Raw genomic sequence first — 72089 nt, 5'->3', positions numbered from 1 at the left:
TTGACTGGACATTCTGGTTTTTTTGTTTCATTTTGTTGTTAAACCTGGCTACACTTGACGGGAGACACTTGATACTGTGTGAGATTGTGATGTGTCCCCAGATAATTCCTCTTCCTGCCACATATTCAGGATAAAGTAGTGGTCCTGGGAAAAGCCCTATTGTCCTCTCAGGAGAAATCTGGGAGGACATGATGGAGAAGGCTAGATCTCCAATGCAGCCTTATTTGCAGTTCTCAAAAAAACAAGGCTTCCTTGCACAAAATGCTACTTCATCCAACCTATTGATTGCTATGATTCTTTTTCATTTCTTTGCATATACCATTTACCTGTCTTAGATTTCCAGAAACACTCACTTCTGCTTATTTTAATTCTACCTTTCTTTCAAGGCCACACTTGCCTATTTGCTTCTGTGGTATAATAAACACATAATTATCATTTAAGTCAAAGAACTTTTTTTTTTAACTTATTTATTTATTTACTTATGGCTGTGTTGGGTCTTTGTTGCCGTGTGTAGGCTTTCTCTAGTTGTGGCGAATGGGGCTACTCTTCGTTGTGGTGTACAGGCTTTTCATTGTGGTGGCTTCTCTTGTTGCGGAGCACAGACTCTGGGTGCATGGGCTTCAGTAGTTGTGGCACACGGGCTCAGTAGTTGTAGCTCGTGAGCTCTAGAGTTCAGGCTCAGTCGTTGTGGTGCATGGGCTTAGTTGCACCGTGTGGGCTTAGTTGCACCACGGCATGTGAGATCTTCCCAGACCGGGGCTCGAACCCGTGTCCCCTGTATTGGCAGGCAGATTCTTAACCACTGAGCCACCAGGGAAGTCCTTAAGTCAAAGAACTTTTGAGAGGAAAAGTGGGTCATATTAATTATTACACCAGGCATATAGGCATAAATTAGAATTCTTCCATTCAAATCAGGGCATGTGGTCACTCTATCTTATGGACACTTCCCCGACCTCTTCCTTGCCTGGCTCTCTCACTCTGCCATTATTTGGAGCAAGCATTTGGTATACATTTCCATATATTCCTGATTATCTTTTTTTTTATGTGAATATTGTCTCACTTCCCATTTCAAAATAGAGCAAAAAATTTGAAATCAGAGACTATCTTATATTCTTTGTAACTAAACCTTTCCCAGAGAACCTCATACAAAGGAGACATACAATGGATATTTGTTGACTAAAATATTTTTTAAACCCCAAACCTAACTGATGTATTGTAGTAGGTATAACAAACTTCATTGTAACACAGCTATGACTGTATGGTGGGTTTGATCACGTTACATAATTTGCTATGGTAAAAATTTGATATATGTGGTTATATGCTGTGACATTTAGAGACCCAATTTTTATTGTCAGCTTTTTAATGTATCACATAATGCAGTAAAACAGTTTTTATTATTTCCTCTTTTTTTCCCATTTAAGCATGTGTAGGGCTGCAATTATGACACATGAGGTTTATGTCATACATACCATTAGTAAGCAGTAACTTGAAGCTTAGAGTTGATAACTTATAGTGTAGATTCTATTCTAAGGAAAGATTAACTTAAATTATCCTCTTTTTATAAGTTATTTTGACTTTTAAATGCTAAGATTGTCTGAATTTGTGCCTTTTGGGATTTGTGTATCTGTGTGTATTTGTATATTTCTATTATTTCAGTAATAAATTTGAGAAAATGAATATAAAAGGCTGATGAGAAATTTGGAATGTCCTTCTTGTATAGTTAGTATAATTGCCATGAACTTGGCCAGGTGGCTAAATGATATTTCAGGCAAAGAAGTAATAGCAAAGCTTTTTACACAGTAATTTCCTGGGTAAGTTTCAACAAAATGAAAACTCATCAGAAGCCCTGCTGGGATTCTATCAGCAAGCATTTATTTGTAGTTGCATGTACACCTGCTTACATAGTAATAACACAGTAGTGAGTTAAGTCACTATGTCAGCGCAATTTAGCTTTATTTTGAATCTAACACTGGAATCTAACAGATATGCTAACCAAACAAATGAATCGCCACTAGATGGTTAGGAAAAATATTCTATAGCATTTGCCTGTTTCTCTTATTTCTTTTGATTGCAGATAACATTTTATGAAAAACCTTTCCTTCCCTCGCTCCTACCATTTAGATGAAGAATTTGCAGCATATGCCTTGCTCCATTGGTGCAGCAATATTGAGCAATACAAGCATGCCATCTGCAATGTGATTTTTCAACCCAAGAGATCCTGTACTGCTTATTTCAAACTTAAAAATCAGTTCAGCAAACATTTATAGAGGACCAACTCACCATAAGGCATTATGCTAGGTGCTAGAGGTAGGGGCAGAACCTAAAAGATGAGCAGAAATACCTCCTGATCCGAGAGATTTCTTAAACAGTAGTGGATATAAGATAAATACTCATAATAATACATGACAAAGCACAAAACTGGAAAAGCCACAAGAGAGCCACAAATTGCTAGAGAAGAATAACGAACCCAAAGTCACTGTAATCAGTAAAGGATTGACACAGGAGATGTCTTGTCAGATAGTTTTAATGTCTAGTAGGATTTAAGTATGTTGAGGTTAGTGAAGAGGGAAGAAAGTCAGTTCTTTAATACAATGGCCCCTGCATGAGTAAAGGAAAGATACTGGATAAGAGGAAGGCATGTCTGGGTAAACAGCCAGGAGCTCCATTTAGCTGGAGTGTTTTGGGGCAGCTCCACAAGATAAGTATAGAAAAGAAGGCGAATCATATGTCTAATTATTAGACATCTTTTAAGAGTTTATGCCATGCAGGGCATTGCTAGGTTGAGAAGTTAGGAATTCATTCTACAGTTAACAGGGTCTCCCTTATTGAGATTTTTTTTTCAGTAAGGGAGTTATGTGGTCAGAATCTTTAGACTATAACTCAAAATAAAACTTTGTAAGGGACCCTTTCTAGCCCAGATACACATCTTTTCCTGCTGGAAATACTCTAGCTGTGTTTACCTAAAGAAACATAAAAGAGATTTATGCCAGCATCCTCCAAATTTGCTTACTATACAAAATTAACCTACTCACTGTTATTTTTTCTCTCTTCTTTTGGGTGATATATTAGTTTCCTAGGGCTGCCATAACAAAGTACTACAAACTAGGTGGCTTAAAACAATAGAAATTTATTATCTCACAGTATGGAGCCTGGAAGTCCAAAATCAACGAGTTGGCAGGGTTGGTTTCTCCTGAGAGAGAATCTGTTCCATCCCTCTTCTAGCTTCTGGTGAGGGCCAGCAATCCTTGCTATTCCTTGGCTTGTACATGCATCGCTCCAGTCTCTGCCTCCATCTTCACATGGCATCCTCCCCAGATCTCTATGTCTGTGTCCAAATTTTCCTTTTCTTATAAGGACATCAATTATATTGGATTAAGACCCATTCCAATGACATTATCCTAACTTGATTAAACCTGCAAAGGCCCTATTTTCAAATAAGGTCACACTCACATGTATCAAGGGCTAGTACTTCAGAATATCTTTTTGGGGGAGACACAACTCAACCTATAACAGGTAGTTAGGCTTTAAAGATATATATATATATATATATATATATATATATATATATATGTATATACCAAAGAATTAATATTCTTATACATAAGCCTCAGTTTCTTTTATACAATAGATATAATAATACGGCCCTAATATGATTTCTGTCAAGGTGAAATTTAATATCATGAGAAAGAACCTAGCATGGGGTAGGCTTAGCTATGTGGTTGGTGCTTGTATTAGTACACTTAATTCAGGTACCTATTCTCAGAAGTAGCTTCAGAAAAAGCCTTTCATTGTGTTCTACACAACTATCTGATTCTAAGTACCACACCTCAACAGTTTAAAACTAAGCTATAAGCACCCTGGACACGGCCAAAAGAAGTACATGATTCAGAAAGGATATTAAGTTGTCCTAGCACTTTCTTTAACCTTGGAGTATTCCACTAGAAAACAAATATATAGAACACCTGCAAAGTTAGTGTCCAGCAATTCTGCTTTCCTACTCTATAATAGTCCTAACTATATTTATACCACAAGACAGATTTAGATTTTGGCTAAATGCTGAATTAGATAAATCTGGTAACTTACAGCTTTCTTCTATTTTTTTCTCTCTCACTAGTGGACAGCTGGGTTTTAATGCTCTGGATAATTACCTGTACTTTCCACTTTTCTTTGCCCTTTGGCACCAGCACATACAAAGTTAAATTTAATGCAAGGACATCATCTGGCAGATTTCTCTAATCTCAAAAAGGTAAATTCCCAAACCTCACTTGAAGTATTTCTATTTTAGCCTGAATTGTCAAGATAATTGCCTCCTCATGTCTCCACTTAATTTGGTTTGTGCAGATACAATCACTTGAACAAATACCTGTTAGTGGAAAGCCTTCTTTGCTGTCAGTGAGTTGGACATCCATAAGGAATGGTGTATGGGAATGCTGGAATTTATAATCCTTTTCACTCTGCCATTAATTAAAAGTGCCCCAGAGACAGATTGGGAGTGACCCAGGGTGAAGGGGCTGGAGGTTAAGCCTTTTAGCTTTGAGCCTCCAGTTTGAATCTGATCTAAGCTAGTAATAAGCAAGAGCTACTGCTATTTGATATGAGTTTGGCGACCCATGTGAAATGAATTAGTAATCTAAGGCTCGTTCTGGTGGACAGGTGTCCTCACACAGTTGGAGCTGATAGCCTCTGCAGAAGAACCCAACAACCTAAAAAAATGGAAATAAAATGGCTTCACAAATGCTCTCTTACCTTGCTAGGATCACTGTTCAGTAACATGGACAAGTATGAACCCTTAGAATTCCATATGGCCAGCTTGTAAAAGACTATGGGAATAAAAGAGATCTGGGCTTAATAAGACCCAGACAGTAGGTCAAATGAGAATCAGATGGTGGGTCTAAGAGAAATTTAATATCCCTGGCTTCTCATTGTTTTTTTTTCCCCTTTCTGTTTGGTTGTCATGGGAGCCTGTGTTTGTGGAAGAAACATTGACTGTATTTGCCCAGGGCAGATGTGTATACCCTCTGGCCTTCAAATTCGGCTTTAGCAGAAGCGCAGAAGGATGCATGGCTAGATAGAAAGAAAGGGAGTTTTACTGATAACTCTGGTAGGCAAAATAAAACATTTCGAGCATTAAAATTTTTTTTTAAGACATCCTGTGACTAATTGAAATAGAGCAAAATTTTATTGCTAAACTGAGGAAGGCTATTCAGAACTAGGTTTACTGTAATTTTGTTGTTATGAATAATTTGAATCCAGTAGTACTTTCACTCACTTTTTAAATGATGTGTATTAAGGAAATTCTGTTTGTTTTTTTAATAACCAGAATGGGGAAGCCCTGGGGAATTAAATGGAGAAAAGAAACATCCAACCTCCATTGTACTTAAATTTATTTTTTTGTGAAAATATGAATCATAATATTAACTATAGCTTGCTGTTTTTAGTAAGCTTCAATAGGCAAAAGTTACTATTTCTTTCTAAATCAGGTTTCTGATGTTACTTGGATGTGTGTGAGCAGGTGTCTGTGTGTGTGTGTGTGTGTGTGTGTGTGAGAAGTACCAGCTTTACTGCATATACCCTAATGCTGAAGAAATCTTGGCGTTCTCCTCATCATTTTTTTATCTTATAGATTCTTCAAAGCTAAATTCATCAGCTTGTGGTGAATAACACCAGGAATGTCATGTCTGGCTAAGACCTAATCACCACAAATATTTGAAGAACTTCTGAGTCTGTTTTCTTGATTAACTTTTTTTTTTTTCATAAATGTATTTATTTATTTTTGGCTACATTGGGTCTTCGTTGCTGCTCATGGGCTTTTCTCTAGTTGCGGCGAGCGGGGGCTACTCTTTGTTGCGGTGCGTGGGCATCTCATTGCGGTGGTTTCTCTTGTTGCAGAGCATGGGCTCTAGGCACGTGAGCTTCAGTAGTTGTGTCTCGTGGGCTCTAGAGAGCCGGCTCAGTAGTTGTGGCACAGGGGCTTAGTTGCTCCACAGCATGTGGGATCACATGATAAATGTTTTCATGCAAAAAGTTAATGCTTGATTATGGATTAAATATAAAAGTTGAACCATAGTAAATTGTCTATATTTGTTTGTTTTTAACACAGAACAGTAGTTTCAAATGGTTCAGACTTAGGATTCCTTAGTTTGCAATTAACAACAAAACTCCAATGCTTTCTCATGATAGTATTAGGGGATTGGAGTCACAGCAGTCAATGACAATGATATTTTCGGGGATGGAAACCTTTTACTGCAATCTTCAAAATCCCATCATGTGAGTTATTATGCACACAAGTGGCATCTATTTTTGTTTCCTAGGAATGACATAAGTGTGGTACCAAAACTTTAGAAAATGATCACAATATGCAGTTATTTATTGGTTCACTTGGGAGTTTGAAATTCTTAACATGAACTAGTACTTGCTATGGTGTTATTTCCGTACCATTTTAATAAAATGTTAGTTTTAAAATTAGCAACTATTTGTCATAAAATTACTATTCATTAATTCTCTCATTAAACTGCCAATTCCTTTAGTGTGTGGATCTTGACAAAATTCCCCGTGTCACTAGCCTTACAATCCTAGGGAGCCATCAAGGAGCTATTGAGATTTTGAAGCCATTTCCAGATAATCAGATAAACCAGGTGTGGTATTATCCCTTTTGAAAGTGAACAAATTCTGGCTTAGAGGCTCTATGTAGTTGCCCAGGGACCCAGCCAATCGCCAGAACTGGGTTTTAAACTAATTCAGTTGGACTTAATACACCTCTTTTAACACAGAGGAAACTTTCTTTTGATGCCATTGCATCACGTTTTCTGCTTTAAGTGTACTTTATTTAAACCAGCATAACTAAGACATCACTGAAAATCACAATACTACTTCTATTTACAATGTATTTTGAGACTGAAGTAGGGAAATGCATTTTCCAAATGATTAAGTTATTCAGAAATAATTTTTGCTTCAATCCTTATGATCAGAAATGTTTCTGAAATTTATTTGCTTGTTTCCCAGCTTAAAATTTTAGAATTAATTATTAAGTACATGCATTCAGGAAATATTTACTGAGCATCTACTATGCATCAAGTACTTCACAACAGGGATGATCAATACTACTTGTAATATGATGTGTTTATATGAAGTGTGGGAGGTGAGAATGCAATGGTATATTGATTATAATTAATCTTTATTTTGGTCTGAACATCTTGTATATCTCAAGTTTATTATCATAGGGATCAGTTTTCATTATATTAAAGATAACATGTATACAGTGTGGGAATATGAGCTGAACCGCACAATTCTTGGGCATGGCCAGTATGTAGCATTTGGGGCTACTTCTATTTATTTATTTAAAATGATTTGATTTTTCCTTCAAAATTCCACTACTGCCCACCCCCCCAAAAAAAGGTCTTAAGCAATCCAAGTCCTTAAATGTATAAATATTTATAAATCACCAACTATGTATCAAATATGGTACTGGTCCCTGGGTGGCTAGAAAGGAGGTATGGAGATTAACATACAACAACACACAAATAAATAAATCAGTATCAAGTGTGAAGAGTCATCAAGGAAAAAAAAAGATTTGATGATAGAGTTAATGACAATGTGACAACAACTAGTAAAAGTTGAGTGGTCTAAATTAATGAGGAGCTAACATTTAATCTAAGACCTGAAGAGAGAAAAGAGAATCAACTGTTCAAAGAATTGGTGAAGAAATTCCAGGCAGAAGGAATGGCTTGTGCTGAAATTCTGAGGTAGAGCAGAGCACAGCACGATGCAGGAATAAAAAGAATGTCACTTGAGCTGGAGCAGAATTCAGGAGAATAAGAAAGGGATTCAATAGAGTGACTGACCTGAAGCAGAAATGAACAGGTACATTCATTCCAGTTATGTAAGATTTTACTGTATTTTTGCAACTAGATGCAGGGAGAAGTGTTTCACTGAAGCTTGAGAAGAATGCCCTGGAGCCTGTAATTCCCATTTGTCACTATAAAAGGGGCACCGCAAACTAGCTCACTTCTGCCTGTATTTTTTTTTAAGGCAAAAAATTGAATTCCTTATGGCTCTACAAGCAAATATATCTGTTTCTAAACTTCTGTTATGAAAATACAACATAAGAGAGCTGATATAGTATTGTTACATCACCTATAGCAGTATTTCGTACGAAACAAATTGCAAGAATAAACTCTATTTTATCCACCCATTAATACAAATCACTTTCATTAAATCCTTAGTTTTAGCCAAAGAAGTAGATTAGCATAAGTCCCTTTGGACTAGCTGTTAATGCCGTTCCATGGACCATTTAAAAGGAGTTTTAAATTTAATCTCTTCAGTGCTCCCTGAACACACCTTTGAAAAAAATAATTATTTTCTGGCCTCATGGACACATACTACTTTTAGGTCAATAAAATTACTTTTTCTAGGCTTTACTTATTGGGAAAAATATATGTTGGCATACACTGTATTGCCATTTTAGCGATGCAGATACTTAAGTGTTATATTTTGCAATGGATTTCCAAAAGTACAATCTCCAAGGACCTTTATTTGTAACTGCGTTTTCAATTGCCAGTTAGATAAAGATTATGTCACGTAAATCCACAGAAATGTGCTCACGGCTACACTGCTATCCCCTTGTAAATATGGTATTCAAGGGGATTTTGTAAGCTTAATTCAGTTTTCGATTGTAGTTGGCCTATTTCAAAGTTATGATTTGACTGTGATAAACACTAATATCTATATTATAATGAATATATTTCAATGTTATTTTCCAATATATAAAATATTTGTAATAATTTTTTACCTAAGAAGTACGGGTGAAAATACAAAATGAAGATAAAATTACAATGAAATATGAAATAAAACTTTCAATAGTAAATCAAGCAAAGTCTTTTGAGAAACATAAGTTTTAGGTTTCTCTTTGTAAAGCATATAATTTGAAGATTAGACATAATATAATTCACTATGCCTTTAGTTTCCTGTTTGTAATAACGTTAAGGTCTGAGGCATCTATTTAATTATTTAACAAACAACTTTCGAGCATATAATACACGTCAAAGTGTAATCTAGAGAATAGAGAAAAGAAAAAGATTAATATGAGGTAACCCCTGCCCTCACAGAGTTGACATTAAAAACAAATAAATTTAAGAAAATGTTATAGGTTTTATGATGGGAGTACAGTCATGGCACAATGGAGTCACAAGCTGTAGTGTTAAAAATGAAAGAAAAAGAAAAACAACTTCTTGTATTTATTTCTGACTATTAAAGACCTTAGATAATTATTTCACACTGACATTTAAAACTTTCATGTTGACAATACAAAGAAAAGATCTCCCAACACCAATCTGATTATATAGTGTGTAACTAGTCTTCCAAATATTTTGTTGTTCATTAAAGCGAAGAGTAGCCAGTTTCCAGGAATACAGATAAAATTTTAATAAAATATGTGTATGTACGTGTGTGAGACTTAATTTAAAGATCTAGGTTAAAATTATAGCCTTAACACTTACCAGGCTGTGAAATTAAGTAAAACACTCAAACTGTCTGAAATACAATTTTCTGATTGATAAATATAAGTATTATGTTCCTACCTACTGGTCAGTGTCATCATCAGAAGTGAGATATGTGTGAAATGCACATGGAATATTATATGAAGTATAGGTAAGTCTATTTGAGCATCTTTTCCCATTGCAGTATAGTGTGTAATATAAGTCTGGACCTTCTTCCTGCTAATTATGTAATGTTCATCTTTGTATTCTTCACACCTAGAAGAGCACCTGGTGTCTGATAGATAAATAAAAAATACTTGATGAAAAAAATTTGTCTACTGGTTACTGTTTCTATATAAGCTTGCATTTAAAAGTAAAAATTTCACAATGTATCTGAATATTTAGTCTTTATCTGAATCTTTAGAGAAAGCTTGATATTTGAAAATATTTGTATTTTTAGTGGTAATATTTAATCCATATATATAGATCTCCCAGTGTAGTCTAAATATTCAATTAATTTTAACCAACATTAAGGCTTTGCTTTTTATATTTGAATTCTTAAAGTTAGAATACAACATTCCATGGCACCAGTGTATGTCAACCAAGCAGAGGAATTCAATTTTAGTCCTGGTAACATTTATATTCTTCTAGAGGTTAGTCTAAACAAATAGACACACATACACCCACTTCATAAGTGTACTCATATTCTGCATGTTATTTTAAATTTTGATATTTTTACTAAACAGAAAATAGTAAACAACATTCTATACCAACAGTTACAATGATCATTTATAAAAGCTGTATAGGATTCCACTTTGTAGGCATATCATAATAACAGACAATTTTGCTTCTTGTGAGTCATAATTTAAAATAATATTGCATTGTCTGCCTTTCATTAAATTATTCCTACTAGTAAACAAATATGTCCTAATGTGTCCTATATTTAAAAAAGAAATCTCTCTTTACCATACATCTTCCTGAATCTGATTTATGTTTCTCATTATAATTCAATATCTCCATAAACTTGTCTACATAAATGTTCTTAAAACATTTTTAAAACTAATTTTGAAAAACTAAGTATCCCCTGTATGTTTCAATTGACTTCCTTTTTTTCAACGTTAAGTATAAATACTTGCAAAAAATATAATATTTTCATATGGGTAGTTTAAATCACCAATAATTAGATAAATCAACATCATGTGCCTCCTGACGTGATGCCCTGAGGACACATCATTTCTGTTGTATTCTGGCCCAAAATGCATAACATGAATTTAATCACAAATAAATACCATAGAAACCCAAATTGAGAGACACTTTACAAAATCATCATCCATTGCTCATCAACCATCTCAAGATTATGAAAGACAAAGAAAGACTGAGGAACTCTCTGAAATTAAAGGTGATTAGGGAAAACAATATCTGAATGCAGTGTGTGATCAAGAATTGGATCCTGGACCAGAAAAAGGACATGAGTCAGATAGCTGGAGCTACTTGAAGATCTGTTAATTAACATTGAATCAATGTTAATTTCTTAGTTTTTACTATAATTATTTGTGGTTATGTATGAGGTTGACATTTGAGGAAGCTGAAAGAAAGATATAGAGGATTTATATTTACTATTTTTAATGTTCTTGTAATGTTTAAACTTATTTCAAATTAAAAAGTTAAAAAATTTAAATTCTGAATTATTTTCATTTCAATTGGCATTTGTATATAATTGACTAAAAAACTGTAAATATGTTAGTAATTTTGATAAATATATACTAATTTTTTTTGTTTGTTTTTTAAAAAGGTATTTTATTGAAGTATAGTTGATTTACAATATTGTGTTAGTTTCTGGTGTACAGCAAAGTGATTCAGTTATAAATATATATAATAGTTTGCATTTGCTAATCCCAAACTCCCAATCCATCCCTCCCCAACCCTCCATCCCCCTTGGCAACCACAAGTATGTTCACTATATCTGTGAGTCTATTTCTGTTTCGTAGAGAAGTTCATTCGTGTCATATTTTAGATTCCACTTAAAAGTGATACCATATGGTAATTGTCTCTCCCTTTCTGACTTACTTCACTTGGTATGATAATCTCTAGGTCCCTTCATGTTGCTGTAAATGGCATTATTTCATTCTTTTTTAAGGCTGAGTAGTATCCCATTGTATATATATATACACCACATCTTTTTTTTCCATTCATCTGTTGATGGATATTTAGGTTGCTTCCATGTCTTGGCTATTGTAAATAGTGCTACAGTGAACATAGGGGTGCATGTATCTTTTTGAATTAAGTTTTATCCAGATAAATCCCCAGGAGTGGGATTGCTGGATCATAGGGCAATTCTATTTTTAGTTTTTTGAGGAACCTCCATACTATTTTCCATAGTTATTAAACAATTTTACATTTCACCAACAGTGTACAAGGATTTCAATTTCTCCACATCCTCATCAATATTTATTATCTTTTTTTTCTTTTGATAATAGTCATTTTACCAGGTGTGAGGTAATAAAAGTATTGTGATTTGGATTTGAATTTCTCTGAAGATCAGTGATGTTGAGCACTTGCAGGGGCAGAAAATTTTTTCCTTCTTTCCTTCTAGGTTCTTTGGTTGGTCTAATAATTAAATTGACATAAGACAGATTTACAGGAGAAAAACACATATAAGTTCATATGTACAGGAGACTCAAAGATATGAGACTCAAGGGCAAGTTGGGCAATTGAGGCTTGTAGGCCATCCTAAGCTAAGGAAGGGGATAGGGACCCGGGGCTTCAAAGAAGAGGAGTGCAATTCACAGGATGATAAGAAGAACAGATGTTTGTAATTAGAAGTTTGCCTTGCATTCAGGCAGGTCTTTCATTTAAAAAGTTATCTCTGGTGGGAGTTATTTTTCTGGTACAGATCCGCTATCTAAATTCTTTTAGGTAGGTAAGGGAGAGGTAAAATGTTTTCTCAGTTTGCTGGGTCTTGATTGCATTCAGCTTAAAATAATCTACATGTCAAAGCAGTGTATTTGGGAATGGCATATTCTGCTCCCCTTCAGCATCTGTTAATATACCTGTTTCCATGTGTATGTCTTCTTTGGAGAAATGTCTATTCAAGACCTTTGCCTGTTTTGTAATGAGGTTATATTTACTTAATTTAAAAAAAATTTTTGCTATTGAGTTGTATGAGTTCTTTATGTATTTTGAACATTAATCCCTTTGTGGTTTGCAAATATTTTCTCACAGTCCATAGTTGACTTTTCATTCTGTTGATTTTTAACCTTTGCTGTGCAGAAGCTTGATATAGTTTGATATAGTCCCACCTGGCTACTTTTGCTTTTGTTTCCTCTGCTTTTAGTGTCATATCCAAGAAATCATTGTCAAAGCCAATGTCAGGAAGATTTTTTTCTCGTTTTCTTCTAAGAGTTTTACAGTTTCAGATCTTGCATTTCAGTCTTGAATCCATTTTGAGTTGATCTTCCTGTATGGTGTAAGATAAGGGTCCAATTCATTCATTCTTTTACATGTAAATATCAAGTTTTCCAAACACCATTTACTGCAGAGACTAACCTTTCCCCACTGTGTATTCCTAGGACACTTATCTGATATTCAGTTGACTATATATGTATATATATATATATATATATATATATATATATATATATGTTTTATTTCTGAGCACTCTATTCTTTTCTGACTTTATGTCAGTACCATACTAAAGCAAAGATTTTTTTTAAAAAAACAGCTTCAGCCTGTCATGTTACAGACCTACAATTATAGTGCAATACATTGAATTAATTTTTTTACTTAGTATAAATGCTGCATAATTCTATTAAACAGAAGTCATTTCCTATAGGGAAAAAAAAAGAAAAAACAATTTACAGCAAGGTAATTTAAAATGTGGACACTGTTTAAAAGTGCAAAGCACAAAAAATATGTTTTCCTTTCTTTGACAAAAAATTTTACCACTGAGTGTACTAAGATTTGATTAAATAAAACTATGCAGTAAGAATAAAATAAACTGGACCTCACATCAAATTATTAGTAAGTAGAAAATTCCCATCAGATCTTAAACAAAAAGTGTCCAGCAGTAGCATAATCAATCATGGATATGCTAGTTAGGGAATCCAAAGGAAAAAACAACAGTAAATTTAAAAAGAAGGAAAGAAAGAAGAAAAGAAAAAGGAAAGGAAGAAAGAAAGAGAGAGAGAGAAAGAAAGAAAAAGAAAGAAAGAAAGGAAGGAACGTCCTACTGGGTTGAGTGATATGAGTGAAACTGAATTATGAACCATTTACACAATTCTTGATTTCATCATGCCAGTTTTGGATTTTTGCACTCTCTTTTGTGGTTGCAAATGTCATTTTCTTTTTGTTAGTACAACCCAAATCAACTTTGCCCACCCCTGTGAAAACCACAGTGAGACTCTATTCAGATGACTTATTTTCTTAGACCAGAAAAGAACTTCCACTTTAATCCCGCTGGCTCACTGGCTCCCAAAGCATTCTGCACCCCCAGAATGGTGTCCTTGATAAATAGCTCTGTGGGATGAGTGTTCCCACTTCATCTCTCTTTCTTTTCCAAATTTTTCAGTAATTTTCTAAAACAAGTTTGATTCTTTTCTTTGATCAAAAGATCACTAGTTACACATGATCTTGGCTACTTGCCTTTTCCATGTTTGTAATTCTATCCAGACATAATGGGCCTAGAATAGAGAATCATGCCTGTATTGCTAGCAGCTTCTGTGAATACTAATGTTTTCATAACTGCTCAACATTTATGGTTTCATATAAATTTTAGGATTATTTAAACAAAGATTTTTTGGCTGTATCTCTCAGTAAGACAGAAGGATTTTTTTCAATTAGTTTGGGTGTTTATCAATGCATATTACTTAACTCTAGAATGAGGTTCAGAATCAATTTTACTCTCTTTCTGTTTTTTTATTTTGTTGCTATCTAAGATACAAGCACTGAAATATCTTGTTTAAATAAACAAAAGATCGGAAAGGAGTTTTGTTATCAATGGGAATTCTTTGAACTCCTTTTAGTTTTTATATTCAAAATAAAAAAGTGTTTGTTGTAAAAATTATTTTTAATGACTTAATAGCTACAATTTTACTAGATCCTCCTTCAACTTTATTGAAAGCAAGTAACTGAGAACATTTTATTTGGGTCATTTTCTTTCTCATTTTATGGAAGAAATATCAAAAATATTTTATTGAAACATATAAAATAACTAATAATTATATTTCTATACTTTTACTTAGAGACACAATGTTCAAATCTATATAGCAGAAACTGCTGAGGAAATCAAAATAGTATTCATTTCAATATGACCTTGCAATATGCTGTTTTATAAAATGAAATACTTTTATCATATTCCACAAAAATATTTGCCAAAATGCTCAAACTTCAGATTTACCCCATTCATTTTAGGGAAAATGTCCACAATGTAACCTACTGTCAAAGCCAGTTTTCAATGTGAAACTAATCAGTCAAATCAGACATAATTTCTTCCAGGAAAAAACAAGCAAGAAAACAAACAAACACATGATGTAATTTAAAAATTCAAATAAATATGGTTAATATGTTCCAAGGAATATTACAAAAATACCAAAAACTAATTAAATATTGAAAACATCCTTTCAAACAGAATACTGAAGGCAATCAATATAATCTAATTTAATGAAGCTATCTGTTTATAAGTTATGAAACAATTATAAGTCTAATGGTTGTTTCTCTTTACTGATTTTTTAAAATAATCCAATGCTATATGAAGCTAAAACTGTCAATTATTTTGGAGGCAGAATGTTGTGATAATATATATGATGCTTCTTTCATATGTACATTCATATTTTGAATTCTAGTGTTAAGTTTTGACAAATAGTTGAGAAATAGTCATATATAAAAGTTCAGAAATATCTCCATTAATTTCATTAAACATCACAACCAATCTTTTCCTGTTTAATTAATGAAAAGAGTATATATTAGTAACAATTATGAGCTAGCATGTAATTTTAATTTTCAATTATAAGAAGTAAAAACTGTTTGAATTTTATAAATTAAATAAGGTGGGTATTCTCTATTATTCAGAAAATATATTTCATATAATTAGTAAAACAGATTTTAACCTCCCTATTGAATAACACACTTAATCTGAAAGGTCTTTTATAAAATTTTTTCATGAGTTATATTTATTATAACTTAACATTTTTTGCTTCTTATTATTTAGTGATCTGTATCATTAAATAGCCTGTCAGAAAACAGGTGCCAATTTTTCACACTCCCAGCAGTTTATAGGTGACTCCTTCTCCACACCTTTTCCAATACTGGTGTTAAAATTCTTTTTAGGGACTTCCCTGGTGGTCCAGTCGTAAAGGATCCACCTTCCAATGCAGGGGACGCGGGTTCAATCCCTGGCTGGGGAACTAAGATCCCACATGCCACAGGGCAACTAATCCCGTGCGCCACAACTACTGAGTTTGCGCACGTCAGGTATAGAGAGCCTGCATGCTGCAAGCTGAAGAACCCATGCCTTCTGGAGCCTGCAAGCCACAACTGGAGAGAAGTCCATGCACCACAACTAGAGAGAAGCCCGTGCATTGCAATGAAAGATAAAGCATGCCTCAACGAAGACCCCCCATGCAGCAACTAAGACCTGACACAGCCTAAATAAATAAATAAATAAATAAATAAAATATTAAAAAATAAATAAAATTCTTTTTAAAGTTTTTTGATTCATATGTATACACTGATAATACATTATTTTACTTTTAAACTTTTTCAGTTATCTGGAGATTGAATATATTTACCTATATTTATTGGTCATTTTGATTTATATACATATTAGCTTGCTCATTTGTGTCTTTTTCCCATTTAATGTGTAGTTTGCTTTGTTTTCTTATTAATTTTTAGATCTCTTTTTCTTTGTATTCCAGTGTGTGTATGTATGTGTATGTGTAAGATATTACTCCTGTCAGTCATATTTGTTTCAAAAGTTTTCCCAGTTTTTTTTTTTACTTTTTATTTAGTTATTAACATGCAATTTCTACTAAAGCAATTAGGTAGAAAATGAAAGAGAGAGAAATTATATGACTAGTTGACTCCTGCTTAACTGATACTCCCACAAATCCTTATTAATGTTTGTATTTGTCATCCCAGTGTGCTAAAACTCAGCAGCCAATTTTGAGACATGAAAACATTATTTTGCTGCAGATTGTCTCTTTGATCCTTTGATGCTCAGGTAGCAAAAATAAGGGAGTAATATTCTTTGAAGAGTTTGCTTCCTGCATGGGGATGATAAATGAGAATATGGCTCCACTTCTGCACAAGGATATATAGAGTGGGACTGATAGTTTTAAGCTGCTAAATATTTGGTCATGTAAAAGAGAAAAAAAAGTAAATTAAAAGCATCTGTCAATGTTTTCATTATTAAACAGTGGAATCATAGAATATGTGGCTCTTTGGCTAACAAATAATCCATTTAATAAAATTTTTACATACATAGGTATTCCCAGAGTGTATTATAGGTTTGGGAGTGGATACTGAAATAGCTCTGAAGTTAAAAGAATTAAAAATAGAAACTTATAAGTTATAAAAATGTGAAAAGAGTATTATGAGTGAAAATAAAATATTTGAGAGGATAGTGGCAAACAAACAAAACAAAAGCTTTTTGAAGCAGAAAAGAACATCCCCCCTCACCAAAAAAAGAACAAATAAAATACATTATTCAACTTTGCACTTTATCTTAAGTCCATATTAAATTATTTCTATTTTGACATCTACGGATGGAAGTGACATGATTCAGCTATGATTTGAAGTTATTACTCTAGTAAATGAGTAGAAAATGGCTCATAAAGATAGAAAGCTTAAAGGTAATATAGGTGAATGCAATAGTCTGGGTGAGTGATAAGAAGGATCTGAAATAACTAATGACAATGAGAATAAAAAGGAAAGGAGGAATTTGATAGATATTTTTTAAAGTACAATTAATATTCACCAATTGGATATAGAGAAAAGTGGCAATGAAAGAAAGAAATGAAAGATGACACTAAGATGTTTTCTTTGTCTTATTAACTAGAAGAATGATAATGCTGTTAACAAAAATAAGGAGGTCCTAAGAGGAAGTTCAGATGATGAGGTAGAGGGAAATTCGACAAATTCAGTTTTGAACATATTGGTACATGGATAATAGAAGTCTTTCCCATCATCTAATGGAAACCTTGAAGTGCAACAGTGCAGACTGGAAAAGAAATTGGTGATGGAAATGTAACTTTTGAAGTCATTTACTTGAAGTGATTGCTGAAGCCATGGGATTATTTTCTCAAACTCAAGAGAAAAAAATGGTAAGGAGGAGGAAATCCAAAATGGGTTGAAGAATGAACATTGAAACATGCTTATAATGATCAAGAAAGAGGATTAAAGGTAATAAGCAATGAGTATACAGAAATAGTGGAAGGAAGCAAAGAGAATGTAATCGTATGGAAGCCAAAGGAGGAAGGAGCTTTAAGAAGGAGTTCGTAATGAACAATTTTAAGTCCTGTTGAAATATTAAGGAAGGTGTAGAAAGAAAAAGAAATCACTGCAATCATTTCTTGCTTACCTTTGAAAGCTAGTTTTAGTAAAGTGCTGGCTAGAAAATAGATTTTATAGGAATAAGATATAATGAGTGCTGTAGAGTACTCTTAACCAGAAATGTGGTAATAGTGAAAAGAGGAGAGAGATGGCAGCAAATTGAAGGGATATTCATGTAAATTAAGGTTTTATAGTTGATTTGTTTTTAGTATAGGATAGATGCAAACATACTGCAGACACGAAAATGAGAAGCTATAGTGTTGGAACATAGAACAGGAGAAAAAAACAAGATGGATCCTTTAGCACAAATGGATCCTTTAGCACAAAGACTGGCATTAGAATAAAGAAGAAAAAGCTGCTGTACTTTGAAGATAAGGTAGAAGAAACGATGGTTGAATAAGAAACACTGAAGTGGAGAGAAGAAATGTGGGAACTTTTTGCATTGTCTTCACGTATTTGCAGAAATGATGAGATGACAATCAGAGTAGTTTTGACAGTGTTAGGAGACTAGAAAAATTTAGTTGCTGCTTTAGGATTTATATATAGGCAAAATGAGGATTACAAAAAAGCAAAGAAACTCAACTGTAATCACAGATTTGGAATAAAATTTGATTATGTGGTTTCATAACTTTTTCTAGCAATACTTTGTGACAAGAGGAAAATAGACTGAGTGGGGAATTTGGGGAGGGATGAAGCATTCTGTTTTACAGAATTGGCAATATGTAGATGGAAGTAAATTAATGATGTGGAAGATATAAATCACTAAATGAGTCTCACTGAAATGGTTAGTAGTGGCTTGAGATTTGGGGATAGTAGCTAGAAAAATTATGGTTGGGAGAGTAAAGGTCAAGAAGGTAAATGCCACCATCAGGTTGATGAGTGAATTTGAAGTTTTAGTAAAGATAAAGGATTGACATTCTCTCTTAGTTTAGCTCATTTCCAAATCTCCACTAAACAAATGGTAATTAAAAAAAATTTTTTTTGGAGTATAGTTGATTTACAATGTTATTTCAGTTTCAGGTGTAGAGCAAAGTGAATCAGTTATACATATATCCACTCTTTTCTTTTTCCATATAAGCCATTACAGAGTATTGAATAGAGTTCCCTGTGCTGTACAGTAGGTCCTTATTAGTTATATATTTTATATATAGTAGTGTGTATATGTCAACCCCAATCTTCCATTTTATCCCTCCCCCCCCTTACACCTTAGTAACCATAAGTTTGTTTTCTACATCTGTAACTATATTTCTGTTTTGTTCATAAATTCATTTGCACTCTTCTTTTAGATTCCACATATAAGTGATACCATATGTAGACTTTCTGATGGTGGCCATTCTGACAAGTGTGAGGTGATACTTCACTGTACTTTTGATTTGCATTTCTCTGATAATTAGTGATGCTGGGCATCTTTTCATGTGCTTTTTGGCCATATGTATGTCTTCTTTGGAGAAATGTCTACTTAGATCTTCTGCCCGTTTTTTGATTGGGTTGTTTGTTTTTTTGACATACACCTGCATGAGCTGTTTGTATATTTTGGAGGTTAATCCCTTGTCCGTCACTTCATTTGCAAATATTTTCTCCCATTCTGTGGGTTGTCTTTTCATTTTGTTGATGGTTTCCTTTGCTGTGCAGAAGCTTTTTTTAAAAAATTTTTTTAATTTAATTTAATTTATATTTTTATACAGCAGGTTCTTATTAGTCATCAGTTTTATACACATCAGTGTATACATGTCAATCCCAATTGCCCAATTCATCAAACCACCCCCCCCCACCCCCCAGCGGCTTTCCCCACTTGGTGTCCGTACGTTTGTTCTCCACATCTGTGTCTCAACTTCTGCCCTTCAAACTGGTTCATCTGTATCATTTTTCTAGGTTCAACATACATGCATTAATATATGACACTTCTTTTTCTGTTTCTGACTTACTTCACTCTGTATGACAGTCTCTAGATCCATCCATGTCTCAACAAATGACCCAAATTTGTTCCTTTTTATGGCTGAGTAATGTTCCATTTTATATATGTATAACATCTTCTTTATACATTCATCTGTCGATGGGCATTTAGGTTGCTTCCATGACCTGGCTATTGTAAATAGTGCTGCAATGAACATTGGGGCACATGGGTCTTTTTGAATTATGGTTTTCTCTGGGTATATGCCCAGTAGTGGGATTGCTGGATCATATGTTAATTCTATATTTAGATTTTTAAGGAACCTCCATACTGTTCTCCAGAGTGGCTGTATCAATTTACATTCCCACCAACAGTGCAAGAGGGTTCCCTTTTCTCCACACTCTCTCCAGCATTTGTTGTTTGTAGATTTTCTGATGATGCTCATTATAACTGGTGTGAAGTGATACCTCACTGTAGTTTTGATTTGAATTTCTCTAATAATTAGTGATGTTGAGCAGCTTTTAATGTGCTTCTTGGCCATCTGTATGTTTTCTTTGGAGAAATGTCTATTTAGGTCTTCTGCCCATTTTTGGATTGGCTTATTTATTTTTTTAATATTGAGCTGCATGAGCTGTTTATGTATTTTGGAGATTAATCCTTTGTCTGTTGATTCATTTGCAAATATTTTCTCCAATTTGAGGGTTGTCTTTTCATCTTGTTTATGGTTTCCTTTGCTGTGTAAAAGCTTTGAAGTTTCATTAGGTCCCATTTATTTATTTTTGTTTTTATTTCCATTACTCCAGGAGGTGGATCAAAAAAGATCTTGCTGTGATTTATGTCAAAAGTGTTCTTGCTATGTTTTCCTCTAAGAGTTTTATAGTGTCTGGTCTTACATTTAGGTCTCAAATCCATTTTGAGTTTATTTTTGTGTATGGTGTTAGGGAGTGTTTTAATTTCATTCTTTTACATGTAGCTGTCCAGTTTTCCCAGCACCACTTATTGAAGAGACTGTCTTTTCCCCAATGTATATCTTTGCCTTCTTTGTCATAGATTAGTTGACCATAGGTGTGTGGATTTGTCTCTGGGCTTTCTATCTTGTTCCATTGATCTGTGTTTCTGTTTTTGTGCCAGTACCATATTGTCTTGATTACTGTAGCTTTGTAGTATAGTCTGAAGTCAGGGAGTCTGATTCCTCCAGCTCCGTCTTTTTCCCTCAAGACTGCTTTGGCTGCTCCGGGTCTTTTGTGTCTCCATACAAATTTTAAGATGTTTTTGTTGTAGTTCCATAAAAAATGCCATTGGTAATTTGATAGGGGTTGCATTGAATCTATAGATTACTTTGGGTAGTATAGTCATTTTCACAATGTTGACTTTTCCAATCCAAGAGCATGCTATATATCTCCATCTGTTGCTATCATCTTTAATTTCTTTCATCAGTGTCTTATAGTTTTCTGCATACAGGTCTTTTGTCTCCCTAGGTGAGTTTATTCCTAGGTATTTTATTCTTTTTGTTGCAGTGGTAAATGGGAATGTTTCCTTAATTTCACTTTCAGATTTTTCATCAGTAGTGTATAGGAATGCAAGAGATTTCTGTGTGTTAATTTTATATCCTGCAACTTTACCAGATTCATTGATTAGTTCTAGTAGTTTTCTGGTGGCATCTTTAGGATTCTCTATGTACAGTATCATGTCATCTGCAAACAGTGACAGTTTTACTTCTTCTTTTCCAATTTGTATTCCTTTTCTTTCTTTTTCTTCTCTGATTTCTGTGGCTAGGACTTCCAAAACTGTGTTGAATAATAATGGAGAGAGTGGACATCCTTGTCTTGTTTCTGATCATGGAGAAAATGGTTTTAGTTTTTCACCATTGAGAATGATATTTGCTGTGGGTTTGTCATATATGGCCTTTATTATGTTGAGGTAGGTTCCCTCTATGCCCACTTTCTGGAGACTCTTTATCATAAATGGGTGTTGAATTTTGTCAAAAGCTTTTTCTGCGTCTTTGAGATGATCATATGGTTTTCATTCTTCAATTTGTTAATATGATGTATCACATTGATTGATTTGCATATATTGAAGAATCCTTGCATCCCTGAGATAAACCCCACTCTATCATGCTGTATGATCCTTTTAATGTGTTGTTGCATTCTGTTTGCTAGTATTTTGTTGAGGATTTTTGCATCTATATTCATCAGTGATATTGGTCTGTAATTTTCTTTTTTTGTAGTATCTTTCTCTGGTTTTGGTATCAGGGTGATGGTGGCCTCATAGAATGATTTTGGAAGTGTTCCTTTGTCTGCAGTTTTTTGGAAGAGTTTGAGAAGGATTGGTGTTAGCTCTTCTCTATATGTTTGATAGAATTCACCTGTGAAGCCATCTGGTCCTGGACTTTTGTTTGTTGGAAAATTTTTAATCACAGTTTCAATTTCATTACTTGTGATTGGTCTGTTCATATTTTGTTTTTCTTCTGGTTCAGTCTTGGAAGGTTATACCTTTCTAAGAATTTGTCCATTTCTTCCAGGTTGTCCATTTTATTGGCATAGATTTGCTTGTTGTAGTCTCTTAGGATACTTTGTATTCCTGTGGTGTCTGTTGTAACCTCTCCTTTTTCATTTCTAATTTTATTGATTTGAGTCCTCTCCCTCTTTTTCTTGATGAGTCTGGCTAATGGTTTATCAATTTTATTTATCTTCTCAAAGAACCAGCTTTTAGTTTTAGTGATCTTTGCTATTGTTTTCTTTGTTACTATTTCATTTATTTCTGCTCTGATCTTTATGATTTCTTTCCTTCTGCTAACTTTGGGTTTTGTTTGTTCTTCTTTCTCTAGTTCCTTTAGGTGTATGGTTAGATTGTTTATTTGAGATTTTTCTTGTTTCTTGAGGTAGGATTGTATTGCTATAAACTTCCCTCTTAGAACTGCTTTTGCTGCATCCTAGAGGTTTGGATCTTTGTGTTTTCGTTGGCATTTGTCTTTAGGTATTTTTTGATTTCCTCTGATTTCTTCAGTGATCTCTTGGTTATTTAATAATGTATTGTTTAGCCTCCATGTGTTTGAGTTTTTTACATTTTTTTCCCTGTAGTTTATTTCTAATCTCATAACCTCATGGTAGAAAAAGATGCTTGAGATGATTTCAACTTTCTTAAATTTACTGAGGCTTGATTTGTAACCCAAGATGTGATCTATCCTGGAGAATGTTCTGTGAGCACTTGAGAACAAAGTGTAATCTGATGTTTTTGGATGGAATGTCCTATAAATATCAATTCAATCTATCTGGTCTATTGTATCATTTAAAACTTCTGTTTCCTTATTTATTTTCATTTTGGATGATTTTATTTTCATTTGGTCTGTCCATTGGTGTAAGTGAGGTGTTAAAGTCCCCCAGAATTATTGTGTTACTGTCAATTTCCTCTTTTACAGGTGTTAGCAGTTGCCTTATGTATTGAGGTGCTCCTATGTTGGGTGCATATATATTTATAATTGTTATATCTTCTTGGATTGATCCCTTCATCATTATATAGTGTCCTTCCTTGTCTCTTGTAACATTCTTTATTTTAAAGTCTATTTTATCGGATATGAGTATTACTACTCCAGCTTTCTTTTGATTTCCATTAGTATGGGATATCTTTTTCCATCCCCTCACTTTCAGTCTGTATGTGTCCCTAGGTCTGAAATGGGTCTCTTGTAGACAGCGAATAGATGGGTCTTGTTTTTGTACCCATTCAGCAAGCCTGTGTCTTTTGGTTGGAGCATTTAATCCATTCACATTTAAGGTAATTATCGATATGTATGTTCCTATGACCATTTTCTTAATTGTTTTTTTTTTTTTTTTTGTAGGTCCTTTTCTTCTCTTGTGTTTGCCACTTAGGGAAGTTTCTTTAGCATTTGCTGTAGAGCTGGTTTGGTGGTGCGGAATTCTCTTAGCTTTTGCTTGTCTGTAAAGCTTTTGATTTCTCCATTGAATCTGAATGAGATACTTGCTGGGTAGAGTAATCTTGGTTGTAGGTTCTTCCCATTCATCACTTTAAGTATATCATGCCACTCCCTTCTGGCTTGTAGAGTTTCTGCTGAGAAATCAGCTATTAACCTTATGGGAGTTCCCATGTGTGTTATTTCTCGTTTTTCCCTTGCCACTTTCAGTAATTTTTCTTTGTCTTTAATTTTTGCCAATTTGATAACTATGTGTCTCAGCATGTTTATCCTTGGGTTTACCCTGAATGGGACTCACTGCACTTCCTTGACTTGGGTGGCTATTTCCTTTCCCATGTTAGGGAAGTTTTCGACTATAGTCTCTTCAAATATTTTCTCTGGTCCTTTCTCTCTCTCTTCTCCTTCTGGGACCCCTATAATGTGAATGTTGTTGCATTTAATGTTGTCCCAGAGGTCTCTTGGGCTGTCTTCATTTCTTTTCATTCTTTTTTTCTTTATTCTCTTCTGCAGCAGTGAATTCCACCATTCTGTCTTCCAGGTCACTTATCCTTTTTCTGCCTCAGGTATTCTGCTATTGATTCCTTCTAGTGTGGTCTTCATTTCAGTTATTGTATTGTTCATCTCTGTTTGTTTGTTCTTTAATTCTTCTAGGTCTTTGTTAAACACTTCTTGCGTCTTCTCGACCTTTGCCTCCATTCTTTCTCCAAGGTCCTGGATCATCTTCACTATCATTATTCTGAATTCTGTTTCTGGAAGGTTGCCTTTCTCCACTTCATTTAGTTTTTTTTCTGGGATTTTATCTTGTTCCTTCATCTGGTACATAGCCCTCTGCCTTTTCATGTTGTCTGTCTTTCTGTGAATGTGGTTTTTGTTCCACAGGCTGCAGGATTGTAGTTCTTCTTGCTTCTGCTCAGAAGCTGCTAGTGTTGGAGGGTCTCCTGCTGAGGCAGGGGTGGCTGTGGCTTACTATGGGGACAAGGACATTTGCAGCAGAAGTGCTGGGAAGTACTCCTTGGCGTGAGCCCTCCCAGAGTCTAAAATAATGGTAAATTTGTATTTTAAAAACCTAAATCTTCAACACAAAGACAATATAAGCAAAGAAAATGGCAAAAACCCACCAAAACTGGAAAGTAGATGGATGTGTTATTGTTAAATGATATAGCAGTCCTGAGAAAGCAGAACTGTAATCAGTGGTTAAGAAAGTCTAGAAGCAATTATTTTATATTAGAGGTTCCTCCAAAGCACAAGTGTTGGTCTCATTTCAGTAGTATTAGGAGACCGTCTCAGGAGTATTATGAATTTGGTAGTATCAGACTACCACTTATCCACAACTGCCTTTGCCCAAGCCCACAGAACACTAGAGCTCTAGTTCATTCTCTGGGTTTGGTAAACAAGAGGCACCAAGCACAGCTAAGGAAAGAGACAATTTACTGAAAATAATGGATTTAATTGGAAGTTTATAAACTGAATGTCATGCCTCTCAGTCCTCTTCACTCATACGGCAACTAGAAGGGGCCCTATGGATAGGATAGTTTTGAGCCTTCTCTGGGTGTTCTGACCAAACCAGTGAAAACATAAAAAACTAAAATCAAAGATTCTGTGCAGAAATGGTTCAGCAAATTCAATCTAAGTGAAGAACTGCACTTAATACGTCTTCTCCACTCTCAATACAAAAGAAGTTTCCAAACATTGTTTTAGTGCTATAGTTATAAATATAAGCAGGCAATCAAGGAACATCAGACAGTTTAGGAAAGAGTCTGATATTAAGCCTATCACAAACTATTCAGGCAGAAAAAGCAACTTAAATAGAAACCATGCAGGGCTTCCCTGGTGGTGCAATGGTTGCGAGTCTGCCTGCCGATGAAGGGGACACGGGTTCATGCCCCTGTCCGGGAGGATCCCATGTACCGCAGAGCAGCTGGGCCTGTGAGTCATGGCCGCTGGACCTGCGCATCCGGAGCCTGTGCTCTGCAGTGGGAGAGGCCACATCAGTGAGAGGCCCGCATACCACCCCCCCCAAAAAAAAAGAAAGCATGCAATAAGAAACTTGAGGAAAGAAAACTCATTTATAAATTTACTGAAACCTAAAATGTTTTATTTAAAAAAGAAAACTATATAAATAATTTATCAGAAAACAAACATGGCTTTTGACAATTAAAAATATGAGCAAAAAATGACTGACTTTCCAGAATAGACAGAATATAAATTTGAGAAAGCCTCTCAGAAAGACCGGTGGACTGGAGAAAAAGAAAGGCTATGAGAAACTAAAAAGGAAAAGGAAAAAATATTAAAAGATTGGTCTAGGAGGTCTAATAGCTGAACAATATGAGTTCCAGAAAAGGAGGACAAAGAAAAGGAGAGGAAGAAATTATCAAATAAATAATTCAAGACACTTCCAGAATTCCGATATGTTTCCCAATTCAATAGCAGACTGAATGCTCAGTAAAATTTATGAAAATTGATGCATTCCTAGGTTCTTTAGTGTGAAAGTTCTGAATACTGTGGACAAGTATTTGTCTACAGATTTCCAAATAGGAAAAAATAGGTTTCATACAAAGGAACAAGAAACAAGAATAGTGTCAATCAAATTACTCAACAGTACTGAACACTAGGAGCTAAAGATAATGGGCCAGTGCACCAAAATTCTGAGGAAAAATTACCAACTCCAAATAAACTACCCATTTCAACTATCAACTAAGTGTAAGGGTAGAAAAACATTTTCAGACATACAAGCTCTCAAAAGAACTAATTCAGATGAACCCCTATTCAGAAAGATATAGCAGATTTCCACCTTTGATATCAGGGAGTAAATGGAAACTGTAATGTGGGATCCAGGAAAAGGGATATTCCTCACTGGATAAGTATTGGGAGTCCCCAGGATGATGGTGAAGGGAAATTCCAACACAATAGCTGTGTAGCATGCCTTAGAAGTAATCAGTTCATTTTGGGGCAGGGTAAAAAGCTGTGGGAGAGATTTCTGAAAGAGGATTAAAAATGATAGGAGAACTAATGTATTTGAAAATGTTAAGAGGGAATGTATTCAACTCAGTGAGCATTTGAATTGAATTGAAAACTATGCAAATGCTTAAAACAATGCTATTAATTTCAGGTAAAACAAAACGGTGGGCAAGGAAGGAAAAGTATAATATTTTGCATGGATTAGATACAAATATTGATAAAAAACTGTTTCAAACACTGTATAATGATCTGATGAAATTTATATCGAACTATTTTGGGAAGATTTTATTGCCTAAGGTAGGAATAGTGAAAAGGCTAAATCCTAAGCTTTCATATAGAAATAATCAATAGATAATATCTAACAGATAAAATCAAGAGGCACTAATATCAAATTATTTATAGAAAAAAATACATATTTTAAAATTTGCTAATAGTTATGGGGAACAGGAAATGAAAATCTTAACTCAAAAAGGCTTGTAGACTATTTGAGCTTTTAAAATATGCACCATAACCATGCCAAAATAATAACTTCTTTTTAATAAATGAGTTTCGTTAAGAGTCAAGTAAATGTAGTATTGAAAGTACAAGAGATTGTAGGAAAATGCTAGGTTGAAGATTTTGGGAGAGGAGAAATTCAGAAAGATACCAGAGTCAAATTGTGGCTATGGTGCTTGGGAGCAAGAATTGAATGCAGTTGAAGCTCCAGGGGCTGAAGAAGTTGAGAAACTGATGACAAAGTATTTGAAGGATTGGCATAGGGAGGATATCATGAGCAGCTCCAACTTTCAGGAAGAGCACTCATGAAAAACTTCTGAGGCAAGAATTCAATTTTCTGATTGATAGCTCTTAACTGTGAGGGAAAAAATGAATCACATGATTTAAATCTAAGACAATAAGGCACATGAAAGATGGAAATTTGAACTAAATTGTAAGAACTCTTGAGCTAGAGGCTCACTGAAGTATTAAATACCAGCATTCAAACATTTTCTCATGAATCTACTCCTCTAATTCATATGCCCATGTGCTTATATGAGCCTCACAAGAATCATTCTCACGAAGAAGGAAGGTTTCACCATTTTTTACAAAACTGAAGAAAGCATGGTTGGACCTACCTCTCCATCACGTGTCATTGGATATTGTGTGCTCATATCCTGCCTTCCAAGATAGAAACACAGCCAAGGAGAAACATTCCATAAGAGTCTCAAATCATACTAAATAGATCATTGGAAATTGTTTCTTTGACTCACACTTTCGATACCACCTTTATATTTTTATCGTTCTGATCAAAATTAAATCAAAGTGTGAGATATATATGTTTGCTTTTTTGTCATGGTTTATTTGCCTAAGAATAACAAAAACCAAACATGCTCTTTCTGTAAAAGCTTTATAGAGTAGTCTGAAGTGTTGAAAGAAGCAGGCTAACATAGGTGGATTGTTGGTGTCATCTAACTCTTATGAGTTTTAAATGGCTAATATTTTTATGGTAGTGTCAGTACTGGGGGGGGGAGGCAAGCCATTTTCTTTTGATCTATTTATTCATTTTTAGCACTTTAGCAAACAACTGTAACAAATTGCCATGGGGGAAGAGGAAATGAAATGAGAAAACATGATTTTTAGATTCTATCTTGTTTGTCATACTAAAACCATGAAAAAAAAAATGGTTTAAGGAGTCATTGAGGGAAACAAGTATGGAATTCCATGGTGGAAATTTTATAATCATTTCCCTAAAAATAACTACATTTTAATTGCCAAAGAAAAAATCTACATACATAAGAACTATGGTGGAAAACGAACCATTGTGATGAAAGAAACAGAAATTAAATTCAAATCAGAGTATTTGCTTAATAGCTTAAGCAGTTGCTAATGTTTATATATTATAATATGAATTATAATGCTTGGAAAATGAATTTGTTGCTTTTTGAAAAGTCATGAACATTACAACTTCTCATACTAAACAGATATGCAAATATTGTTAGGATGATTGTCTATTTTACAATAAGGTTAATTTTGGTAAAAGGCACATTAACTCTATAATCATAATAGGGCTAATCAAGACTGGGCTTGATAACGAAAGCAACAAAGGTAAATGCTAAAGAAAAAAATAGCCAATTTGGATAATTTAGGCCAATACAATAATTTTTGTTTTTAAATAGAAGGGTTGGATTCTGTTGGCCCGATGTAAAATGAAAAACAGATGATTTCTTTTCACTTACCTTCTTTTGCAGAACTTATTAAATGTATTCTTATTGTGTGTTATTGTGGGCATGAAGATGGTAAGGAAATCTTGAAAGTAGATAGTTGCCATCTTACTAATGCTGAATATACATTTTGCTAAAAAATGTAATAAAACTCCCATGGATTATATTTATTTCAATCCTGACTTTTTTCCATATAACAGTGATTATATTAAAATATTTGAAGATACATGAATACTATATTCAGTGCACTAACTAGAAGCTAAATTAAGTGTTCATTTTAACATTATAAATCTTTTTAATGCTTAACTATTTTGAAATATTCTTTTAAAATAGAACATCATTCTATGTAATTCTGAATATACACCATATTTCAACCATAGAGGCAGAATTTTGAAACTGGAAGGGTCCTAACACTCATAGGGTGTTATCTGTTCATGTTTCATGGAAGGGAATTAAGGCTCACAGACTTTATGAGATCTGACCAAAGACACATAATTAATTGAATAATAATTCTCTGGAGACATTATATACCTTACATTTCACAAATGTAAAATCATACATATATTTACAACTGACAAAACAAAGGCTTAAAGTGATAACACGGCTTGCCTCAGAAGACACAACTATTTGATGGAAGATCTCGGGCTCAAACCTAAATATAATTTTATTTATTACTGCATATCTTCTAGAGTGTTTTGTTATATCTAAACTTCATTAATTTTGTGTGATTAAATATTCAGCCCAATCTTTTCCTTGAGCTCTAGACTTTTATTTCCAAATTCCTATTTGACATCTCCACTTAAGGTCTTGCAGATATCTCAACTCTCCAAAATTAAACTTATGATTTTTTCCCATGCATATTGATTTCTTATTCCCACTCCACAGTCTGTTCCTCTCAGTTAATGGTACAATCATGCCCACCCCCCAGCCTTATCTTAAAGCCAGAAACTTAGCAATAATTAAATTCTCTCTTTTTCCCATTCTCCACATTTAAGCCATGTCAGTTCTATTTCCAAAACACATCTTGAATGTGTTGTCTGTTCTTTATTGCCACTGTCACCACCTTAATCCAGAACATTCTCAATTATCTTCCCTCTGTTATCATCTGATCACCACCAGTACTATGACATCCTTTCCATTCTCCACACAACAGCCACAATTGTCTGCTTAGAGAGTAAAGGAAATCATGTGACTCACCTGCTAAAGAATCATCAGTATATTTCCTTACACTTAGAATAAAATTAAACTACTTAACATAGCCTATGAGGACTTACCTGACCTAACTGCAGTTCATCTTTTAACACTCTCCCCACCATTCATAATTTTCTAGCTATTCTGTTTTCTTGCAGTTTCTTGAACACTTAAAGGTTTCTCCACTTTGGGCATTTAGCATTTCCTTTTGACTGGGTCACTCCTCCCTTATCTTTCTCATGGTTAGACTGAGGTGACACCTTTTGTGGTAGGTAATATCTACTACAACCCCAAATGAACCCTGTCTCCTGATATCTCCTCCCCTTTAGTACCTTTCTTCTAACCAATAGGATATCTCAACCTGAGGGGATTTCACTTCCATCATTAGATTACAGAGATTCTGACTTCCATCTTGCAAGAACACTCTCACTCTTACTGGCTTTGATGAAGCAAGTTGCCATGTTGGCAAGTTCATGTGGTAAGAAACTTAGGCAGCCCCTGACCAAAAGCCATCTACTCAAGTGCTTAGTCCAATAACCTAAACAGAATTGAATCTTGCCAGCAACTACATAACTGAGCTTGGAAGAGGAGTCAAGCCTCCACATGAGACCTTAGCCCGGGTGGATACTTTGATTAGAGTCTTATGAAAAATCTCGAAGCAGAGGGTCAAGCTGAGCCAATACAAGATTCTAGACATAGAGAAACTGTGAGATAATAAATGTGTGTTGCTTTAAGCCACTAATGTAGAAATAGGTATCTAATAAATCTTCTCAGGGAAGATTTCACTGACTACCTAAGTAGATCACCCTCCATCTCAACCAGTCATTTAGTTTTTTTTTTCTTTTCTTTTAACTGAAGTATAGTTGATTTACAAAGTTTTAGGTGTATAACAAAGTGATTCAGATATATACATATATATAATATATATATTAGATATATTCTTTTTCAGATTCTTTTCCATTATAGGTTATTATAAGATACTGAGGGCTTCCCTGGTGGCGCAGTGGTTGAGAGTCCGCCTGCCGATGCAGGGGACTTGGGTTTGTGCCCCGATCTGGGAAGATCCCACATGCTGTGGAGCAGCTGGGCCTGTGAGCCATGGTTGCTGAGCCTGCACGTCTGGAGTCTGTGCTCTGCAATGGGAGAGGCCACAGCAGTGAGAGGCCCACGTACCACAAAAAAAAAAAAAAAAAAAAAAAAAGATATTGAATATAGTTCCCTGTGCTATATAGTAGGTCCTTGTTGGTTATCTATTTTATATATAGTAGTTTGTATCTGTTAATCCTAACTTATCTCCCCTTCCCCCTTTGGTAAACATAAATTTGCTTTTTATGTCTGTGAGTTTATTTCTGTTTTGTAAATAGGTTCATTTGTACTATTTTTTTAGATTCCACATATAAGAGATATCATATGATATCTGTCTTTCTCTTTCTGACTTACTTCACTTAGTATGATAATCTCTAGGTCTGTTCATGTTGCTGCAGATGGCATTATTTCGTTCTTTTTTATGGCTGAGCAATATATATATATATACATATATATATATATATATATATATATATATATACATATATATATATATATATATATATATATATATATATATATATATATATATATATATATATATATATATATATATATATGCCACATCTTGTTTATCCATTCGTCTGTTGGACATTTAGGTTGCTTCCATGTCTTAGCCATTATAAATAGTGCTGCTATGAACAGTGGGGTGCATGTTATCTTTTTGAATTAGAGTTTTCATATTTCTAGATATGTGGCCAGGAGTGGGATTGCTGGATCACATGGTAACTCTATTTTTAGTTTTTTAAGGGAACTTCGTACTATTTTCCATAGTGGCTGCACCAATTTACATTACCACCAGCAGCGTAGGAAGCTTCCCTTTTCTCTGCATACTCTCCCGCATTTGTTATTTGTAGACTTGTTGATGATTGTCATTCTGGCCGGTGTAAGGTGATACCTCGTTGTAGTTTTGATTTGCAGTTCTCTAATAATTAGCAGTGTTGAGCATCTTTTCATGTGCTTGTTGGCCATCAGTATGTCTTCATTGGAGAAATGTCTATTTAGGTCTTCTGCCCATTTTCTTGATTGGGTTATTTGTTTTTTTTGCCATTTACTTTTAATGTCACCTATTAAAAGCTCAATTTGATTTATATACTCATTTCTCTGTGTACTTTTTTGGTCAGGCTTCCCTACCCAAGTGTGAGGTCTCTGAGTTTGAAATGAGATATGCATCACTGGATTATGTATGATCCAGCCTTCCTTTTTGCTTCTTTTTGGCCCAGGGTTCTTATGAAAACTATGTGGTCATTAGGGTCACAGCCTTCTCATTTCAAGATATTGGAATTTTTCTTCATTTTCATTGTATTCCAATATGTGTTTGGTTTCCTAGAATAAACCTTTTTATTTTGAAGGGAGATAAAGGCACAGTTAGAGTTTGAAGTTAGTTGTTCTTCATGATATTACTATTTTTTGATTGTCTATATAAACAAGATAAGGTAGAATAGTGTTATTTGGTGAATTCAATCAGCATAGATAGTATAGACAATCTGTATAATTCATGCCTTAACAGTTGCTCGTTTCTGACATGCAGAGAATTATTTTTTGCTTGGTTAATCAAGATCATAGCTTTACTTCTCCACTTCACCTTGCTTTTGTACGCACAGAGACCAGAAAGTCTTAATCCACCTTGAACCCTTCAGGTAGTTCAGAGGGCTTCCACCTTACATGCAACTCAACAGTATATTAATTCTCCTTCTTTTGGGAATACTTGGAACTTAAGTGTCTCAATAGCTCATGTGAAGCAGCTGTCAGGATGGTCTGATTCTACATATTTTTTATTCTACATTTTTAAAGCACATTCTAATTGTCATAATGCATTCAAGTCTTTGCTCACAATTATTTTAAATGAATATGAGCAGATTTATAGCCCTAAAGCTTAATGGAAGATATTGAATTATTTGACTTATTTTCCTTTGTTTATCGTTTTTCCAAAAAGTTGACTTTCCAGTGTGGTCTAATGACTGATGATAATTCCTGCGGCCCTCTGTTTGACCTACCTGTTGATATATATATTTTCCCAAAGGACAATCTCAACAGCTTAAGTTAAAAGCTGAACTTAATAAAAGCTGGATTTAGCACATTGGTATCTCATTGAAATTATTACCATCCTTCACATTGTCACATTTTCTTTTCTTTTATTCAATCCACCAAGAAACTGTAGCAGGTGGAGTGAGTTGAATATAGACCCTAATTTTGCACCAAGAACTGAAAGGTAGGAAAAGCACATTTACCAAAATTGTAGATATTATATTTCCAGGCCCAAACCATTTCTTCTAGGCTTCCATCATAAGAGAAAATGTACGATTGTATTTGCATTTTGAGTTTCTGAAAAACTGTAACTGTAAAGTATTTTTAACTACTCCATGGTCATTGTCACTGGTATTTCATGTAACTAAATTATAAGTCTGAATTTCTCTATTGTCAGAATTCACCTAAAACGTTAAAAGAAAATAGGTAAGAACTTCAAATAATTCATTTTAGCCGCATTTTTCTTTCTGACATTGTAATGAAGCAAATCTATTCAAAGTTTGGTTGAGCATATTTAAAGAAATAATTTCCATTTATTAAGAAAATTTTGTATATAGCTTTCAGGTCAAATTATCAATTATATTAAATATAATTGATATTTGATAGAGTTACCTTCCACTAATGAGTGAAAAGGAAATTTCAGACAATTGAATGACTCTGTGGCACAATCTTCTGCATGTAATAGAATCTCTGGTTTATACAGCACCAAGAGATGTCCCGAAGATACAATTACAGAGGCCTCTCTGATATATGGATGTTGGGATAGTGATCAAACCTTCCCCAGGACATTCAAAAACTCTGTCACCAATTGAAAAATGAAGCAGAGAATTGAAACCTAACATTTAGTCAATTGGATTAAAATAATAGTAAAAAATCAGTTTTGCCTGATATAGACATTTGATAGTCCTGAGAATTTGGGGTTTTTTTGTGCATTTATTTATTTTGCTATTTGGATCATAGTAACTTTGATATACCTTACTTAGGTTAAGACATAAGTAAACTGTGGACATGAGATATGACTTTCAGGAAGTTCCTGGGGGCAGAGATTTCATAATACCCCTTGTTATGGCAAATGTGGTAGGAAACAGAATGTTTCTATCTCTGCAGCTGGGATATTACTCCTCTAATATAAAACATTAATAAAAATTAATCGTTCAGCTCACATCTTCTAACATGTTAAAAATAACTACTCTTCAAGTAGCTTATAGCATGACCTCTCAAGAGTGAATTAGAAATTCAGTACTCAGAATTGTCAAACTACTTGTGATATATTAAGATATACCAACATTTCACAATGTCCTGAACCCAATATATATTCCAAAACTCACTATAATTCCCCATAGGGATCATATCTGAAAAAGGTGGCATGCCTAAGTGTTTATAGTGGTTTTTTTCCTGAAATTTTAGGATGAATTACATATATAATTCATCCTTCTGTGCACTGTACCATACTTTGAAACCAGTGTTTTTCCTTTCCTTTTGGTATCGAGACTGAGGGAGATGTAAGGCATGAGTGAGCAAGTTCAAAGTGACCAATGTCTGATAAAAGTATAATATTTTATTTCCCCTTTTTAAAACTACCATTTTTCTCATTTCATTGAAATAGGAATTGAAATCAATACTCTCTAAACCAAACACCTCCCTGTACCTATCGTAACGGGTACATTGTTTAGTGTGATGTCTTGTCCAGTCCTTCCAAGATTCTTTCCTCCCATTTTTCATTCTGAAGTGTTTGGAAGTTAATGAAGCCCTCTGCATGGCCCCCATCTTCAGAAAGCACTTCTATAGAACAGATCTCTACCCTGTGTTCTAATCTCCTTTGGTACAAATGGTCTGCAGGGCATATATTTTTGCCCTGTTGCTTTATTTTTTGAAACATTTTTATATAGCTGGAAAAGGCTAGACCCCCATGGAATCTTATCAAAACACTGCAGAGTGCTCGAATGCATCATATTATTGGTATTGATAGGATGAAAAATTAGCCACTGCAATAGACACTAGGAAATGTTTCAAATCACATAGAGAAGCTTTCTTCAGGGTAGAGCTGAAAGGAAATAGGACAGCAGGGAAATAGATTTGAGGAGGTTTTTTAAAGTATGGAAATCAAACAAAGCTTTTGGTGAATAACAGTTTCCTATTGGAGTAAATTAAAGTGTGTGGATGTGTGTGTGTGTGTGTGTGTGTGTGTGTGTGTGTGTGGTGTATGTAAGGACAATAAAGGATAGAAGGATAGGTCTCTATGGGACAATTAAGTTGAGCACTGAAGTAAGTTTTGGCTAGGAATATAATTAATAAATCCAAGTGGGTTTTTTTTCTTAGACTTCTTCATGAATTCCCTCAGTTATTCATTTGTGTATCAATTGGCATTCTGAACATAAGAAGCTATACGAGTAGATTTTTACTTAACTACAAATTAGGTAGACAAACATCTTAAATTTGATGGCTTCCTAAACAAAACCAAGTAAAGATTTAAGGAAATTATCCAGGATTTTTTTAATTTAAAAATTGCTATTAAAAAGTACTTCACTGAAATCTTATTTGTTTTTATATTGACTCTCTACATAGCCCAACTGTATTAGGCAGTTGCCGGATTTATTTAATCTGTAGGTGAAAGCAAAAAGGAATTAAAATATTTTAGAAAAAACTAAAATGGTTAATAGATATATTCCTTCCTTTTCAATGAGACTATAAATTCATTAACGGGTAATTTGGTATATTTTGTCTCTCCCTGTATGTTTCCTATAGTGTAGATATTTAGTAAGTAAACTATAATTGTTGGACGAATGAATGAAGAAACCCCTGGAATATAGATTGAGTATTTTTCTTTTTCTTCAGAAAATACAAATCCTATCTAAATGATAATTAAAATGTTACTTCACAAAGTGACAAAATCAAAATATTAATAGACTATAGACTATGTATTGCTCAAACTTCAAGGTGGGCAAGATTGATAGCCACTATGCTGTGACAGGTGAAGTAGAAAAAAAAGGACAACCATACATCTGACAAACCTAGCACCAATAGACACAAACTGATAACTAGCTCAAGGGGGGATTTTCTCCTGAAGTCAAGAATAAATATAAAAATAGCAATCTAGGGGGACCTTCAAGATGGCAGAGTAGTAAGACATGGAGATCACCTTCCTCCACACAGATACAACAGAAATACATTTACATGTGAAACAGCTCCTACAGAACACCTACTGAACGCTGGCAGAAGACCTCAGACTTCCCAAAAGGCAAGAAAATCCCCACGTACCTGGGTAGGGCAAAAGAAAAAAGAAAAAGCAGAGACAAAAGATTAAGGACAGGACCTGCACCTCTGGGAGGGAGCTGTGAAGAAGGAAAAGTTTCCACATACTAGGAAGCCCCTTCACTGGCAGAGATGGAGGGTGGGCAGGAGGAAAGCATTGGAGCCATGGAGGAGAGTGCAGAAGGCAAAGTGGAGAGATTCCCACACAGAGGATCAGTGCCAACCAGCACTCACCAGCCTGAGAGGTGAGTGAGTGTCTGCTCACCAGGGAAAGGACTGGGGTTGGCTGTGTGAACACAGCCTGAAGGGGGCTAGTGCACCACAGCTAGCCAGAAAGGAGTCTGTGAAAAACTCTGGACCTACCTAAGACACAAGAGATCATTGTTTCAGTGTGCGCAAGAGAAGGGATTCTTTCCCTGCCTGCCCCAGGAAGGCAGAGCACCGCCTAAAGAAACTTCAGACAGGCGCAAGCTGCGGCTATCAGCTTGGACACCAGAGATGGGCATGAGACGCTAACACTGCTGCTGCAGCCACCAAGAAGCCTGTGTGCAAGCACAGGTCACTATCCACACCTCCCCTACCGGGAGCCTGTGCAGCCCGCCACTGCCAGGGTCCCGTGATCCAGGCACAACTTCTCCGGGAAACACACGGAGCACCTCAGGCTGTTGCAACATCACACCAACCTCTGCTGCCACAGGCTCGCCCCGCATTCCAATTATAACTACTGTACCCCTCTCTCCCCCGGGCCTCAGTGAGCCAGAGCCCCTTAATCAGCCGCTGTTTTTTTTTTTTTTTTTTTTTTTTTAATTAATTTATTTTTGCTGTGTTGCGTCTTCATTTCTGTGTGAGGGCTTTCTCTAGTTGTGGCAAGCGGGGGCCACTCTTCATCGCGGTGCGCGGGCCTCTCACTATCGCGGCCTCTTGTTGCGGAGCACAGGCTCCAGACGCGCAGGCTCAGTAGTCGTGGCTCACGGGCCTAGTTGCTCCGCGGCATGTGGGATCCTCCCAGACCAGGGCTCGAACCCGTGTCCCCTGCATTAGCAGGCAGATTCTCAACCACTGCGCCACCAGGGAAGCCCCCAGCCGCTGTTTTAACCCCGTCCTGTCTGGGCGGGAACAGAAGCCTGAGGGCAACCTACAAGCAGAGGTGGAGCCAAAATCAAGCTGAACCCTGGGAGCTGTGCAAACAAAGAGGAGAAAGGGAAATTTCTCCCAGCAGCCTCAGGAGCAGCAGATTAAATCTCCACAATCAACTTGTACCCTGCATCTGTGGAATACCTGAATAGACAGTGAATCAACCCAAAATTGAGGCGATGGACTTTGGGAGCAACTGTAGACTTGGGATTTGCTGTGGCTGGTTTCTGATTTTTTATGTTTATCTTAGTATAGATTTTAGCACCTGTTATCATCAGTGAATTTGTTTACTGGTATGGTTGCACTCTTCTTTTTTTAAATTACTTTTTTATATTAATAATTAAAATTATTTTATTTTATTTTATTTTTTAATGTTTTTTCTTTCTTTTTTTCTCTCTTTTCTTCTGAGCCATATGGCTGACAGGGTCTTGGTGCTCCAGCCTGATGTCAGGCCTGAGCCTCTGAGGTGGGAGAGCCGAGTTCAGGATACTGGACCACCAGAGACCTCCCAGCCCCACATAATTTCAATTGGAGAGAGCTCTCCCAGAGGTCTCCATCTCAATGCTAAGACCCAGCTCCACCCAACGGCCAGCAATCTCCAGTGCTGGACACCCTATGCCAAACAACTAGCAAGACAGGAACACAACCCCACCCACTATCAGAGAGGCTGCCTAAAATCATACTAAGTTCACAGACACCCCAAAACACACCACCGGATGCAGCCCTCCCCACCAGAAACACAAGATCCAGCTCCATGCACCAGAACACAGGCACCAGTCCCCTCCACCAGGAAGCCTACAAAAGTCACTAAACCAACCTTACCCACTGGATGCAGACACCAAAAACAATGAGAATTATGAATCTGCAGCCTGCAAAAAGAAGACCCAAACACAATAAGTTAAGCAAAATGGAAAGACAGAGAAATATGCAGAAGATGAAGGAGCAAGATAAAAACCCACCAGACCAAACAAATGAAGAGGAAATAGGAAGTCTACCTGAAAAAGAATTCAGAGTAAAGATAGTAAAGATGACCCAAAATCTTGGAAATAGAATGGAGAAAATACAAGACACATTTAACAAAGACCTAGAAGAACTAAACAACAACAAAAAAAACCAATGGTGAACAATACAATAAGTGCAATTAAAAATTCTCTAGAAGGAATCAATAGCAGAATAACTAAGGCAGAAGAACGGATACGTGACCTGGAAGATAAAACAGTGTAAATAACTACCACAGAGCAGCATAAAGAGAAAAAGAAAGAAAAGAATTGAGGATAGTCTCAGAGACCTCTGGGAAAACATTCAACTCACCAACATTCAAATTATAGGGGTCCCAGAAGAAGAAGAGAAAAAGAAAGGGTCTGAGAAAATATTTGAAGAGATTATGGTTGAAAACTTCCCTAACATGGGAAAAGAAAAAGTCAATCAAGCCCAGGAAGTGCAGAGAGTACCATACAGGATAAATCTAAGGAGAAAAATTCCAAGACAGATATTAATCAAACTCTCAGAAATTAAATACAAAGAAAAAATATTAAAAGCAGCAAGGGAAAAGCAACAAATAACATACAAGGGAATCCCTTTAAGGTTAACAACTGATCTTTCAGCAGAAACTCTGCAAGCCAGAAGGGAGTAGCAGGACATACTTAAAGTGATGAAAGGGAAAAAACCTACAACCAAGATTACCCAGGAAGGATCTCATTCAGATTCCATGGAGAAATTAAAACCTTTATAGACAAGCAAAAGCTAAAAGAATTCAGCACCACCAAACCAACTTTACAACAAATGCTAAAGGAACTTCTCTAGGCAGGAAACACAAGAGAAGGAAAAGACTGACAAGAACAAACCCAAAACAATTAAGGAAATGGTAATAGGGACATACATATCGATAATTACCTTAAATGTAAATGGATTAAATGCTCCTGCCAAAAGACATAGACTGGATGAGTGGATACAAAAACAAGACCCATATATATGCTGTCTATAAGAGACCCACTTCAGACTTAGGACACATACAGACTGAGGGTGAGGGGATGGAAAAAGATATTCCATGCAAATGGACATCCAAAGAAAGCTGGAGTAGCAATTCTCATATCACACAAAATAGACTTTAAATAAAGACTATTACAAGAGACAAAGAAGGATGCTACATAATGGCCAGGGGATCAATCCACGAAGAAGATATAACAATTGTAAATATTTATGCACTCAACATAGGAGCAGCTCAATACATAAGGCAAAGGCTGACAACAATAAAAGGGGAAATCGATGGTAACACAATTATAGTATGGAACTTTAACACCCCACTTTCACCAATGGACAGATCAACCAAAACGAAAATAAATAAGAAAATGCAAGCTTTAAATGACACATTAAACAAAGTTGACTTAATTGATATTTATAGGATTCCATCCAAAAACAACAGAATACACTTTCTTTTCAAGTGCTCATGGAACATTCTCCAGGATAGATCACATCTTGGGTCACAAATCAAGCCTCAGTAAATTTAAGAAAATTGATATCATATCAATTATCTTTTCCAACCACAATGCTATGAGACTAGATATCAATTACAGGGGAAAAATACTGTAAAAAATACAAACACATGGAAGCTAGACAATATACTACTAAATAACCAAGGGATCACCTCAGAAATCAAAGAGGAAGTCGAAAAAAAACACCTAGAAACAAATGACAATGAAAATACGATGACCCAAAACCTATGGGGTGCAGCAAAAGAAGTTTTAAGAGGGAAGTTTATAGCAGTACAATCCTACCTCAAGAAACAAGAAACATCTGAAATAAACAGCCTAACCTTACACCTAAAGCAATTAGAGAAAGAAGAACAAAAAAACCCAAAGTTAGCAGAAGGAAAGAAATCATAAAGATCAGATCAGAAATCAATGAAAAAGAAATGAAGGACACAATAGCAAAGATCAATAAAACTAAAAGCTGGTTCTTTGAGAAGATAAACAAAGTTGATAATTTGTTACCAGACTCATCAAGAAAAAAAGGGAGAAGACTGAAATCAAAGGAATTAAAAATGAAAAAGGAGAAGTAACAACTGACAGTGCAGAAATACAAAGAATCATCCATTTATGATAAAAACTCTCCAGAAAGTAGGCATAGAGGGAACTTACCTCAACATAAGAAAGGCCATATATGACAAACCCACAGCCAACGTTGCTCTCAATGGTGAAAAACTGAAACAATTTCCTCTAAAATCAGGAACAAGACAAGGATCCCCACTCTCACCACTGTTATACAACATAGTTTTGGAATTTTTAGCCACAGCCATCAGAGAAGAAAATGAAATAAAAAGAATCCAAATCTGAAAAAAAGTAAAGCTGTCACTGTTTGCAGATCACATGATACTATACATGGAGAATCCTAAAGATGCTACCAGAAAACTACTAGAGCTAATCAATGAATTTGGTAAAGTAGTAGGATACAAAATTTATGCACAGAAATCTCTTGCCTTCCTATACACTAATGATGAAAAATCTGAAAGAGAAATTAAGGAAACACTCCCATTTACCACTGCAACAAAAAGAATAAAATACCTAGGAATAAACCTCCCTAAGGAGCCAAAAGACCTTTATGCAGAAAACTGTAAGACACTGATGAAAGAAATTAAAGATGACACAAACCGATGAGAGATATACCATGTTCTTGGATTGGAAGAATCAACAGTGTGAAAATGACTATACTACCCAAAGCAATCTATGGATTCAATGCAATCCCTATCAAACTACCAATGGCATTTTTTATAGAACTAGAACCAAAAAGTTCACAATTTGTATGGAAACACAAAACACCCCAAATAGCCAAAGCAATCTTGAGAAAGAAAAATGGAGCTGGAGTAATAAGGTTTCCTGACTTCAGACAACACTACAAAGCTACAGTCATTAAAACAGTATGGTACTGGCACAAAACCAGAAATATAGATCAGTGGAACATAATAGAAAGTCCAGAGATAAACCCACACACTTATGTTCACCTAATCTATGACAAAGGAGGTAAAGTTATACAGTGGAGAAAAAGCACCCTCTTCAATAAGTGGTGCTGGGAAAACTGGACAGGTACATGTAAAAGAATGAAATTAGAACACTTCTTAACACCATACACAAAAATAAAGTCAAAATGGATTAAAGACCTAAATGTACGGCCAGGCACTATAAAACTCTTAGAGGAAAACATAGGAAGAACACTCTTTGACATAAATCACAGCAAGATCCTTTTTGACCCACCTCATAGAGAAATGGAAATAAAAACAAAAATAAACAAATGGGACCTAATGAAACTTAAAAACTTTTGCACAGCAAAGGAAACCATAAACGATGAAAAGACAACCCTCAGAGTGGGAGAAAATATTTGCAAACAAAGCAGCCGACAAAGGATTAATCTCCGAAATATACAAGCAGCTCAAGCAGCTCAATATCAAAAAAAACAAACAACCCAATCCAAAAATGGGCAGAAGATCTAAATAGACATTTCTCCAAGAAGATATACAGATTACCAACAAACACATGAAAGGATGCTCAACATCACTAATCATCAGAGAAATGCAAATCAAAACTGCAATGAGGTATCACCTCATGCTGGTCACAACGGCCATCATCAAAACATATACAAACAATAAATACTGGAGAGCGTGTGGAGAAAAGGGAACCCTCTTGCACTGTTGGCGAGAAGGTAAATTGATACAGCCACCATGGAGAACAGTATGGAGGTTCCTTAAAAATCTAAAAATAGAATTAACATATGATCCAGCAATCCTACTACTGGGCATATACCCTGGGAAAACCATAATTCAAAAAGAGTCATGTACCACAATGTTCATTACAGCACTATTTACAATAGTTTATGGAAGCAACCTAGGTGTCCATTGACAGATGAATGGATAAAGAAGATATGGCACATATATACAATGGAATATTACTCAGCCATAAAAAAAACAAAATTGAGTTATTTGTAGTGAGGTGGATGGACCTAGAGACTGTCATACAGAGTGAAGTAAGTCAGAAAGAGAAAAAAAATACCATATGCTAACACATATATATGGAGTCTTAAAAAAAAATTGTTCTGGGCATCCCTAGTGGCGTAGTGGTTGAGAGTCCGCCTGCCAATGCAGGGGACATGGGTTTGTGCCCCGCTCCAGGAAGATCCCACATGCCGTGGAGTGGCTGGGCCTGTGATCCATGGCCGCTGAGCCTGCACGTCCGGATCCTGTGCTCCACAATGGGAGAGGCCACAACAGTGAGAGGCCCGCATACCGCAAAAAAAAAAAAAAAAAAAAAAAAAAAGGTTCTGATGAACCTAGGAGGCAGGACAGCAGTAAAGATGCAGATGTAGGGAATGGACTTGAGGACACGGGGAGGGGGAAGGGTAAGCTGGGACGAAGTTAGAGATTAGCATTTACATATATACACTACCAAATGTAAAATAGATAGCTAGTGGGAAGCAGCTGCATAGCACAGGGAGATCAGCTTGGTGCTTTGTGACCACCTAGAGGGGTGGGATAGGGAGGGTGGGAGGGATACACAAGAGGGAAGGCTTTTGGGGATATATATATATATATACATATAGCTGATTCAGTTTGTTAGTACAGCAGAAACTAACAAACCATTGTAAAGCAATTATACTCCAATAAAGATGTTTTTTTAAAAAAAGGAATCTAATAGTATCAATGGGAAGAAAAAAAAAGGACAGTAAAACAGATGTCAGAGCAGGATGCTACATATTTGCTATACAGCCTTGGAAGAGATAAAGAAATGTGAGGCACAATATATTGGGTCCTGGGAATTAAACTCCAACATCTATTGACAAGGGGGAAAGCAGTGAGTAACTGTAAAGAATTATAATGCAAAGAATTGTTTAGGTTAGGAGAGAGTATTTTATTACATTCAGATGTGCATGAAGTTAATGTCGGCATTTATATATTGGGGAAGGAAAGGAGATTAGCTTCTAATGTGCAAATGGGAAATTTCATTCCTAACATCAGTTTGGAGGAATTTAAGAAAAAGATATTCACATTTTTCTAAGTGAATCATGCAAATCACTCTATTCTCTGAGACAACAGAAGGACACAAACCTTCTCCTCCTTCCATGATCTCGACTTCAGCTCATGGCAGTAGCATTTACATGGAAAGCTAAGGACCATCCCTGACCCGGCCTTGACTTTACCACTTTTCAAATGCTACTAGTCATTTAGCAGTTTTACATTAAAAGATAATTTTTTAAAGTTTCCAAAGAAAATGTCAAATCTACTGCTTCTCATAATTATCATTCATCTGTAAAATAGTTTTTCTCTTATTTTATCTCATTTTTTCTTCATAACCATCAGTTGGGTTGACATTATTGGCCTTATTTAAAGATAAGGGAATGGAAACTCAAAGAGGATGGTTTGCTTTCCTATCTGTAAATAACATAACCAAGATTACAATCCTGACCAGTAATTCCAGGTTTGATGTCCTTTTCTGTTATTTATACCTTGCTGATTATTAATGACAGAAATCTTTAGGTATAGTCATTCAGGGACCAAAGCTGATGGAGCAGCCACCATCTTGAACAATGATAGTCATCATACCAGATGGAAAAGAGAGCTCTGGAAGTATTTTCAAAGTACACAAATGTCTAAAATGTGGATTAATTTCCAGGTATGGCCATGGCATCAAAATATGAATTTTGCCTTATTTGATTATGTGTAAAAATCTACCACCAAATGGGTGAGGTTGAAAAGCCAGTAGGTACATGAACTATATCTAGGCTCAACATATACATTGCCTAGTTTGCATATAGCCAATCATAGTAAGGGAATAAACAACACCAATCCTAGGGGAACCAGTCTCAGAAATGGAAGCTCTTGTTACAGACATATAAAGCCTGAACTTCCATAGCTTGAGTGCTGTTGCTCCTACTGCAGAGATAAACGCTGTCCCCTCATTCTTCTGTCATTTCAGAGACTAAATTTCTGGACATCACTCAGATAAGACCCCCTCATATTGAATACAGTCCACAATGACAGTGTAGGCAGCTGCCAGAGAAATAACCTCTATACCTATGAGGAAATTATGTACAACTGGTTGAGGTTTGGGGGTGGGAGCAAAACCTAGAGGTTAAGGCAATTTATCTGTAACCAAAAGGATTATAATACGACTCAGTTTATTGTAGGTCTTAGATCCCACATAGCATTGACAGTCTTGCACTGCTAAAAGAACACTCTAGCTGAGAAGGCACTTATATCACTTCCATAAGTGAGTTTTTGAATATAATTAATAGCATGTTCCCATTGAACCACATGATTTCCAGGAAGCAAAATTCTATTATGTGATAGGAAGTAGAGAGAGCTGGGAATATTTCACTGCCTAAAATTCAGATTGAGTCTTGAGCATGTGTGAACCCAAGTTTTACACTGGCAGAAAGAGTTTTAAAAGCCAAGTTATCTACCTTTTTTTTTTTCTTCTCATTTTATGTTGCAATTTGTTGGATTTCTGATTCTTCCTCTCCTACTAATTCCTGGTACCTACATGCTCCTTAAACTATAACTTGTTCTTTCTAGATAAAACTCCTTCACAACTTCTCTAGCCCAAAATAATACTGCCCAGACATTCCTGCTGTTACCCATTCTCCAGCATCCTAATTTCTTCCTATTTTGTTTGTTTCCTCGCCCCACAGTGCACAGAATTCCAAGTTGAATTTTCTCACTACTGCTATTTCTCATGAGGACACACCTCTCCAATAGTATTCTTAAAATTTCTAGCAGCAGTGTTGACTGAAGGGAAAGCATTTCCACTCAGGAAGCACACACTGGGTCATGATCATACCGCTCTTACCGGGAGATCTCAAAACTCTTTGACTAGCAGCCAAAGTGAAACTCAAATTTTCCTATTTTCTGTGATTGTACAATTTTACTGCATCCAGGAAGTAGAACTTCTCACAAAGAAATTGATTCCATGTATAAGCTGGAGCAGTAGGTCAAATCTGAATGCCTGCTGGAGAAACTGTTGAAAGTGTCTTACTTTTCTTCCACTCAGCAAGGAGTCCTAAGCTTTGTGGAGCATCAAGATTGGTTCTCTGTGTCTACACACAAATCATCAAACATTGAATTAGGTTACTGTCTAGAGCTGGGTACAGTCTTTCTTAATTGCATAATGCACTAAAAGTCACTCAAATTATTTATCAAAGTCATTCTTAGCTTATGTAATCAAAATTAATATAATCTGGGAGATAAATGTAAAGAGGTTTTCAACTCATACACTGAAAATTAGATAATAGTTCTATTCTTAATTTTCTAGCAAAGCAGTTCAGTAGAAATATAAAGTGAGCTGCATATAAGTAATTTTACATTTTTTGTAACCACCTCAATAGACTGAAAAGAAAGGTGATTTAATTTTAGTGATATATTTTATTTAACATGATATATTTATTTTTGCACGTTTCAGCATGTAGTTAATACAAACATTTTCAATGACATGTTTTTGCATTATTTTTAGTTTTTTCCAAGCCTTTGAAATCTAGAAGGTATTTTACACGTATAGCACTTTTCAAGTTAGTCAAGACACATTTCAGCTGCTCAAAAGCCACATGTGGTTAGTAGCTAGCATATTAAACATTGCTGTTCTAGTAGATTTCCCAGTAATTTTAGAAAGTTTGTTGCTCCACAGTAGGAGTTATAACTTGTCTATTAGTTAATCTTTTTGGAAAGAAAGACAACCTGCCTAACATATTTTGTCACAGTGCCAACACACAGCAAGTGTTCAATAAATCTTTACTGAATGGCTTTAAGCTTCAACATACAAATATTTATATGTTTATTTAGCAGCTACTATTTGCCACATACTTTTCTAATCACTGGGAATTGAGCAGTGACAAAAATATACAAAATTCTTTCATGGCATTTTGGGTTAATTTTTTTTAAGTTCATGCCAAATAAAATTATAAAAATACAGAAACATAATATATGGTGAGACAAGAGCTTGTGCATAAGCTGTTACTATCTGGCTGCCCAGGATCTTTTATTGCAACACTGAACATGAGCTTGTCTTCTTCAGAAGGCCTAAAGTTGCTTACTGTTTTTCAAGTAGAAGAGTTTTTTGATGTTTTTAGGCCCCTACTCCTAATTCAATGCCAAGCTTAATTGATCCCTCATCCATGAAGTTTCTCCTGACTCCCCTTGTTTGTTCTTTATTCTTTATTTCTTGCTCAACAAGATTTTGTGTGGATCTCTGTTGTGTCATTTATTTTGGACTGTCATTATATGCTAATTCTTCCCCTAGATCTTTACTTACTTGCTTTAGTTCTTGTTCCGAACAGAGGGAGTGGCACATGACATTACTCAGAGAAGGTGTGTAAGATGGATAGTTTATCTATCCCATATTTTAGCCCCTTATAATCCCTCTTGATCCAAAGGAACCTGCATTCATGAGTTTATATGCCACAACCTACCTACCTATATTTTTGACTCTTATCAGTGTTCCTACAGGTAGACTGAAAAGGATTGCTAAAATGGAGAGTTAGTGTCAAACTATGGGGAAACACCAGGAGAAAAACTGAGCCTATTGTGCTATATTCACAGTTCTCTCCTCTTCCCACAAGAAAACCAGTCCTGACCTTGTATCTAAGTCATAGTCCATTATTCTATTTTTCCTGGCTGCATTGTTTTCTGGGCATCAGTGTTTCTTAGGCTTTGTGGTTTTCCAATGCTGATTCGGAAAGGATATTTATGAACTACTGACTACAATTTGAATAAAAATAATGAACCATGTCCCACCCAGCTTTGAAGGCAGCATTACTCAACACCTTGATGAGGCATTAAACACATTGACTGCTTTTAGAAAGCTTCATTGTAATCCAGCTTGGTATCTACACACTTGGGAACCTGCCTGAGTGCAATTAGACCACAGGATCCTACTAGAAGTTGTAGCCTGTGGCATTGTTTATCATTATTTATGATTTGTTGCATTTTCTGGGCTCCCAGGTTAGCTCCTCTCCAGGACTCAGGGAGTTTGTGTCTGTAATTCTAAGATTTTACCACTAGATGGTAACATAAGTTTACCTACCAAAATGTCGCCCTCTGTTCACCAAAGTGCGGTACAGCTATAGTTGGCATAAAACACGATTCTGTCATTCTTTAGAAAATTACTTCCAAATTACTGAAATATAAATTTTAATATTATTTAACTGATCTAGAGACAAAGAACATAAATAAAGGAAAAGCATATAATCTGATCCAACAAAGGACTAACAGTGTATTTTCACCATGTTATAATCTCAGTTTGTCTTTATTTGCTTTCCTTTTTTGCTTTCATTTAAATAAAGAGGTTTCTCATTAAATTTACAGTATTTTCCGAAGTCATACTGTATATTTTCTGTGGTTAGCTGGTTCTCAACACTAAGATTTGAATTTTCTGGATACAGATGGAAGGTACAGACATTAGTAAAATTTATTATGTAGTAGGAACAACAGAAACAAGAAATCTATATTATGTATTCTGTTTCTAGCCAAGTGAACTTAAGAAGATGCAATTTCTTTTCTGTAAATTGAGGATAATAATAACTTTCTTTTAGAAATGTCATTGATATTGAAATTAGATAGTGCATGTATAAAAAATTAATCCAATGGTGAGAATCCAGACGATTGCCTCTTCAACTAGCTTATAAATTCATAGAGAGAATGGGTCATATCGTGTCTTTTTGTTCAGCACTAACCACTCAGTAGAACACCCAGAATGCTCTCCCTAAAGTGAATAATGAATGAGAACAATATCAATGCTCTTTACTGAGTTCAGTAAAAAGGAAAATATTTAGAAATATGAATCATTCCAGGGAGATAAACAGATTCAAGAAACTGGAAAGGAAAAAGTTCTCCTCTGATCATCTTAGGGTCCCAGGCTAGGTCTGAAAATTAAAATGACAAAATCGGATTAATAGTATAAAAGCATGCAAATTTATTTAATATAAAAAATTTTACATAACACGGGAGACTTCATAAGGAAATGAAGACTTAAACAGTTAGACCTTAGTATATTCATGCTAGGTTTGATGAAGAGTATGCAGTTATGCAGAAATATAATAGGTTAAGGAGTATGATATAATTGTAGGAAACTAGGGAAATCTTGGTAAGGCTGGTTGTTCCCATTTTTCTCATCATCTCTTTGTCTTCAGAGATGAGGATGCTCCTCTCAGGAGGATTGTATGACCTGTTGCAGGGCAGAAAACAGCTTCTGCTGTTTTCTTATATTCCTCTAGTTTAAAATATTCAATATGACAAGGTGTCATATTTTGGAATAATGTGCCCTGAACCCCATCATAAAACTTCATGATATAGATTTTACATTACCAGAGAAGTTAGGCTCATATAGTATTTAAATCTGTTTTGAGTAAAATTCTTTGTTCTGAACCGGAAGGAGGAGTTTCAGACTGTAACATTGAACTAGATTTTTTTCTTTTTTTTTGCGGTACGTGGGCCTCTCACTGTTGTGGCCTCTCCCGTTGCGGAGCACAGTCTCCGGACGCGCAGGCTCAGCGGCCATGGCTCATGGGCCCAGCCGCTCCACGGCATGTGGGATCTTCCCAGACCGGGGCACAAACCCGTGCCCCCTGCATGGGCAGGCGGACTGTCAACCACTGCGCCACCAGGGAAGCCCTGAACTAGATTTTTTAAATAAAATTAATGATTTATAATTTACCAAGTTTCTTTATGTTGACCTGTATTATTTCTACCCATGTTTATTCTGGACTCTGTGTTTATTAGCCTTCCTCATTTTTTTAAAATGTCACTTGCAAAACACACACATACACACAAAATTGTATCATTTTACATCTTTACCAGCAACATTTAAGAGTGCTGGTGTTTTACCTCTTTTTAAAAATTTTGGCATTTACAGTCTTTTTTTTTTCTTTTAATCTTAACCATTTTAGTGTGTAATTGTGGTACTCATTGTAGTCTTAATTTGCATTTCCCTAATGACTAGTGATGTTGAACATTTTTTCATGTTCTCATTGGCCACTTAATGTAAGAGAGGAAAAAAGGTTTTCTCAGTCTTCTTAGGGTCTCTGGTTGGGCCTGAGAATTAACAGAAGAAAAGCATACAATTTTGTTGAACTTTTACATATACATGGAAGCCTTGACAAGAGAATAAAGACCCTGAAGAAGTGACCAGAACAGGAAGCTTTCTACCTTTTAGACAAAGAAATAATAAATATGTGAAGAATTGGCAAGACAGAGGAGCTTGAGCTAGGGGTAGTAAATGGTGAAGAAGTAACAAAGATGATAAGGATTAGTTTAACAAGGTTTGTTTGTAAGATTTCTCAGCCCCAAATTCCTCGTTCCTGGTCATAAAATGTCTTCTTTTTTTCTTGGTACAGGGATGGTACCTGACATGTGGGAATTTTATGACCTGTTTCAGGGAAGAAGGGCAAGGGGAGGGGAGATCAGTGTGACATTCCTACTTCTGTCATTTTCTCAAATGCCTTCAGCTTACGATATTTAATATGCCAAGGTACCATGTTTTGGGATAATATATCCTGAATCCCATTAATAATTTAAACAGACTCTAAGACACATTTTATAAAAAAATTAGTTGCTTAATTTTTGTGTGTTTTCCCTCAAGAAATAATTTAAACAATTTTTTTTGTGCAGTACCGTAGTCTCCTGCCTTCTCTCTCTCTCTCTCTCTCTTTTTTTTAACACCTTTATTGGAATATAATTGCTTTACAATGGTGTGTTAGTTTCTACTGTATAACAAAGTGAATCAGCTATGCATATATCCCCATATCTCCTCCCTCTTGGGTCTCCCTCCCACCCTCCCTATCCTACCCCTCTAAGGGGTCACAAAGCACCCAACTGATCTCCCTGTGCTATGCAGCTGCTTCCCACTAGCTTATCTATTTTATATTTGGTAGTATATATAAGTCCATGCCAATCTCTCGCTTCGTCCCAGCTTAGCCTTTCCCCTCCCTGTGTCCTCAAGTCCATTCTCTACATCTGTGTCTTTATTCCTCTTCTGCCCCTAGGTTCTTCATAACCATTTTTGTTTGTTTGTTTTTGTTTTAGATTCCGTATACATGTGTTAGCATACAATATTTGTTTTTCTCTTTCTGACTTACTTCACTCTGTATGACAGACTCTAGGTCCATCCACCTCACTACAAATAACTCAATTTTGTTTCCTTTTATGGCTGAGTAATATTCCATTGTATATATGTGCCATATCTTTGTTATCCATTCATCTGTCGATGGACACCTAGGTTGCTTCCGTGTCCTGGCTATTGTAAATAGTGCTGCAATGAACACTGTGGTACATGACTCTTTTTGAATTATGGTTTTCTCAGGGTATATACCCAGTAGTGTGATTGCTGGGTCATATGGTAGTTATATTTTTAGTTTTTTAAGGAACCTCCATATTATTCTCCATAGTGGCTGTATCAGTTTACATTCCTACCAACAGTGCGAGAGGGTTCCCTTTTCTCTACACCCTCTCCAGCACTTATTGTTTGTAGATTTTGTGATGATGGTCATTCTGACTGGTGTGAGGTGATACCTCATTGTAGTTTTGATTTGCATTTCTCTAATGATTAGTGATGTTGAGCATCCTTTCATGTGTTTGATGGCAATCTGTATATCTTCTTTGGAGAAATGTCTGCTTAGGTCTTCTGCCCATTTTTGGATTGGGTTGTTTGTTTTTTTGATATGGAGCTGCATGAGCTGCTTGTAAATTTTGGCGATTAATCCTTTGTCAGTTGCTTCATTTGCAAATATTTTCTCCCGTTCTGAGGGTTGTCTTTTCGTTCTGTTTATGGTTTCCTTTTCCTATGCAAAACCTTTTAAGTTTCATTAGGTCCCATTTGTTTATTTTTGTTTTTATTTCCATTTCTCTAGGAGGTGGGTCAAAAAGGATCTTGCTGTGATTTATGTCAAAGAGTGTTCTTCCTTTCTTTTCCACTAAGAGTTTTATAGTGTCTGGCCTTACATTTAGGTCTTTAATCCATTTTGAGTTTATTTTTGTGAATGGTGTTAGGGAGTGTTCTAATTTCATTCTTTTACATGTAGCTGTCCAATTTTCCCAGCACCACTTATTGAAGAGGCTGTCTTTTCTCCATTGTATATTCTTGCCTCCTTTTTCAAAAATAAGGTGACCATATGTGTGTGGGTTTATCTCTGGGCTTTCTATCCTGTTCCATTGATCTATATTTCTGTTTTTGTGCCAGTACCATACTGTCTTGATTACTGTAGCTTTGTAGTATAGTCTGAAGTCAGGGAGCCTGATTCCTCCAGCTCCGTTTTTCTTTCTCAAGGTTGCTTTGGCTATTTGGGGTCTTTTGTGTTTCCATACAAATTGTGAAATATTTTGTTCTAGTTTTGTGAAAAATGCCATTGGTAGATCGATAGGGATTGCATTGAATCTACAGATTGCTTTGGATAATATAGTCATTTTCACAATGTTGATTCTGCCTTCTCTCTTGAGGGATTTCTGTCTCTTACTAAAAAGCAGTGAGGTCTCTCTGTTTACCCTTGCACTTTCCTGATCTGCCCTGAGTGGCAGTAATGCGAAAGGTTGCATTCTGTTTTGACTTTCACTCCTGTTTTATCAGTTTCATGGTTGAATTAGGTCTGAGTGGTTTGTGTTAGCAATGGTCACTTGACTTGATGAAGATGTCCATATCTCACTTTCAAACTCCCTTCTCTAGGGTGGAAGTTCCTATTCACATAATTTATACTTTTGTTCTCATAGCCCACAAATATAGTTATAAATCTATGTTCCTCTAAACACATTTATGAGAAAACTTAAAAATCAGAGTGGTGTTATTTTTACTTATTTACAGCAAGTGCCTCGTGTCACTGGACCAATTTTAAAATTGACTAGACTCAAAATATGTGAATGGATTAGAATCAGGTCTGCAGATAAGCACAGGTTTGTTAAGAACCTCAACTTAGTATATTCATTGTGCTTCTTATAAGATGTATGCAATGCTGCTAAATTATGGCCACAAGCTTGGTGGGAGAGGGTATGAAGAAAAGTATAAAACTCCCAAGTGCTTCTCCACAGTGCCTCAATAATTTCCAGTTAGATTTCTGATTCAGGTCAGGCTGGAAAGATATTACATCTGAGATGGGAGTTGGATAAACATTTTTTTTCTCCTGCTTCATTGCTTTAACCATCTTAAGTATGAACCTTAAGGTCATTGGCACTTCCAAAGTATGACATAAAATCCTGAGTGACTTTCACCTAAATCCCATTGAAATAGCACCTATCATATTAAAAACAAGATTGCCATTGTTGGGAGTACAACAAAGAGAGAAAAATTCCACCAATAGTTAATATATACAGGACAGTTTTTAACATTTCAAAAAAAGAATGAGAATTCTTTGGTCACTATTATGGAACAATGAAAGCCAGACCAGCTTGAGAGAAGATCAGCATGGGTACAGAACAACTGGGAATGATGTAATTTTGGAACATATAACTAAAGTCAACACAGAATAATTTGAATTAGCCAGCTACTGAAAGAATCTATAGGAATAAACACTTGTACTTACAGTAATCAAGGAGCCTAATGTAGATGCTCAGGGCTTAATTATTGAATGTTTTCAATGTGAAAAGCACATGATGAGGTTTAGAACATGCTACTCCAAAATATGGCACCTCGGCATATTGACTGTTTCAAGCTAAACAAATATGAAAAATGGAATGGGAAAGAAGAACTCTCTGACTTTGACTTGAAGCAGGTCATAAGATGCTCATGTGAGGGGTGCCCTCCATACACCCAAAGGAAAGGCACATCCTTATCTCTGCAGACTAAGGGACTCAGAGAGGAATGTGAAGGAACAGCCCTTGCTAAGTTTCCCCTAGTTTACTACACTTACCTCATACCCTTTGTCCTGTCATATCTTTTCTCATCTTTCCACTCTTCATCAGACCCAGCATAAAAACACTCAGGTTTAACCATTTCTTTGGGTCTTCCTCCTTATGAAGCTTCCTGTGTCACACAAATTTATTAAATATTATATCCTTATATATTAAACAAATTCATATGTTTTTTGTGTTTTTGTTTTGTTTTAGTTTGCTGTTGCTAATCTGTCTTCTGTTACAGGGGCTCCAGTCACAAAATTAAAAAGGTAAAAAAAAGATGTTTTTCCTCCCTACACTTAAATACCTTCATAGGCAGTCTCATTTAATCCGCTCATAATCGTCATATGAGGTAATCACTCTCTTTTATAGGGGAGACTTCAGGAACCTGTGTAACATGTCCAATGGCTCTTGGCCCTTAAAAGCTGACCCAGGATTTGGACTCAGGTGTGCATGGTCTCCAGAGTCCTCATTCTTAAATAGCCCATTTCATATCTTGAAATTGTCCTTTACCAAATTTGGGAGATAAGATGTTTCTTAAAATTTCTGGGCCTAAGTTTCTTGATTATGATATAAGGATAATAGCTTTCCACTGTTGCTTTATTTTATTTATTTATTTATTATTAGTTTCTGCTTTATAACAAAGTGAATCAGTCATACATATACATCTGTTCCCACATCCCTTCCCTCTTGCGTCTCCCTCCCTCCCACCCTCCATATCCCACCCCTCCAGGCGGTCACAAAGCACCGAGCTGATCTCCCTGTGCTATGCGGCTGCTTCCCACTATCTATCTACCTTACGTTTGGTACTGTATATATGTCCATGCCTCTCTTTCGCTTTGTCACAGCTTACCCTTCCCCCTTCCCACATCCTCAAGTCCATTCTCAAAAAGGTCTGTGTCTTTATTACTGTTTTACCCCTAGGTTCTTCATGACATTTTTTTTCCTTAAATTCTATATATATGTGTTAGCATACGGTATTTGTCTTTCTCTTTCTGACTTACTTCACTCTGTATGACAGACTCTAGGTCTATCCACCTCATTACAAATAGCTCAGTTTCATTTCTTTTTAAGGCTGAGTAATATTCCATTGTATATATGTGCCACATCTTCTTTATCCATTCATCCAATGATGGACACTTAGGTTGTTTCCATCTCCGGGCTATTGTGAATAGAGCTGCAATGAACATTTTGGTACATGTCTCTTTTTGAATTATGGTTTTCTCAGGGTATATGCCCAGTAGTGGGATTGCTGGGTCATATGGTAGTTCTATTTGTAGTTTTTTAAGGAACCTCCATACTGTTCTCCATAGTGGCTGTACCAATTCACATTCCCACCAGCAGTGCAAGAGTGTTCCCTTTTCTCCACACCCTCTCCAGCATTTATCGTTTCTAGATTTCTTGATGATGGCCATTCTGACTGGTGTGAGATGATATCTCATTGCAATTTTGATTTGCATTTCTCTAATGATTAATGATGTTGAGCATTCTTTCATGTGTTTGTTGGCAGTCTCTATATCTTCTTTGGAGAAATGCCTATTTAAGTCTTCTGCCCATTTTTGGATTGGGTTGTTTGTTTTTTTGCTATTGAGCTGCATGAGCTGCTTATAAATTTTGGAGATTAATCCTTTGTCAGTTGCTTCATTTGCAAATATTTTCTCCCATTCTGAGGGTTGTCTTTTGATCTTGTTTATGGTTTCCTTTGCTGTGCAAAAGCTTTGAAGTTTCATTAGGCCCCATTTGTTTATCTTTGTTTTTATTTCCATTTCTCTAGGAGGTGGGTCCAAAAGGATCTTGCTGTGATTTATGTCATAGAGTGTTCTGCCTATGTTTTCCTCTAAGAGTTTGATAGTTTCTGGCCTTACATTTAGGTCTTTAATCCATTTTGATCTTATTTTTGGGTATGGTGTTAGGGAATGATCTAATCTCATATGTTTACATGTTCCTGTCCTGTTTTCCCAGCACCACTTATTGAAGAGGCTGTCCTTTCTCCACTGTACATTCCTGCCTCCTTTATCAAAGATAAGTTGACCATCTGTGCGTGGGTTTATCTCTGGGCTTTCTATCCTGTTCCATTGATCTATCTTTCTGCTTTTGTGCCAGTACCACACTGTCTTGATTACTGTAGCTTTGTAGTATAGTCTGAAGTCAGGGAGCCTGATTCCTCCAGCTCCATTTTTCGTTCTCAAGATTGCTTTGTCTATTCGGGGTCTTTCGTTTTTCCAAACAAATTTTGAAATTTTTTCTTCTAGTTCTGTGAAAAATGCCAGTGGTAGTTTGGTAGGGATTGCATTGAATCCATAGATTGCTTTGGGTAGTAGAGTCATTTTCACAATATTGATTCTTCCAATCCAGGAACATGCTATATCTCTCCAACTATTTGTATCATCTTTCATTTCTTTCATCAGTGTCTTATAATTTTCTGCATACAGGTCTTTTGTTTCCATAGGTAGGTTTATTCCTAGCTATTTTATTCTATCTGTTGCAATGGTAAATGGGAGTGTTTTCTTGATTTCATTTTCAGATTTTTCATCATTAGTGTACAGGAATGCCAGAGATTTCTGTGCATTAATTTTGTATCCCGCTACTTTACCAAATTCACTGATTAGCTCTAGTAGTTTTCTGGTAGCATTTTTAGGATTCTCTATGTATAGTATCATGTCATCTGCACACAGTGACAGCTTTACTTCTTCTTTTGCAATTTGGATTCCTTTTATTTCCTTTTCTTCTCTGATTGCTGTGGCTAGAACTTCCAAAACCATGTTGAATAAGAGTGGTAAGAGTGTGCAGCCTTGTCTTGTTCCTGATCTTAGTGCAAATGGTTTCAGTTTTTCACCATTGAGGACGATGTTGGCTGTGGGTTTGTCATATATGGCCTTTACTATGTTGAGGAAAGTTCCCTCTATGCCTACTTTCTGCAGGGTTTTTATCATAAATGGGTGTTGAATTTTGTCGAAAGCTTTCTCTGCATCTATTGAGATGATCATATGGTTTTTCTCCTTCAATTTGTTAATATGGTGTATCACATTGATTGATTTGTGTATATTGAAGAATCCTTGCATTCCTGGAATATACACCACTTGATCATGGTGTATGATCCTTTTAATGTGCTGTTGGATTCTGTTTGCTTGTATTTTGTTGAGGATTTTTGCATCTATGTTCATTAGTGACATTGGCCTGTAGTTTTCTTTATTTGTGACATCCTTGCCTGGTTTTGGTATCAAGGTGATGGTGGCCTCGTAGAATGAGTTTGGGAGTGCTCCTCCCTCTGCTGTATTTTAGAAGAGTTTGAGAAGGATAGGTGTTAGCTCTTCTCTAAATGTTTGATAGAATTCACCTGTGAAGCCATCTGGTCCTGGGCTTTAGTTTGATGGAATATTTTTAATCACAGTTTCAATTTCAGTGCTTGTGATTGGTCTATTCATATTTTCTATTTCTTCCTGATTCAGTCTTGGCAGGTTGTGCATTTCTAAGAATTTGTCCATTTCTTCCAGGTTGTCCATTTTATTGGTATAGAGTTTATTGTAGTAATCTCTCATGATCTTTTGTATTTCTGCAGTGTCAGTTGTTACTTCTCCTTTTTCATTTCTAATTCTATAGATTTGAGTCTTCTCCCTTTTTTTCTTGATGAGTCTGGCTAATGGTTTATCAATTTTGTTTATCTTCTCAAAGAACAAGCTTTTAGTTTTATTGATCTTTGCTATCGTTTCCTTCATTTCTTTTTCATTTATTTCCGATCTGATCTTTATGATTTCTTTCCTTCTGCTAACTTTGGGGTTTTTTTGTTCTTCTTTTGCTAATTGCTTTAGGTGCAGTGTCAGGTTGTTTATTCGAGATGTTTCCTGTTTCTTAAGGTGGGCTTGTATTGCTATAAACTTCCTGCTTAGAACTGCTTTTGCTGCGTCCCATAGGTTTTGGGTCATCGTGTCTCCATTGTCATTTGTTTCTAGGTATTTTTTTATTTCCACTTGATTTCTTCAGTGATCACTTCGTTATTGAGTAGTGTATTGTTTAGCCTCCATGTGTTTGTAGTTTTTACAAATCTTTTCCTGTAATTGATGTCTAGTCTCATAGCATTGTGGTCGGAAAAGATACTTGATACAATTTCAATTTTCTTAAATTTACCAAGGCTTGATTTGTGACCCAAGATATGATCTATCCTGGAGAATGTTCCATGAGTACTTGAGAAAAATGTGTATTCTGTTGTTTTTGGATGGAATGTCCTATAAATATCAGTTAAGTCCATCTTATTTAATGTATCATTTAAAGCTTGTATTTCCTTATTTATTTTCACTTTGGATGATCTGTCCATTGGTGAAAGTGGGGTGTTAAAGTCCCCTACTATGATTGTGTTACTGTCGATTTCCCCTTTTATGGCTGTTAGTATTTGCCTTATGTATTGAGGTGCTCCTATGTTGGATGCATAAATATTTACAATTGTTATATCTTCTTCTTGGATCGATCCCTTTATCATTATGTAGTGTCCTTCTTTGTCTCTTCTAATAGTCTTTCCTTTAAAGTCTATTTTGTCTGATATAAGAGTTGCTACTCCAGATTTCTTTTGATTTCCATTTGCATGGAATATCTTTTTCCATCCCCTTACTTTCAGTCTGTATGTGTCTCTAGGTCTGAAGTGGGTCTCTTGTAGACAGCATATATATGGGTCTTGTTTTTGTATCCATTCAGCCAATCTGTGTCTTTTGGTGGGAGCATTTAGTCCATTTACATTTAAGGTAATTATTGATATGTATGTTCCTATTCCCATTTCCTTAATTGTTTTGGGTTCTTTATTGTAGGTCTTTCCTTCTGTTGTGTTTCTTGCCTAGAGAAGTTCCTTTAGCATTTGTTGTAAAGCTGGTTTGGTGGTGCTGAACTCTCTCAGCTTTTGCTTGTCTGTAAAGATTTTAATTTCTCCATGAAATCTGAATGAGATCCTTGCTGGTTAGAGTAATCTTGGTTGCAGGTTTTTCTCCTTCATCACTTTAATTATGTCCTGCCACTCCCTTCTGGCTTGTAGAGTTTCTGCTGAGAGATCAGCTGTTATCCTGATGGGGATTCCCTTGTGTGTTATTTGTTTTTTTTCCCTTGCTGCTTTTAATATGATTTCTTTGTGTTTAATTTTTGACAGTTTGATTAATATGTGTCCTGGCGTATTTCTCCTTGGATTTATTCTGTATGGGACTCTCTGTGCCTCCTGGACTTGATTAACTATTTCCTTTCCCATATTAGGGAAGTTTTCAACTATAATCTCTTCAAATATTTTCTCAGTCCCTTTCTTTTTTTCTTCTTCTTCTGGAACCCCTATAATTCGAATGTTGGTGCGTTTAATGTTGTCCCAGAGGTCTCTGAGACTGTCCTCTGTTCTTTTCATTCTTTTTTCTTTATTTTGCTCTGCATCAGTTATTTCCACTATTTTATCTTCCACCTCACTTATCCATTCTTCTGCCTCAGTTATTCTGCTATTGATCCCATCTAGAGTATTTTTTATTTCATTTATTGTGTTTTTAATCGATGCTTGATTCATCTTTAGTTCTTCTAGGTCCTTGTTAACTGTTTCTTGCATTTTGTCTATTCTATTTCCAAGATTTTGGATCTTGGAAATAGAATCTTGGATCATCTTTACTATCATTATTCTGAATTCTTTTTCAGGTAGACTGCCTATTACCTCTTCATTTGTTAGGTCTGGTAGGTTTTTATCTTGCTCCTTCACCTGCTGTGTGTTTTTCTGTCTTCTCATTTTGCTTATGTTACTGTGTTTGGGGTCTCCTTTTTGCAGGCTGCAGATTCGTAGTTCCCGTTGTTTTTGGTGTCTGTCCCCAGTGGCTAAGGTTTTTTCAGTAGGTTGTGTAGGCTTCCTGGTGGGGGGGGGACTAATGCCTGTGTTCTGGTGGTTGAGGCTCGATCTTGTCTTTCTGGTGGACAGGTCCACGTCTGGTGGTGTGTTTTGGGGTGCCTGTGGCTTTATTATGTTTTTAGGCAGCCTCTCTGCTAATGGGTGGGGTTGTGTTCCTGTCTTGCTAGTTGCTTGGCATAGGGTGACCCACACTGTAGCTTGCTGGTCGTTGACTGAAGCTGGGTGCTGGTGTTGAGATGGAGATCTCTGGGAGATTTTCGCCGCTTGATATTATGTGGAGCTGGGAGGTCTCTTGTGGACCCGTGCCCTGAAGCTGGCTCTCCCACTTCAGAGCCACAGCACTGACTCCTGGCTGCAGCACCAAGAGCCTTTCATCTACCCGGCTCAGAATAAAAGGGAGAAAAAGTAGAAAGAAAGAATTATTAGAAGAACAAAAGAGAGAAATAAAGAAAGGAAGAAGGAAAGAAAGGAAGGAAGGAAGGAAGGAAGAAAGAAAGAAAGAAAGGAGAGAGGGAGGGAGGGAGGAAGGAAGGAAAGAAAGAAAGAAGGAAAGAAAGAAGGACAGGAGGGAGGGAGGGAGGAGGGAAAGAAAGAGAAAGAAAGAAAGGAGGGGCGGAGGGAGGGAGGCAGGAAGGGAAGGTAGGAAGAAAAGAAAGAGAGAAGATAAAGTAAAATAGAATAAAGTATAAAATATAGTAGCGTTATTAAAATAAAAAAGTAATTATTGAAAAAAAAAAAAAACGGACGGATAGAACCCTGGGACATATGGTGGAAGCAAAGCTATACAGAGAAAATCTCACACAGAAGCATACACATAGACATTCACAAAAAGAGAACAGGGGGAAAAAATCGAAAATCTTGCTCTCAAAGTCCACCTCCTCAATTTGGGATAATTCGTTGTAAAAAGAGGAAAAGGGGGGAAAATCTTAAATCTTGTCCTCAAAGTCCACCTCCTCAATTTGGGATGTTTCGCTGTCCATTCATGCACTCCACAGACGCAGGGCACATCAAGCGGACCGTGGAGCTTTAATCCGCTGCCTCCGAGGCTGCACAGAGAGATTTCCCTGTCTCTTCTCTGCTCTCACAGCTCCCGGGTCTCAGCCTTGGACCTGGCCCCGCCTCTGCACATAGGTCGCCGGAGGGCGTCCGTTCTTCGCTCAGACAGGACGGGTTTAAAGGAGCCGCTGATACGGGGGCTCTGGCTCACTCAGGCCGAGGGGAGGGAGGGGCACGCAGTGCGGGGCGAGCCTGCGGCGGCAGAGGCCAGCGTGTCGTTTCACGAGCCCGAGGCGCTCCGTGCCCTTTCCCGTGGAAGCCGTCCTTGGATCCCGGGACCCCGGCAGTGGCGGGCTGCACAGGCTCCCCGGAAGGGGGGGTGGACAGTGACCTGCGCTCACACACAGGCCTTGTGGCGGCGGCAGCAGCAGCCCCAGCATCCCACGCCCGTCTCCGGGGTCCGCGCCATTAGCCGCGGCTCGCGCCCGTCTCCGGCGCTTCCCCAGGCAGCCCTCTTAATGCCCTCTCCTCGCGCACCAGGAAACAAAGAGGGAAGAAAAAGTCTCTTGCCTCTTCGGCAGCTCCAGTCTTTTTCTCGGACTCCCTCCGGGCTAGCCGTGGTGCACTAACCCCTTCAGGCTCTCTTCCTGCCGCCAGCCCCAGTCCTCTCCCTGCGCTCCGACTGAAAGCCGATACCGGAGCCTCAGCTCCCAGCCCCGCCCGCCCTGGCGGCTGAGCAGACAAGCCTCTCGGGCTGGTGTGTGCCTGACGGCACCGATCTTCTGTGCCGGAATCTCTCCGCTTTGCCCTCCACACCCTTGTTGCTGTGCTCTCCTCCGCTACTCTGAAGCTTTCCCCCTCCGCCACCTGCAGTCTCCGCCCGCGAAGGGGCTTGTAGTGTGTGGAAACCTTTCCTCCTTCACGGCTCCCTCCCACTGGTGCAGGTCCCGTCCCTATCCTTTTGTCTCTGTTTTTTCTTTTTTCTTTTGCCCTACCCAGGTATGTGGGGAGTTTCTTGCCTTTTGGGGGGTCTGAGGTCTTCTGTCAGCATTCAGTAGGTGTTCTGTAGGAGTTCTTCCACGTGTAGATGAATTTCTGATGTATCTGTGGGGAGGAAGGTGATCTCCGCGTCTTACTCTTCCGCCATCTTCTCCACTGTTGCTTTAAAATTGAGCTGATGAGAGTGTAAAATGGTTTAGCTGCTATGGCAAACAATATAGCTGTTTCTCAGAAAGTTCAAAATTGTATTATTGTATCATTCAGCAATTACTTTTCTGAGTATATAACAAAGAGATATTTGTACACTTATGTTCATTGTCCTTCTGTATTCTCAGCTGGGGCCCCTTAGCATAGGCAGATTAATAAGAGAAAAACAAATAGAAGTTTATTAATATACATACGTCATTCATATAATGGAGATACATAGGAAAAAATAAATGTCTCATTTAGCATTCAACTTAAATATCATCTTCACCTAAAGACAAAAGGAAGCAGGATGTCGGGGAGACTCGTTACAGGGAGATGACCAGGAAAAGTATGGTAAACAAGAAAAAGTAAGGTGTGTTACACAGATTTAAGTCTGTGCCTTCTCCATTCAGAGTTTCTTGTGATTTAGTCATCTCTCTCTTCTTGATACAGAGAGGGTGACACCCTCACAAATGAAGGTTACCTTTATAAATGTAAATTTCTCTTCACCCATTCTCTCTCTGACTACCCCCATCCTCTGGCAACCACATATGTGTTCTCTGTATCTATGAGTTCAGTTTTTTTTTTCCCCTAGATTTCACATGTGAGATCATATGGTATTTGTCTTTCTCTGTCTAATTTATTTCATTTAGCACAATGTTTTTGTAAATGGCAAGATTTCATTCTTCTACATACGTATAAAGCAATCATATCTTCTTTATCCATTCATCCAGTGATGGGCACTTAGGTTGTTTCCATATCTTAGCTATTGTAAATAATGCTGCAGTGATCAAGGGGGTACATATATCTTTCTGAGTTCATGTTTTCATCTTCTTTGGATAAATATCCAAAATCCAAAACTGAAATTGCTAGATCATAGGGTAGTTCTACTTTAATCTTTTGAGAAGTCTCCATACTTTTTCCATAGTGGCTACATCATACATTCTGACTGTCAATGAAAAAAATGTTACCTGCCATATCACTAAACAAAGGATGTTGCAGCCATCAAGCTGTCGCCACCCTGATGATGAGCCCCGAGGAAACTCAGGATAGAAACAGGATGCCTGCCATCTAGTAGTCAGCTGCTGTAGCCACACAGTCACCCCTGACTGTGTACCCAGAGGAGGCTCAGGATGAGAGAGCACAGGATTCTAACCCCAGAGAGCTGAGGTGCATATCAAAGGAACAATTTCAGTGAGCTCAGACTCTTTCATCTTCCCATACATAGAAAAGCATTAAATTCCTTAACTTGAAATATCTGATTATCTTTAATTAACAATAATCTTTTGAAGTTCTGACTACCTGGTCTTTGTTGCAAAAACTCTTGTATATCCTGGCCCCCTCCTTACTTTCTTGGAGCAGTCCCTCAAAGCTATCTGAGATTTTGTGTCCCTGGCTTAAGTCCTCAGTTTTGTCCCCTTAAATGAAATATAATTCTCAACTTCTAGATTGTGCATTTTTTTAGTTGACACCACCAACAGTACATGTTGTAATTTATTGTCATTTTGATGATAGCCATTCTGACAGGTGTGAGGTAATATCTCATTGCGCTTTTGATTTGCATTTCCCTGATGATTAGTGATGTTGAACATTTTTTCAATGTGCCTGTTGGCCATCTGTATGTCTTCTTTGGAAAAATGTCTATTCAAATCCTCTGTCCATTTTCTAATCAGATCGTTTGGGGGGTTTTGCTGTTGAGTTGTTTGTGTTCTTTATATATTTTGGATATTAACCTTATATCAGACATGATTTGCAAATATTTTCTCCCATTCTGTATGTTGCTTTTTCATCTTTTTGGTGGTTTTCTTTACTGTATAGAAGCTTTTTATTTTGATGTAGTCCCATTTGTTTATTTTTGCTTCTGTTGTCAAATCCAAAAAATTATTGCCAAGACTGATGTCAAGGAGCTTACTGCAGATGTTTTCTTCAAGGACTCTTTTGGTCTCAGGTCTTACATTCAAGTCTTTAATTCACTTTGAGTTAATTTTTGTGTATGGTGTTAAAATAGTGATCTAGTTTCATTCTTTTGCATGTGGCTCTCCAGTTTTTCCAACACCCATTTATTGAAGAGACTATTTTATCCCCATTGTATATTCTTGGATTCTTTGTCATAAAATCTCTCACTTTTGATAACACCTTTTTAACTCTCTCAGCAATTACTTACACTAAAAATCAATTTTCAGTTTAAACTGGCAAATGAATATAGTTTCCTATAAATAAATTGCAGATAACAACTAGTGACAAAAAAAGAAGGATAAAAACTAAAGTTGAGAGTAGTATTTTTAATGTAAAACATCTAAAAACATACTGGGCTGTATTTAATATATATTTAGGCCTTTATGTGGGCAGCTGGACCAAATCTACCATGAGGACCTGTTTGGTTTGGCAGGCACAATGTTTTAAAATTTTTCAAATTAAAAATATCTTTGAATAGGACAGGTAATTTCCAGATTTATTTTAAAAACTCTCCCCCAGCACCTCCCAAGCTCAGCCTCAGCCCCAGACTTTGTCTTGTCTTGGATTACATATTTCTGTTATCTACATGGTTCCTCTGGATACCTCTGATTAACGGACTATCTTAAGAAACTGTATTTAAAACTACTGAGACTGTCTATAAATATAAATAATTTTGAAGTATCTAAACTTTACAAAAACTTTTATAAAACCTTAAAATTAGTTGAGTGTTTAGATATTTGAATCAGACATTAACAACTATGCCCATGGGCTACCATATAATTTTATATATATTGTGCCTTATGTATATTGTGCTTCATATACGTGTTTGTGTGTGTGTATGTTTGTGTTGCGTGTGTGTATGTGTGTGTTTAACAAGCACTTACTGAGGTACTTATATGTACCAGGCATTAAGGTTTGTTTTACAAATATCGGTTCATTCACCTATCTCCTCCACCAATAAGAATTGTCTTTTACTCAAATTTTAGTACCAATGTCTAAGATATACAAGACCTTAAATGTTTTGTTGAGTGAATATTTGTATACATGAAGAGCCAATATACACTTAGCAAGAAAAGCTTTTTCAGCAAATTAGATGCAAGGTATCTAAAGGACTCAAATGGCTTTAGGCATACAGTGGCTTTATATAGACTCATATGCTATAGCACAATGATATAGAGAACTAAACTCTGAGAACATAAAAAAAATAATTTCTGGATTTAGATCATTTTTTTTATGCAGTGCTGCCACTGCCAAGTCATGCTTAAAAAAATTCCCATGAATTAAAAAATGTTTTATTCAAGCATATTGGTTACTTTGTGAAGATATATTGTTGTCAGAAAACACTGCGGTACGATTGTTCTTTTTTCAATTTCTTAGAAGCAATTTCTCAAAGGCTGACGTCTTCAACATGTAGTTCAATATAGAGCAAATGTTTATAACTGAGATATAAACCTCTTGTAGCATGGAAGTGGTGGCAAAGTGTTAACTGTAAACAGTACCATGATAATCAATTACAGCAATGTGTGATGGACTTAATATCTTAGAACTATTCAGTAACCTACATTTTGAATAAAGATTTGCTCATTACATTGTGTCTTCCATTCACAACCTTAATTATTTATACGGATAAAAATATTAGATGTATAAAACTATAAAAACTTATGAGCAGAATGTATTTGCATGGATATAAATGGGTGAGTGGAAATTTTAACTCTATTTGCTTTTAAAATCATTTATGATAATATTTTAAAAGCATGCATTAGAATTAACATAAACAACATTAAGAAAATCACTGCTTATTTTGCTTTAGGGAAACTCATTTTCCCATTGAAAATCTGTGATATAATTTACTTATGTTTCAGAAAAATTTTCAGAGAAATAGTGAGAGAATTAGAGACTATTCTATCCATAGTGATAGGTATTCTCGTTCTCTGTGAAGGAAATATTAGTTTCACAATTTTTTAGGATATTTTTGGGAAAGGTTGTGAAGAAAAATCCTTTGAAACTTTAGGGTTTTTTTAAAACTGATTTTTAGGTTGTTCTTTGGATTGAACCATAACATATGTAAATTATCAATTCATTACAAGCAATTTTTCCCCTCTTCAAGAGGCATAAATGAGACTTTAAAGATTCCTCATCCTCAGCCTAACATCCTGTTATTGGTCCTGCTCCAAAGTATAAATGGTGTGTACTGCTGAACAGTTGACCTTACTCATTGGATCTTGGAAGATAGCTGCAATCTAGAGGCATCTGATAAATACAATTCTAAAATATTCTGGAGCTCTTGTCTCTAATGAATTTCTGTTATTTCTTCACCAAAAGTATATGTGATGGAATGAGGTCTGGATGAGAGAAGAAAATATGGCTTTTACTTTAAATTATATGAGAAGGTAATGTCTCTATTTTTATTTAATGCTCATGGTCAGTACTTACATTATTGATATAAATATGTGCAGGTATATGCAGGACTTTTTGTAATTAACTTGGCATAGTCAGGTTTTTCCACCTGAGTTTTTCAACTCTGCTAAACAATCACACAATTTTTTAATATCTTGAAACTGTACCATACAGTAAAGAATAGTTAGAGATTTGAATGAAGATGAATGTGAGCTCTATAAAACACATCACTGTATAAATGAGCTTTCTTTCTAATTCAACAGCCTATACCATCTCTATTCCTCCATGTATATTTTTATCATAAAGATAGGACTATTCATTTCATATTGCTCTCTATATAAATAAATTGCACATTTTAAAAAAATTGGTATTATATTTTCTTGTGTTCATTGATATTAGAATTCAGGAGATTAGATACATTAACTAAGCAGATTAGATGTTTTTTTTTTATTTATTTTTATTTTTTTATTATTTTTTATTAGTTTCTGCTTTATAACAAAGTGAATCAGTCATACATATACATCTGTTCCCACATCCCTTCCCTCATGCATCTCCCTCCCTCCCACCCTCCCCATCCCACCCCTCCAGGCGGTCACAAAGCACCGAGCTGATCTCCCTGTGCTATGCGGCTGCTTCCCACTATCTTATCTACCTTACGTTTGGTAGTGTATATATGTCCATGCCTCTCTTTCGCTTTGTCACAGCTTACCCTTCCCCCTCCCCATATCCACAAGTCCATTCTCAAGTAGGTCTGTGTCTTTATTCCCGTTTTACCCCTAGGTTCTTCATGACATTTTTTTTTTTAATTCCGTATATATGTGTTAGCATACGGTATTTGTCTTTCTCTTTCTGACTTACTTCACTCTGTATGACAGACTCTAGGTCTATCCATCTCATTACAAATAGCTCAGTTTCGTTTCTTTTTATGGCTGAGTAATATTCCATTGTATATATGTGCCACATCTTCTTTATCCATTCATCCGATGATGGACACTTAGGTTGTTTCCAGCTCCGGGCTATTGTGAATAGAGCTGCAATGAACATTTTGGTACATGTCTCTTTTGGAATTATGGTTTTCTCAGGGTATATGCCTAGTAGTGGGATTGCTGGGTCATATGGTAGTTTTATTTTTAGTTTTTTAAGGAACCTCCATACTGTTCTCCATAGTGGCTGTACCAATTCACATTCCCACCAGCAGTGCAACAGTGTTCCCTTTTCTCCACACCCTCTCCAGCATTTATTGTTTCTAGATTTCTTGATGATGGCCATTCTGACTGGTGTGAGATGATATCTCATTGTAGTTTTGATTTGCATTTCTCTAATGATTAATGATGTTGAGCATTCTTTCATGTGTTTGTTGGCAGTCTCTATATCTTCTTTGGAGAAATGCCTATTTAAGTCTTCTGCCCATTTTTGGATTGGGTTGTTTGTTTTTTTGCTATTGAGCTGCATGAGCTGCTTATAAATTTTGGAGATTAATCCTTTGTCAGTTGCTTCATTTGCAAATATTTTCTCCCATTCTGAGGGTTGTCTTTTGGTCTTCTTTATGGTTTCCTTTGCTGTGCAAAAGCTTTGAAGTTTCATTAGGCCCCATTTGTTTATCTTTGTTTTTATTTCCATTTCTCTAGGAGGTGGGTCCCAAAGGATCTTGCTGTGATTTATGTCATAGAGTGTTCTACCTATGTTTTCCTCTAAGAGTTTGATAGTTTCTGGCCTTACATTTAAGTCTTTAATCCATTTTGAGCTTTTATTTTATTTTTTTTTTTTTTTGCGGTACGCGGGCCTCTCACTGTTGTGGCCTCTCCCGTTGCGGGGCACAGGCTCCGGATGCGCAGGCTCAGCGGCCATGGCTCACGGGCCCAGCCGCTCCGGGGCATATGGGATCCTCCCAGACCGGGGCACGAACCCGTATCCCCTGCATCGGCAGGCGGACTCTCAACCACTGCGCCACCAGGGAGGCCCTGAGCTTATTTTTGTGTATGGTGTTAGGGAATGATCTAATCTCAAACTTTTACCTGTCCCTGTCCAGTTTTTCCAGCACCACTTATTGAAGAGGCTGTCCTTTCTCCACTGTACATTCCTGCCTCCTTTATCAAAGATAAGTTGGCCATATGTGCGTGGGTTTATCTCTGGGCTTTCTATCCTGATCCTTTGATCTATCTTTCTGTTTTTATGCCAGTACCACACTGTCTTGATTACTGTAGCTTTGAAGTATAGTCTGAAGTCAGGGAGCCTGATTCCTCCAGCTCCGTTTTTCATTCTCAAGATTGCTTTGGCTATTCGGGGTCTTTTGTTTTTCCAAACAAATTTTGAAATTTTTTGTTCTAGTTCTGTGAAAAATGCCAGTGGTAGTTTGGTAGGGATTGCATTGAATCCATAGATTGCTTTGGGTAGTAGAGTCATTTTCACAATATTGATTCTTCCAATCCAGGAGCATGGTATATCTCTCCATCTATTTGTATCATCTTTCATTTCTTTCATCAGTGTCTTATAATTTTCTGCATACAGGTCTTTTGTCTCCTTAGGTAGGTTTATTCCTAGATATTTTATTCTTTTTGTTGCAATGGTAAATGGGAGTGTTTTCTTGATTTCATTTTCAGATTTTTCATCATTAGTGTAAAGGAATGCCAGAGATTTCTGTACATTAATTTTGTATCCTGCTACTTTACCAAATTCATTGATTAGCTCTAGTAGTTTTTCGGTAGCATCTTTAGGATTCTCTATGTATAGTATCATGTCATCTGCAAACAGTGACAGCTTTACTTCTTCTTTTCCAATTTGGATTCCCTTTATTTCCTTTTCTTCTCTGATTGCTGTGGCTAAAACTTCCAAAACTATGTTGAATAAGACTGGTGAGAGTGGGCAGCCTTGTCTTGTTCCTGATCTTAGTGGAAATGGTTTCAGTTTTTCACCATTGAGGACAATGTTGGCTGTGGGTTTGTCATATATGGCCTTTATTATGTTGAGGAAAGTTCCCTCTATGCCTACTTTCTGCAGGGTTTTTATCATAAATGGGTGTTGAATTTTGTCGAAAGCTTTCTCTGCATCTCTTGAGATGATCATATGGTTTTTATCCTTCAACTTGTTAATATGGTGTATCACATTGATTGATTTGCGTATATTGAAGACTCCTTGCATTCCTGGAATAAACCCCACTTGATCATGGTGTATGATCCTTTTAATGTGCTGTTGGATTCTGTTTGCTAGTATTTTGTTGAGGATTTTTGCATCTATGTTCATCAGTGATATTGGCCTGTAGTTTTCTTTCTTTGTGACATCCTTGCCTGGTTTTGGTATCAAGGTGATGGTGGCCTCGTAGAATGAGTTTGGGAGTGTTCCTTCCTCTGATATTGTTTGGAAGAGTTTGAGAAGGATGGGTGTTAGCTCTTCTCTAAATGTTTGATAGAATTCGCCTGTGAAGCCATCTGGTCCTGGGCTTTTGTTTGATGGAATATTTTTAATCACAGTTTCAATTTCAGTGCTTGTGATAGGTCTATTCATATTTTCTATTTCTTCCTGAGTCAGTCTTGGCAGGTTGTGCATTTCTAAGAATTTGTCCATCTCTTCCAGGTTGTCCATTTTATGGGCATAGAGTTGCTTATAGTAATCTCTCATGATCCTTTGTATTTCTGCAGTGTCAGTTGTTAGTTCTCCTTTTTCATTTCTAATTCTATTGATTTGAGTCTTCTCCCTTCTTTTCTTGATGAGTCTGGCTAATGGTTTATCAATTTTGTTTATCTTCTCAAAGAACCAGCTTTTAGTTTTATTGATCTTTGCTATTGTTTCCTTCATTTCTTTTTCATTTATTTCTGATCTGATTTTTATGATTTCTTTCCTTCTGCTAACTTTGGAATGTTTTTGTTCTTCTTTCTCTAATTGCTTTAGGTGCAAGGTTAGGTTGTTTATTCGAGATGTTTCCTGTTTCTTAAGGTGGGATTGTATTGCTATAAACTTCCCTCTTAGAACTGCTTTTGCTGCATCCCATAGGTTTTGGGTCGTTGTGTCTCCACTGTCATTTGTTTCTAGGTATTTTTAAATTTCCTCTTTGATTTCTTCAGTGATCACTTCGTTATTAAGTAGCGTATTGTTTAGCCTCCATGTGTTTGTATTTTTTACAGCTCTTTTCCTGTAATTGATATCTAGTCTCATAGCATTGTGGTCAGAAAAGATACTTGATACAATTTCAATTTTCTTAAATTTACCAAGGCTTGATTTGTGACCCAAGATATGATCTATCCTGGAGAATGTTCCATGAGCACTTGAGAAAAATGTGTATTCTGTTGTTTTTGGATGGAATGTCCTATAAATATCAACTAAGTCCATCTTGTTTAATGTATCATTTAAAGCTTGTGTTTCCTTATTTATTTTCATTTTGGAAGATCTGTCCATTGGTGAAAGTGGGGTGTTAAAGTCCCCTACTATGATTGTGTTACTGTCGATTTCTCCTTTTATGGCTGTTAGTATTTGCCTTATGTATTGAGGTGCTCCTATGTTGGTTGCATAAATATTTACAATTGTTATATCTTCTTCTTGGATCGTTCCCTTGATCATTATGTAGTGTCCTTCTTTGTCTCTTCTAGTAGTCTTTATTTTAAAGTCTATTTTGTCTGATATGAGAATTGCTACTCCAGCTTTCTTTTGGTTTCCATTTGCATGGAATATCTTTTTCCATCCCCTTACTTTCAGTCTGTATGTGTCTCTAGGTCTGAAGTGGGTCTCTTGTACACAGCATATATATGGGCCTTGTTTTTGTATCCATTCAGCCAATCTGTGTCTTTTGGTGGGAGCATTTAGTCCATTTACATTTAAGGTAATTATCGATATGTATGTTCCTATTCCCATTTTCTTAATTGTTTTGGGTTCGTTATTGTAGGTCTTTTCCTTCGTTGTGTTTCTTGCCTAGAGAAGTTCCTTTAGCATTTGTTGTAAAGCTGGTTTGGTGGTGCTGAACTCTCTCAGCTTTTGCTTGTCTGTAAACGTTTTAATTTCTCCATCAAATCTGAATGAGATCCTTGCTGGGTAGAGTAATCTTGGTTGCAGCTTTTTCTCTTTCATCAGTTTAATTATGTCCTGCCACTCCCTTCTGGCTTGTAGAGTTTCTGCTGAGAGATCAGCTGTTATCCTGATGGGGATTCCCTTGTGTGTTATTTGTTGTTTTTGCCTTGCTGCTTTTAATATGATTTCTTTGTGTTTAATTTTTGACAGTTTGATTAATATGTGTCTTGGCGTATTTCTCCTTGGATTTATTCTGTATGGGACTCTCTGTGCCTCCTGGACTTGATTAACTATTTCCTTTCCCATATTAGGGAAGTCTTCAACTATAATCTCTTCAAAGATTTTCTCAGTCCCTTTCTTTTTCTCTTCTTCTTCTGGAACCCCTATAATTCGAATGTTGGTGCGTTTAATGTTGTCCCAGAGGTCTCTGAGACTGTCCTCTGTTCTTTTCATTCTTTTTTCTTTATTTTGCTCTGCAGCAGTTATTTCCACTATTTTATCTTCCACCTCACTTATCTGTTCTTCTGCCTCAGTTATTCTGCTATTGATCCCATCTAGAGTATTTTTTATTTCATTTATTGTGTTTTTAATCGATGCTTGATTCATCTTTAGTTCTTCTAGATCCTTGTTAACTGTTTCTTGCATTTTGTCTATTCTATTTCCAAGATTTTGGATCTGGGAAATAGAATCTTGGATCATCTTTACCATCATTATTCTGAATTCTTTTTCAGGTAGACTGCCTATTACCTCTTCATTTGTTAGGTCTGGTGGGTTTTTATCTTGCTCCTTCTCCTGCTGTGTGTTTTTCTGTCTTCTCATTTTGCTTATGTTACTGTGTTTGGGGTCTCCTTTTTGCAGGCTGCAGGTTCGTAGTTCCCGTTGTTTTTGGTGTCTGTCCCCAGTGGCTAAGGTTGGTTTAGTGGGTTGTGTAGGCTTCCTGGTGGAGGGGACTAGTGCCTGTGTTCTGGTGGGTGAGGCTGGATGTTGTGTTTCTGGTGGGCAGGTCCACGTCTGGTGGTGTGTTTTGGGGTGTCTGCGGACTTTTTATGATTTTAGGCCACCTCTCTGCTAATGGGTGGCGTTGTTTTCCTGTCTTGCTAGTTGTTTGGCATAGGGTGTCCAGCACTGTAGCTTGCTGGTCGTTGAGTGAAGCTGGGTGCTGGTGTTGAGATG

The sequence above is a fragment of the Mesoplodon bidens genome (assembly GCF_964165515.1).
Source record: "Mesoplodon bidens genome assembly, chromosome: 5".
Taxonomy (NCBI): domain Eukaryota; kingdom Metazoa; phylum Chordata; class Mammalia; order Artiodactyla; family Ziphiidae; genus Mesoplodon; species Mesoplodon bidens.
Note: the sequence above shows the minus strand (reverse complement) of the source record.